The sequence below is a fragment of the Talpa europaea genome (assembly GCF_964194135.1).
Source record: "Talpa europaea genome assembly, chromosome: 9".
NCBI classification, from domain to species: domain Eukaryota; kingdom Metazoa; phylum Chordata; class Mammalia; order Eulipotyphla; family Talpidae; genus Talpa; species Talpa europaea.
The window spans coordinates 108,861,224-108,933,312 of record NC_140076.1 but is presented as its reverse complement, the minus strand read 5'-3'; the positions used below and the strand labels follow the sequence as shown (position 1 = coordinate 108,933,312).

Here is a 72,089-nt window from a genome sequence, read left to right as displayed (position 1 = left end):
TGAGCCGCCTACAGCTGATTCCCGAGCTCAGATACTGAGCACCTGAAGGACCCCAGCTTGTTTACAGGCCTCTGGCATTGACATGGCCCCTGAGGAGCTGCTTTCATCAGTCACCCCCTACCCGGAGGAGAATTGAACAGGCAACCAGATTCATCTGGGATTTGCTTTCAACTATATTTTTGAAATAATCATGTCTTGTTCTGAGAATATTGATTGAAAAAATCAATATCAAAACAAGTAAAGGAGCCAGACTAGCAAAGTCCAGTAGTGGGGGGCCTTTATTCTTTTTTGGGGTGAGATGGAAGTGTATGATTGAACAGAGGCCAAGATTTTAAAATGATTTTCTTATTTAGTGGATTAATAGCAGAAATTGGTGTCAGAATAGAGAAGAGGTGGAAAACTATCCGCAAACTCTCCCTCATTTTCTCTTTTCCTGTTTCTTTCCATTCTCGTCCAGATGCACGCGCCTTTCTTACATTTATGGCAAAGATGAAGTTTCATACTCTCAGTATCATAATATAATTATGATTCCAAGTCACCACATAATCTTCATGATTATATTTTTAATGGCCATATAATATCACTTGAAGTGGTGGAAACATCATTTGTACAGCCATTCTCTCCTTAGTCATTTAGCTTGTTTCCAATTTTTCGCTTCAAGTGATCCATTCCCTTGCAGACTGCAGGAAAGCAGCCTATTCTTGATTTAACCGGGAGTTTTCTGGTCTCAAGCACTGGCTCAGAATTGGGACCCTCTGCCACTTACCGTCTCTGTTCACAGGCTGCTTCCCACTTTTGTGCCAGTCGAGTACCTGCCAGGGTCCTTGAGAGGCAGGAGAGACCGGTGGGGAAAAGGATGACAGCCCAGCTCCAGCTCCAGCTCCAGCTCCCGGGGCGAGGGGCCCTCGCAGCTCAGCCTTCCCTCCATGCTGACCATCCCAGCAGTCTCCACGGCCAAAGGCATCAGGTCTCCTGAAAACAAACACCCAGGATTCTTAGGGGTCCTACCTGCTTGTCCCAGGAGCGCAAGCGAAAGAGAAATGGTATGTTTTGCTCATTCCATCAGGCTGCAGTCTGTCTGACCTGCATATTTTATGCTCCCTGTAACTTCTGCCTGAGGGGACAGACGTCCCAGCCCAAACAGAGCACAGGCAAAGCCCCCAGGTCCAGCTTGGGGACCAGAAATTCCTTTGGGCCCTTGGTAGCTTCTGACCCGACCCCTTTAAGAAATGCACCCTGTAGCTGAGAATTGGTGACAGCTTTGGGCAATGGAGACAAGCAGGAAGTCGGAGAAGTTGGTGAGAATTCAAAATGTATCACTGCAGCCAAGTTAATTTATTTCCTCTTGGTTACAACACCAGTCCCTTCCCCTGAGAATGAGGTTGGAAATCTGGTGGCCAGAAAGAATCCTGTAGAATCTTCTCCCTCATTTTCATGGTCAATGTCAAGGTCACGCAGGCTTGCTTTGACGGGTAATAACAGAAGAAGCCCAACACTCACAGAAATTTCTGCTAGGTACCATGCTGAATGGCTTAACATCAATATCTCGAATAATCTTCACAACAGCTATATGGAAAAAGGATTATTATTACTCCCACTCCATATGAGAAAACTAAGGCTCAGTTCGAACGCCAACCCCGAGTCGCAAACTAGTAAACAATACTAAACATGACTCAGATTGAGGCAGATGGACTTGAAGGTACAAACTCCCTTCTGGAAATACCTCTTCTGGCCAACTTCACCACATCAAAGGATTAACAGTAGGGACAGAACCCTTGGTGATGCCAGACACTTTGCAAAGGCATTTCCTGCATTCTTTGAACAATTGAATGAGGACATTGAATATCTGAGCGATTAATTCACTTCCCCAAAGTCATACAGATGTTTTCCTCTAAAATCCAATTTTTCCTTCTTGTAGAAAATTCCCATTTTTAGCTGCAAATGTGGCCCTCTAGAATTAAGACTACTTTCTTCAGACTTTGTTGAAGTTAGGTGTGTCCATGTAACTAAATTGTGGGTAACAGGATAAAAGCAAAATGGGACTTGCAGCTTCCTGGAATTGTCAGTCTTCTGTCTCTTCCTCCTTCTTTTTGGTGGAAATGCCGAGAGGAGTACGGAGACTGGAGGCCCGCCAGCTTGAGCTCTGACATCACCAAGGCCACCAACAGCAGAGCCACAAGATGGCGGGACCCTAGGTCCAAACCCACTCAGCCATCTTGAGGTGACCACTTCTAGACTTTCACATGAAAGAGAAATATCTAACTTGTTTATTTCAATATTCTTTAGAATTTCTGTCTTTTAAGCCAAACCTAATACTAATTAACATAATGGTGGAGCTGGAATTTTAACTAGTATGACTCCAAAGGCCACCCTTAACCACTCTGTGCCCACAATGTCTCAGCTTATGATTACCAATGTCTTTCACTCCCTTCATTTGAAGAATCATTTAATAAGTATTTGTCAAGCACCAGGCTCTGGGCTAGGGGATGAATTAAGACCATAAAGATGAATAAGACTTGGTCAGTGCCCTCAAGGAGCTGGGAGTCCATCTTGGATGATAGGTGGCTAAGCAAATATATAAAATACAATGCAGTGAGTCCTGTCATACAGATACAAGCCAAATGCGTTGGGAGCACCAAAAATAGGTGTGACTCACTGTGCAAGGGCCAGGGAACATTTCACCTAGAGTGCAGCCCATCAGCTGGACATGCCAACTAGTCGCAAGAAAGAAAGAATGATGGACTCGGTACTCACATACCAGTGCACTTAAACCACTGACCTCCAGTGCCCCCATCCATCCAGAAAGGCAGCCCACTCCTTTCTCTGGAATTTTGAGACTCTCCTTCTTCAGAACCAAAGACCCCCAGAGCTCCTTGGGTATCCATCTTATTTCTGCTGGTGGAGCCAAAGGCCATGGAGAAAAATGTCTGTGGGACCCCTAAGGCCAACCTCTCTCACAACAAGAAAGAAAATAGAAGAATTGGAAGGCCCCCGGGGGCAGGGCTTGATAAATAAAGATTCCCCAGCATAGCTGTGAAAGCCAAAACAGGTTCTGTCTGTAATTACTCTCTGCTTGGAAATGGTGTTTCCAATGTGACCTTTCTACCTGCAATTCTAACGGTGGAGCGGCTGTCACTGTTAATAAAGCCCAGACCCAACTCTCCCTGATTGGAGCCAATTAGAATTACCCAAAGAGGGCAGCCAGGGCAGCCTCGCTACTAATGAGGGCAGCTGATGTGTTGGCATTGGCTTGTTTGCCCAGCGATGAGGACCAAGCAGCCCCCCTCCCCTTCCCACTGCCTCCCATAGCCTCCAATAACTCTGTGCAACTATTCTGTGAGCGCCAGCTTTAAATCAAGGCAATGAGATCTACTGGGGAAAAAGAGCATCTCCTGGATGAGGAGGCCAGGCAACATTTTCCCTCGCTCAGCATGTATTTATTAAGCAACTACTACGTGCCAGGAGTGGTGCCAGGGGAAGCGTGTAGCAATAGTCCAGATACAGAGGAGACAAATCCACTTTGAAGTTAACGAAATGCAAACCTTCGGGCCCCCCGTTAGCACATGTTCTAAAAGGGGCCGTGGCAATGTGTTCACACGGTCACATGTTTTTGTAAAGTCTGTGAAATACAGTTATTTTAACCTGCACAGCCACGAATGCTGTCTCTTACCAGTCAAACTTCCCCTCTGTCACAGTTCCCCTCATGCAGGGGGCACTGAAGTGGCCAAGGGTGTTTATGAGATCTAGCTAAGGGGAAATTAAGTTGGGCACAGAATTGGGCTTGTGTCTTGTGGGGCATATTTAGATGATTTGCAGTCACTTCTATGGAGAGTAAGTTCCGCTAGCCAAACTGGAAATGCTTCCAGAAACCTCCTTACTGTGCCTGGTGCCAGCACAAAAGAGTACGACCAAAGAGCATAACAAATTTGAGAGCATCCTAAAGAAACTGGACTGGCAGGATGTGGATCGTGGAGAGAAAACAAGGCTTGATCTGGATAGCACAAAAGTTGGGGAATTCTGTCGATCATCAGATGTGTGAATTTCTAAGTGCAGAATTCAGTTCTGACAGATACCTCGTCAAATATACTAAAAATATTTTATAATACAGTAACACAACTCTATGCTATATCTTTTTTTGGATGAGAATTATGCCATTTATGAGGATTTATGAGAATTCCTGTTCGTGGGCAATGAGCAAAGCAGTACTACACAAACAGCAAGTACATCTGGTAATGAAATCACATCTTTTATGCACCCCAACCCTCAACAATAAATATTTTTTTTTTGTTATCCTTGAGGGAAGACTTAATTCTCTTTCCTTTCTCTATATAGAAAATGTTACAGAATTATTATCATGTGAAGAGGCAATAAAAGACTATTCAGCCAAAAAATGCAGAGGCGGGAAGTATTCTATCAGTGGGCCAGACAGTTGGTTAATAAAAAACATTATTTTTCTGCATTTTGTGATATTTGTGGTATTTTACAGCTTTAAAAGTTTTACAATTTGTTGTCATGTCTCTTCTCAATCTAAATAAAGGTCCACCTTCAAACCTAATTTTGTTTTTATAATTTCACATTTTTCTTAAAGAAGGCCCTCCAAGTAAATAGATTGTTACTTCAATAAAAACATTTAAAAAGAGAGCCCTTCAACACATCTAAGTTTCAGGGCCCACAAAACCTGGGTACACCCTGGAAATACAGTCCTTTATTCCTTGACATGGTCTAGTGGAAGAATCCAATCACCCCAGGACATGCTAGGCTCTGAACCAGGGATAGACACAGACATCGAATAAACCAAATCACATGGGAGAAAATAAAAAAGGGAGAAAATATTTCTGGTAGAAAATGTTGCAGCTGAGACACAAAGGATTTGAGTTAGCCAGATGAAGAATTAAAGAAGAGCATGCCAAGCAGCAAGAACAGCATGTGCAAAGGCCCTGAGGTGGTAAGAGTTTGGTGCATTGCCGGTATTCAGTATATATCTATTGAGTTCATCTTTAAAAGAAATCTTAAGATCTGAGCAGGGTTCTATGGGAGCATATAGGAGCGCACTGAAGCCTTGCTGAGGGCAGTCAACAATGAAGGAGTGAGGAATAAGAAAAATTCAATCAGGTCAGAACTGACTCACAGGGTGAAGAATAGCCTGTGCAAAGGCCCTGGGATCAGAGAGAGATCAGAGAACAGTTTCGTATGCTAAATCTGGGGAGGAAGGTTTAACTGAGGGGAGATTGAGGATAGAAAGGGAGGGGAACCAGGTAATGGGGGCCTCCCCAGTGGTACGGCAAGTTGAGTGCTGTGCTGTGCTGCGAAGCTGTCTGCAGCCTCTGCAGCGCAGGTTCGATTCCCTGCCAGCCAGGGAGCAACCACATGGCGCAGCAGACCTCTCCTGTCTCACCTGCTGCTCCCCTCAGCAGTGTCTTCGGTCCATCTGCCTGTTCCACTCCCCACTCTGCCTCTGTCCTTTGGATAGCACAAAGTGAATTCTCTCACCCTCCCGCACCTCTGGCCTGTACCCCAGTTCTTGTATAAATAAATAAATCTTTTTAAAAGAAAGAAAGAACCAGTAAGCTTTGACTCCAGGTTTCCTAACTGCAATCTTTCTCCAGCCTTGCCTCCCCAGCTTGTTTCCAGCAACGCCTCAGTCTTACATTCTTAGTCTACTTTGGGGATAATCCCTGCACCCCACTGATGGTTAAGCCCTGACCAGTTTGCAGGGACTGACCTCCCATGAAATTCAGAATTTTTTATTCTAACCATAATATTGATATTTGTGCCACAATTTTAAAAAGCAACTTTCAGGATGTTCTGCCTGCCGCCTGGAGTAAGCGCATCACACCTGACCTTTGCCCCTCCTGTCTGCTGGCCCCAGGCCAGGCTAAGGCCGCCTGCACTCATTAGCTCCGGGATAGGAGGGTCATTCCACTCGGTGTGTGTGGGTTTTTTTTTTTTCCTGCTTAGATCCCATTATACAGTTTTATTGTGGAATTTGATTTTTTTTATTTTATATATATTTTACATCACGCTTCATGTGGATTTTAAATAGTTGGACTCGGCAACATCCAGTGAAAATGGAAACTGGACAAGATAACCCTTTTTGATGTTGTTATAGATTTTTTGGAGAAGACAAAGGACAAGCGAGTCCCATGGTTTTCAACCTTGGTGCTTCTGTTGGGACAATTCTTTGCATGAGACAAACCTACTCATCGAAGCCATTCATCATTGCTGATTTCCTGGTGCTGATGCTAATAGACCCTTAGTCATTGTGACAATTTAAAAAAAAAAAAAAAACCTCCCAAATCTCCCTGGGGAGCAGAGCTAGCTCAGGTTCAAACGCTTCGTGACCTGTGTGGCTTGAAAGGGTTCCTGGAAGGGGCCTACTTTCCCGTGTGCCTTGTGTCTGCATAGATGCCCGTGTGTCCCTCCCTGCTGACCACGCTGACCCCTGATCTCTGCGCCCTTCCCTGGACAGCGTGGCCCTGCCTTCTGCCCCCCGTGAGCGAGCCATGGTTTTGGAAGAACCACTCACTCAACACCCCCTGCGTGGTTTGGCTCTCCTTTTATCATCCCCTTTGATATTAATTTACACTCATGATTGTTACAGAACATTTTAAAATCTGCGTGTGTGTCTGTTTAATTCCACGCTCTCAGAGGGCACGTCTTAAACCCAGTTCCTGGGGGAGATGAGCAGATTTCGGCGTCAATGACTCCAAGAGGCATTGAATGATCGACTTGGAATTCAGACTGGGGTGTGAGGGGGCGGCGGAGCTGACCAGGCTGAGGGCACAGGAACCCACGGGACAGCTACAGCGGGTGGGTGCAGGTGCGCCGGCGGCCCAGAGACACGCTGGGAGGGAGGACCCCTTAGGGTGCGGGAGGGGAAACAGAAGGCAGGAAGGGGAGAGACAGGATGGTCGAGCTGTGGGAGGTGACAGGACATGCTGGGTCACAGAAGTCAAGGAGGAGGGCACCCTGGACCCCAAGGAGCAGGACTGGGGAGAGGCTGCTCCTGTGTCTGTGGGAAGTCCACGGTGGCTTTCTGGATGCACGCAGTCCAGGGGGGCAGCAAGCTGCAAGACGGTGAGGAGAGAGGACACGCAGAGAAGGCAGTTTGGGAGACTCTCAGGAGGGAAGAGGACAGTCCAAGGAAATCCAAGGAAACCCAGGTATTTACATAGATGTGGACTCAGTGCCTGTGTTTATTTTTCTAAATGTGCCTGAATATTAGAGAAGAGGCGGCCTTTGTAGGCAGAGGTTGAAGAACCGTTGGCGGGGGAATGTCTGAGGTGGAGATGAGCCAGGGCCGGGGAGAGAGCGGGGCACGGGCAGAGGGCTGGCACCTGCTCAGTAAAGGACGTCCCTGGAAGACAGGACTGAGGGTGCCCGGGGTGGGGGGGGGGGGGTAAGAAAATGGATATTTCCAAGTAAAGGGAAGCTTCCCTGGCAATTTTGCCAAAAACATGAGCCACCTCTGACCCTTTCTTATTTATGGAAAGGCATTTAGGTGAATTCCAGCGGTTCCTGAGCCTCTTATAGAACGCAGAATTTCTGACATTGGATTAAGCTGATACATTATAGCTCTGGCTCCATCAGGGCATTCGAGGGCAAGCTCAGAAAAAGGGGGTGACACAACCAAAGTGTCCAGAAGCCCAAAATGCCTCCTTCATTCCAAGCATGGAAGTCAGTAATAAAAAAAGCATTTATGACAGATTGGTCCACTGCCTGAATACAAAGGTTAGAGGGGGGAGGGGAGCACCCCTAATGCATCTGATTGGGCACTCTTCCTTTTTACAACCCTGGCGAAAACAAGCAGGAGACAAATTCCATTTACAAGGACGGCAAAAGCTTGGTCTCCTCTGCGACCCGAGCCCTCTCCATGCATCATAAATATTTCCATAGTCATAAATATCACTGATGAGGAAGCAGAAGGCTCTTAATTGGCTCCAACTCATTTCATGGTGGAGGAAGCTAAGGAAAATGCACTGAATAAGAATAAGACAGGGCAAGAGATCTCCCGGGAGGAAATTAAAATGGAATCTTCTATGAAAACGACGCACCCATCTATGCGGTGACTCCAGCCAGGGAAGAATGCTGAAGGGCCTTGTGAGGGCATCTTCTCCCCGGCCCGGCGCCTCTTCTGTCTCAAAGGTGCCAGTTCCCTTCAGCTTGAGTTTTTGGAGGTTGGTGTTGACGCTGATGATGTGCTATTCCCAAGGAAAGAAGGGGCAGCTAGCATTTATTTAAAGTGAGTCACTGGGGGCCTCCCTAGTGGTGCAAGGGGTTAAGATACAACCTGTGAAGCTGTCCACAGTCACTGCAGCATGAGTTCAATTCCTGGACAGGGAGCAACTCACATGGTGCAGCAGACCTCTCCTGACTTGCCCGCCGCTCCCCTCAGCAGTGTATTTCAGTTAATCTGCCTGTTCTGTTCCCCACTCTGTCTCTGGTGAATCCACTCACCCCCTGCACCTCTGGCCTGTACCTGAGTTCTTGTATGCATAAATAAATAAAATAAATCTTTTTTAAAATAAATAAATAAATAAATAAATAAATAAAGTGAGTCACTGGATAAGGGCTAAACACATGGTGGCGCATTCATCCAATGGAATTCTATTTGGTCATGAAAAAGATGGCCCATTGATCACACACCATCATGGATGAGTCTCAAACACATGCAGAGGGAAAGGAAACTTACATAAAAGGCTACATACTACATGAATCTACTTACATGACGGCCTGTAGTAGGTCATCTAGGGTGGGGAAAAAATCTAAACAGCAGTTGCTTCTGTGTGTGCAGGGGCCAGGGATGAGCTGGGAAGGGGTGTGAGGGAACCTGCTCTGGTCATGGGAATGTATTACATTTGTATCTCGATGGAGGTTTGATTGATATGGGTGTTTGCATTTGCCAAAGCTCAACAAAAATACACTCAAGATCTGTGCACTCCATGTGTCTAAATTTTACATCAAAGGAGAAAACTAAGCAAATATTGAACTCTAGTAAATGATATGCCTGCTGAGTATTTAAAGGAAAGTGTTCTGATGACTGCAATCTACTTTGAAATGCATCACCAAAATAAAATAGATTCATAGCTGGATAGAGGGATCGAGAGATGGATGGATATGTGAAAAGCAATTTTAGTGTGATGTTAATGGTGGAATCTAGGTGGTTCGTAGACAGCTGTTCGCTGTAAAATTTGTTCTGCTTTGCATTTGAAAATTTCCACAATAAAATGGAAGAGATAAGGGTGATGTGATTTTTAAAAAATAGCAAGCTTTGATTGGTTGCCTAAGCATGCCAAGGGTTTTACATATATTCCCCAAGACTCGTATTATCCTGATTTTACAGATCAGGAGGTTAACATTCTGGGAAACAGCTTCAGGGTGGAGGGCTGCCTCTCTGCCTTTCTCTTATACATGGCCTCCAGAGGCCCATCACTGGCTCAGCTGCTGCCTCTTGACCTTCGTACTCGGGTGCGGCTTCTTTAACCTCAAAGTGAGAGGGGGCCCTCAATGACTCCACAGATCTAAATTGAACACCTACTAAGGGAAGGGAATTCAAAAAAATGGAAAACAGCCTGCCTTCAAGAAGCTCTGAGAGGGTATAACCAGCCTGGAGAACTGGGCTCAGCGAGGCCTCGGCGCCAGTGTTGTTGAGCAGGCTACACCCCCTCTCCAGCTCAGCCTCCTCCTCCGTGAAATAAGGGCTTGAACTAGACCATCCCTCGGGCCCCAGCTACCCCCTGTTCTGTGACTTTTGAGCGCAGTCAGGATAAGGGTCAGTGTCTGGTCCAGGTAGTGATAACTCCCCCAAGTGGTGGGGAGAGGCTGACTCACAGGAAGCCACCAGAGTAACAAAAACAGCAATCTTGGGCAAATTAACAGATTCTAGAGTCTTGCAGATATTTTTAAGTTGAATCCCTAGCTTTTGCCTACTTCACAGGAGATAATAATTGATGTTATGGCGGGTAGTGCCGGTCACCGCTGGTCACTACGAGGTGCTGTAAGACACACTAGCGTTATAGTTTTTTGTGAGTTGCTGGCCACACCCACAGAAGCAGCTCTTTGAGGCCCTAGGCCCAGGCCTTTAGTACTCCGTTTAGGCCAAGTCAGAGGCAGGGCCAGAGGATGGCCGCCCCGGCCTCTCCAAAGCTCTTCAGCTTTTTTTTTTTTTTTTTTTTAAGATTTATCCATTCATTCACACAAGCACTGGATACAGTCAGAAGCATGGGAGGGTGAGAGGATTCACCAGAGCCAGAACGGGGAACAGAACAGGCAGACCGATGAAACACACTGCTGAGGGGAGCAGCGAGCACAGTAGGAGAGGTCTGTCGCGACATGTGGGACCCTCCTGGCAGCCGGGGATCGATCCGGAGCTGCAGAGGCTGCTGGCAGCCTCGCAGCCCAGCACTCAACCGCCACGCCACCAGGTGAGGCCCAGCTCTTCAGCTTTTCTGAGAAGCTTTCCAGCTTCTCATCTTCCTTTGAAGGTCGGCTGCTGGATGGTGCCTCATTTTCTTCAGAGGTCAGGAATAGTCTTTCTTCTTTCTTCAGAGGCCAGGAACAGAGAGTCTCCCAGGAACAGAGTCCTGCCCCACCTGATCATCCAGGATCCCCCAGCTCCAAGCCTGATTGGACCAGTTTCCATCTGATGGGTACATTTAGCCCTAATCAGCTCACAGGTCACACCTGGTAAGTCCATTCTATGATCTGCACCCCGTTTGCAAATCAGAATTGAATGAGCAAGATAGATGTTGGCTAGGACACAGAAACATCAATTCCAAAGAGCACCTGCACCCCTGTTTACAGCAGCACTGTTTACAATAGCTAAGCTTTGGAAACAGCCCAAATGCCCCAAAATAGATGATGGATCAAGAAGATGTGGTCCATATACACCATGGAATATTACTCAGCATTCAAAAAAGATAAGCATGCAGTTTGCAGCAACATGGATGGCGCTGGAAGGGATCATGCTCAGCGAAATAAGCCAGAAAGAAAAAGAAAAATACCGGATGGTCTCACTCATAGCAAGAATCTAGAAAACTTAAATAAGGGGCCAGGAAAATGAATAACTATAAGAAGGTGAAAATCAAAATCAACAAAAAACTATGAACCAGAGACACTCTATGGGGGGTGGGGGGCGGGGAGGGGAGGGATTGGGGTCCAAATAAGGGGGTTGCAATTGTATGGGGAATATAAAAATAAAATTTATTTTAAAAAATAATCATAAATATAAAAATTATATATATTAAAAAAAAGATAGATGTTGGCTCTGCCCTTTTGAAGCTTGTAGTCTAGAGGGAATGACAGGCTTCACATAAATAATTACTAATAATTGCACTTTGGAATAAAGGCCAATCTCCTTAGCCTCTTTACTCCTGGAGAACTGCATTCCTTGTGTGCTCGCTGAGCTCAGGCGGACTGCCTTTCCTCCACTCCTTGGACGGACTTACAACCAGCTGCCTTGAGGCACTCGCTGTTCCCCGATGCTCTCCTGGTCTCTGCGGGGCCAGCTGCTCTCGCTGTACTTGCTTGTCTCCCAACCCTTACTTGCAGGTCGTCTGTCTCTCCACCACCACCCCCCAACCCCCAACGGGAATGTAAGCTGCACCAGGAGAGAGACTATTAAATCCCCTTCGCTGCCTTATGTCCGGGCCTAGATAACCCCGTTACACAGTAAGTGATGAATTTATATCGCAAGTAGGGAATGACGCACCCAATTCCTGACCAGGTTCTAAAACTGTATAAACTTCTCCTCGAATATTCTAAACTTAAGCTCCATCCCTGTCGCTTGACCATCTTGCAATCCAAACCAAGGTTGGTGAGTTGCAGGCTTAGCCTGAGACCCAACCTGGCTGACTCCCTGACTAGGAGCAAACAGCAAACATCCAACCGCACCTGATTTTCCACCCACTTTTAGATTCAGCGGATGCGGGCCAGGCTGATTTTGTTACTGTCTGTTCCCTAGGGGACAGGCGCTCCCCTCTGCCTGCCTTTACTTGGCCTCCAGAGCGACTCCCCTCTCTCCTGCAGGGAAGGCCGGTGCAGCAGGGCTGCACTTGTGTTTTCAGCATTCCTGGCCTGAAATTTTGAAAACAGTTGCTCATTAACATCCCAGCTTTCCTGCCTTTCAGGAGCAACAACTGACAAGAGACCCCACACATATTTATTTTGAAAATATGTTTTTTAATTTGAAAGCAAATGGACACCACGGTCCGCAGGTCATTTCACCTGCTGTGGCGAGTGATTAGTGAGGCCTTTTCTCTCTGGGTGGTGCTGCCAGCTAATGGACTCACACTCCCCATGTATGTTTATCTTCAGTTAATTAAAATTTTGCCAAGTCTGCCTCACAACCCTTGTGTACAACGAGGCCAGGCCTTGGCTTGTGGCTCTGGTTTGGGCTGGCAGGCTGAGTGGGGGCGGTCATCCTATTAAATATTAATCTAAGAGGGCAATCAGGCCTGTGGGCTTCCACCCCTGAGCTTCTCCCGCTGGGAAGTCACGAATCAATGCCAGAGCTCAGTGCCTGTGGCCACTTTCCCTGCCAGGCCTGAGTCAGCATCAGATGCAATCTTTCCCGACTGTTATTTGACAATAAATCTGAGCAGAATTCTCGGAGATCCCTCTTAAACACTAGAATGAGCTCCATGCACATCTCCCTGGGAAGGGGATGTTAACCATCCTCTGAGATTGTGCTTTACAAATGTGAACATGCCCATTTGGCAGCTCGTTTTGAAGTTGTGGGGCAGGTTGAGAATAGCAAAGTATCCTGCACTTCAGATGTTAGTTTTGAAAACCTGCCTCTGCCAGGAAGGGGGCGGGGGGACTGTGGCTTCAGCTAGCCCCCCATCGCCTCATTTTTTGGAAAGGTGGACCTCACTGCCCTTCCACTAGTTCATCATCACTGAATGGTGCCCCCCCCCAAAAGATAAATTAAAGTCTTAGCCCTTGGGCTCTCTGACTGTGATCTTATTTGGAAATAGGGCCTTTGCAGATCTGCTTGGTTAAGATGAGGTCCCGCTGGGTTGGGTGGGTCTGATCCAATGCCTGTGTCCAATGAGAAGAGATAAGAGACTTAGGGAGACCACAGGATATTGGGGGCAGGCATCGGAGTGATACACCTACCAGCCAAGGAATGGCAAGGATTGCTGCCAACCCAGAAGATAGAAAGAGGCTAGAAAGGTCTTCCCTAAAGCTGCTGAGAGGGCAGGATTTTGCTGCCACCATGAGTTTTGACTTCCAGCATCTAGCTGAGAGGATAAATTCCTATTTTAAAGCAACAAGTTTGGGCCTCCCCTGGTGGCGCAGCAGTTGAGCACTGGGCTGCAAAGCTGCCCGCAGCCTCTGCAGCACTGGTTCTATCCCCAGCCGCTGGCGAGGGTCCCACATGGCACGCAGACCTCTCCTGCCGCCCACTGCTCCCCTCAGCAGTGTATCGTCAGTCTGCCTGTTCTGTTCCCTGCTCTGGCTCTGGTGAATTCTCTCACCCTCCCGCGCTTCTGACTGTACCCAGTGCTTGTATAAATAAATAAATAAATATCTTTTAAAAAAAAATAAAGCAACAAGTTTGTGAGACTTTCCCACAGCAGGCCGAGGACACTAATACTCTACGCCCAGGCCTACTGCTGACCGCCCGGACAGCTGGTCTCTCTCCCCCCTCTACTGCCCTCCATTGATCTGCTTGGTCGCCAGTACTCCCTTCCAGTCCTCAGAGGTGATAGACAATGACATCCCAACTTGCTAGAAGGCTTAAAAAGTGGGAAATCGAGTTAAAAAGAAAACCTCAGTTTATCTCAAGTTTTGCAGATGATTTTTAAAACATTTCAGTCTGTGTTCTTGCCTAAGTGGAGGTAGGGAACGTAATAAGATGGAGGATGCCACTGTCTCGGTGCGATAAATTCAAACGCCCCTGACTGATGTCACAGATACAGGGAGAAGAAGCCTTTGGCCTGGATTTGGACTGAGGCCAGCACTGAGGATAGTTCTCCAGTTCTGGGAAGTGACTTTTCATTTTCCCATTCCTGACAAACTCCTGTCTCTTCTAAAAAAAAAGTTGATTATGACAGCAATTAAATACAGTTAAACTGGGGGGTCAAGCAAGGTGTTTCTAGCAGTCAAGATCCTTGAGAGAGTAGTGGGAAGAGATTTGAACTTGAGGCTGGAAACCTCGACCCGGATTCCAGCTCTGCTCATCCTGACAACAGCCTAGCAAGGTAATATGACTACCCCACCTTTACACATGGTGCAATGGATGAGGCCACCCCCTTTCTGCCTCCAAATAAACAGATTCAAGGCTCTGTTTGGTCTTTGTTCTACTGAGTAGGGCACAGCAGCTGGGGGTGCAGATAGATGATGGATTCAGGACAAGGAACCTAGAACGTGGTAGAGGTGAAAAAGAGAGAGCAAAAATAATTCCAGGAGGGAAGAGGAAATTGGGAGGAGGGGTGGAGAAGAAAGCTGTTCATACGATGGATAATTTGGTTTAGTTTCTATAAGATAGTGTGCGATCTGTGTCCTTTTCTATGTCCCCAAAATGATTTCTAGTCAATGTTATGGCTCTGGGTCTGGTTTGGGAGGTGGGTGTCTGATGAAGAATAAAAGTCCACCCACAAGAACCCAGTCATCCCAGGGCTACGAGGGAGCTGGAGCTCAGAGAGGTGGAGCACCTTGTCCAGGATCACACAGCCTTAGGTTCTGAAGTCAGATCTGTCTGACCCTGCTCCTAAGTTCTTGCCTCTAATACATGGCTTATTCCCGTGGTGAGCTTACCAAACTATTTCATGGGGTAGTTCCAGTTGAAGCTAAAAGTATTCCAGAAGCATTTGTGTAAATGTCCTGGAGAATAAACAGCAATCAGTTATCCTTTGTAGTTGCCATAGGGCTAGAGCTTTGTGCTTTGGAGAAATGACTAGTTTATTGAGCAGTTACTGTGTGCCAAGCCCTGCCCTGTGCTTTGCATGATGTCATCATCTAAGCAGGCCTGAGAGGCAAATATTTTTACCCCCATTTTACAAAAGGGAAACATTAAAGAGTGACCAGCCCAGGTCACTGTCAAGAACAGCAGACCCAAAACTTAAATGCCAGAAGCCATTCAAATTTCTTCCTTCCTGAGGAGGTAACACGGGCATATAGTGCAGTATTTATAAGGGAAACTGCCAACAGTGAAAAGTAGGGTTCTCCCTCTAGACCAGCACCCAGGGACCTGGTTCCCTTCCTGCCACCCTCAAATCACCCACTGTGACCCATTCTTGAGTGTCATCCAGAGAGATCCTTGGTATTTACAAATATGGCCATGTTCTTTTGATATGGCAGTTGCCTCACTGGGTGGCGGGGGGGGGGGGGGAATGTTTGAAGTTCACTGGAGGAAACAATACCTCCCTCAGCTCTCCCTAAGCTTTACTTTAAACCTTTGAAGCTCAAATACCAAGCAGTGTATGATTTTATGTTTTCCTGGGAGCTGGTGAGGTGTACTGAAAAAGTATGGGAATCTGATGGGATTAAGTTCAAGTTCAAACCAAGCTCAGGTGACTTCACCTCTCTGGAGCGTTTCCACACATGGAGGGTGAAGGCAAACAACCCGAGCTCCGAGGGCTGCTGTAAGGAGAATAGAAGAGAATAAAGGTAAAGCATCTGGTACATCTGGCATCTACTTTCCTCCCCCCGGAATAAGAGCCTGCAGTTTCCCCGAAGCTTCTTTAAGAATACAGAGAAAAGTAGGGCCTCCCCGGTGGCGCAGCGGTTGAGCGCTGGGTTGCGAAGCTGCCCGCGGCCTCTGCGGCGCCAGTTCGATCCCCGGCTGCTCCCCGGCCACCGGAGGAGGGTCCCGCATGGCGCGCAGACCTCTCCTGCCGCCCGCTGCTCCCCTCAGCAGTGTCCTTCGGTCCTTCTGCCTGCTCTGCTCCCCGCTCTGGCTCTGGTGAATTCTCTCACCCTCCCGCGCTTCTGACTATACCCAGTGCTTGGATAAATAAATAAAAAAATAAGTCTTTAAAAAAAAAAAGTCGTCGCTACTTAAAAAAAAAAAAAAAAAAAAAAAAAAAGAATACAGAGAAAAGGAAAAGCAAACTCCCAAAATCTACACGCTGTTTAATGATTAGATTTGACCTAATTCTACTTCAAAGCGTTTCCTTCTCTCTCCTACCTCCCACCACCTCCCACCCAGCTGCCAAGTACAGAGAATACATGAAAACTTTGGCCAAATGGGAACCCGGAATGTTAAAGCCTCGGAGAAAACAGCTGTTTGTTTGTTCATTTATTACCATGGTTTTGCCCCTGTCTCATTTGATTACAAGGACCTCTGGGGAAGAAGCATCCTCGCCCTTTAGACAAGTGTGCACAGAACTCTCTGTCTCGTTTCTCTTCACAGCTCCAGGAGGAAAGCAACCAGTGGCTCAGCGATAAGATGCTTTGGCCAAGAGGCACATGACAGGAATGGGCTAGAGCATAGGTCTTCCCACTGACTTGCTTGCCCTTTGCTGTCTCTAGTGGTCTTTTGTGGTGTAATCAGGATGCTTTGAAGGTAAGCAACAGAAAATCCAAGTCACACTTGCTCCTGCTACTGGAACCCCAGAGTCTGGAAGATTCCAGAATCAGCTTAAGACAGTGACTCTGGGGGCTTCCCTGGTGGTACAAGAGGTTAAGCACCGCACTATGAAGCTATCTGCAGCCTCTGCAGCACGAGTTTGATCCCCAGCCAGGGAGTTACCCACATGGCACAGCAGACCTCTCCAGACTCACCCGCTGCTCCCCTCAGCAGTGGATTTCAGTCAATCCACCTGTTCTGTTTCCCACTCTGTCTCAGGTGAATCCTCTCACCCCCTGCATCTCTGGCCTGAGCCCCAGCTCTTGTATGCATAAATAAATAAATCTTTTAAAAAAATAAGACAGTGACTCTGCTCTTTCTCTTCTCCCTTGCTTTTCCCCTTCTCAGACAGGTATCCCTCATGCCAGAGTGATCTGTGGCACTCCACACGCCACAGCAACAATCACATCACAATGTCCAGAGGAAAAGAGTCTGTCTCTCATGCCTCTTTTGAATAGGAAAATTCTTTGTAAGTCCCAACAAACACCACGCCTGTGCCTCATTTTCCCAAGCTGGAATAACTCATGGCCGACATCCGGCGTACTGGTGCATGGCTCTTTTGAACCATTCGTCCTTTTTGGGATAAGCTTGAAATTATAGGTCCCACCTCCTCAGGGCAGGAGCCGGCTCTCGCTCCCTTCATAGACATAATGAGACTTTTACTCAAGAGTTGGTGAGGCCGGAAGAAATGCACAAGCCCACTTCCCTCTCCCGCCATCCCTTCCCCTCCTGTCCCTGCCCCCACTGCGGTGGCATTCATGCTGTTTTGCAACCATCCCAGGCCGGGAAGGTTCTGGTCTGTTCTCACAGATGAAAAGATAATTTTGGAGCCATCGGTAGATTTTTACAGGCCTTTAATGCTGAATCAGGGGACAGACCAGCTTTCCCTCTCAGCATTTCTCTGGCTGCCTCTTCTCCCAGAGTGAGGCTGCCCTTATAGCCCCTGGCCACAGGTGTCCCCATTTACATACGCGCATGCCCCGTGCTCTCTGGGCACAGGTGTCCATCATTACCGTGCTCGTGCAAGACCACAGGTGCTGGTCGTAGATGCTAACGGCAGGAGGGTGGGGAAAAAACCTGATTTTTAACTCATTTACCCACAAATGGTTCTAGGAAAGTCCAAGTCCTAGAACAGCAGGAGCTGGGGTCTGTAGTACCTGCGTCCAGAGTGGGTGGTGGTGCCATTTTCTTGTGGAATGACCTGGAACAGCCTGGCCTGGAACCTGGCTCTCCACTCTCCCTTGTGAGACTCCCATTGTCCTTTTAATAAACTTCTGAAGTGCTGAATCTTCAGTCAACTTCTGTCAGTGCAGCTAAGATTCACTCCCCACAGGCCTGCTCCTGAGCACAGTGTGGGTTGGGCTGTGCACCGCATGGCCGGGACATGGGCTCCTACCCCCATGATGGTGGCAGGAGAGCTGAGATTTCCCTCTCACCAATCAAGACCAGGTCTGGAGTTCAGGGTGAGGTCAGCTTCCCAGGAAGCACGGGGGAACACGAGGGAAACTTAAACAAAAATTGGGATTTTGGGCCTCCCTGGTGGCGCAGGCGGTTGAGCGCTACTCTGTGAAGCTGTCTGCAGCCCCTGCAGCGTAGGTTTGATCCCGGTCAGCCGGCGAGAATCCCACATGGCACAGCAGACCTCTCCTGTCTCTCCCGCTGCTCCCCTCAGCAGTGTATTTCGTCAGTCTGCCTGTTCTGTTCCCCGCTCTGTCTCTGGTGAATCCTCTCACCCTCCCACGCATCTGGCCTGTACCCTGGTTCTTGTATAAATAAATAAATCTTTAAAAAAAAAAAAAAAGATCTACAAGCTTTAAAAAAAAATCTTTTCCAAAATCCCATTATTCTCCTAACTATGTCATAATAAACCATAGGACCAGACCTTTGGGGTGGATGTACTGACAGCTGTCACCAAATCAGGCCATGCACATAACTGCCACATTTTCCCTCGGGCAGGACGCGCACTGAGGACTTCGATGAAAATATGGCTTCTAGGATGAAAAATGTATCCATTGGCTTTCCAGCATTTCTCTATCACAGTAATAAAAGTAATACATTCCGTTATATGTCCTCTCATTACATACAGCCCACTTAGAGTTACTAGTTCAAAATCTCTATTCCCAACTAGCAGCGACCATGAATTTCTTATTCATTGCTGTGTCTCAGCACTTGGCCCACAATTTGGCACAGAATAGACCTGAATAAGTCTGGGTTTCATTCACTAATAGTCCCTTGCCTTAAGGCTGTCCCAGCCCAGAGTGTGTGGTTGCGAAGTGGAAAGGCCAAGACAAGCTGCAGGCAAGGGGCAGGACTCACCACTCATCCAGGGGCAGAAGGCGCTGGCGAGCCCTGCAGCCACACAGCCTGCAGAGATCAGCAAGGACCCGCATGCTCTGCCACCGAGCAGGCTGCTGCTGCCGCCGCCAGGGTCCATCTGTAAAGGTGGTTTCAATCTGTCCAGACAGCAGAACGGAGATGAGCGCGATTTTTATTCCATCCAACAAATAACTGCTGACAGTGAGTCCCAGGCAAACCTTGTGCCAGGCACCGTGGAGGAGACAAATGTAACTCGGGCCTGGGCTGCACCCCCTACAGGCCTCCTGAGGACACAGAAGCACCATCCTAGGCCTGGCCTTGTGCAATGTTCCTTCTGCAATAGCACCGCCTTCCAGCAGCAGTGCCCTAGCTGCTAGGACGAGGAGCCTGTCGAGCACCAGGTGCCGGGGTTCAATGAAAATAAGGCCCATCCCTCCCCAGGGAATGTTCGGCCTTGGCTGGGGCAGTAGTTTAGATGAAATGGAGGGGAGGGGGTGAGAGGAAGCTGCTCTGAGACCACAGTCGCTTCTGCAGCCCTTGCGTCTCTTCAGACCCACAATACCACTGGCCCTGAGGGCTTAAAAGCTTTTTGTTTTTGGCCTTCAGCAATCTTTCCTCGTGAAGTTTCTACTCTTCAGGCTACAAGAGCGCCAGGTCGTAACCTCTAGAGGGCCTGCTATGGACACAATCGCCCATGTTGGAGGCATTTTGGAGGCAGATCAAGGATGCAGAACCTCCCTGTGGCACCACTCAGCTCACTGAGCTCACATTGCTCACCACTGCCTCCTCCCACACTGCTGGCCCTGCCGCACAGCATTGCTGAAGCCAGAGGGGCTCTCAGGGAAGGCTGGCCGAGCAACTCTGTCTTTGAGCTCACCCTTAGGTTTGTAACAGCTCTCACAAAGCAGATCCCACACAAAGCAGATCATACACTCATCCAGAGCACTGATACTAGCAGCTATCGCCACAGTGCCCGCGCCTGAAGGCCAGAGAGCTTTGTGACCGCAGGCCCGCAGGAGCATATCCTTGGGCACACTTTAAAAAGCTGACACCGGGCCTCCCCTAGTGCCCTCAACCTCTGCAGCACCGGTTCGTTCCCAGGCCGCCGGCGAGGGTCACACACACACACACACACACACACACACACACACACAAAGCTGACACCTAAAGGTCTGACCTCCAATCAGCTTGAAACTAGGCTCTAAAGGAAGCCCTCCCTTGGGACACTGACAGGGCCTGGCACACCCTCAATGATGAAGACCAATCAAGAGCGAACCTGGCTGCCCAGATAACCACAGTTTTAAGAGAACCAGGACATAAGGTAAAGCTGAAAGATAAGATTCAAGATCCATGCAAGGTCATTCTTCTCCAGGACAGCGAGGAGAGGCAGCTGTTTTACCTAATACATAGAAAACAAACACAGAGTGAAGCAAGATAAAGAAACAGAGGAATAGTTCCAAATGAAAAAACAAGATAAAACCTCAGAAAAATGCTTTAATGAAACGGAGATAAGCAATCTACCAGCTAAAGAATTTAAAGTAATGGTTATAAAAATCCTCACTGAACTTGGGAGAAGAAAGGGCCGGCAATTTGAGGACTCCAGAAAGAGAGAGAAAATACAAGAAAATACAAAACAGAAGACATAGAGTTAAAGAATACAACGACCGAACTGAAAAATGTGACAGAGGGTTTCAACAGCCCCACTGATGAAGCGAAAGAATGGATAAATGAGCTCCAGCCATGAGGCTCTCTCAAATAGAGCAATGAAAAGGAAAAGGAATTTTCAAAACTGAAGGCAGCTTAAGGGATTATGCGACAATGTCAAGTGGAATAACACTCACATAAATAGGGATTCCAGAAGGAGAAGAGAGAACAGGGCGGAAGACTGACTTGAAGAAATAATGACTACAAACTACCCGGGAAAGGAAACAGACATCCAGGTAGAAGAACAGAGATTTCCAAACAAGTGTGTACAAAATGAAATGAGAAGGGCCTCCCTGATGGCGAAAGGGGTTAATTAACAGTGCTGTGAAGCTATCGGCAGCTTCTGCAGCACGAGTTCGATCCCCAGCCAGGGAGCTGCCCACATGGCACAGCAGACCTCTCCTGTCTCCCCACTGCTCCCCTCAGCAGTGGATTTCAGGGGCTCTGCCTCTTCTTGTTCTCCACTCTGTCTCTGGTGAATCCTCTTATCCCCCCACCGCACCTCTGTCCTATACCCCAGCTCTTGTATGCATAAATAAATAAAATAAATCTTTTTAAAAAAAGAAAATGAGAAAGGAATCTAAACATAACACCAGAGAAAGTTATCAAATCACAGGGAAGAGAAAAAAAGAAGAAAAAGACAGAGAGGAACTATAAAAACATCCAGAAAAACAGTAAAGACATACTTATCGATCATCACTTTAAATGTATATGGACTAAATTTGCCAACTTAAAACAGAGTGGCTGAATAGATTTTAAAAAGCAAAATTCATTTATATACTGCCTGAAAGAGACCACTTGGTATGTAAAGATATACTCAGAGTAAAAGAGAGGGGTGGAAATAGATATTCATTCCATGTAAACAGAAACAAAAATAAAGCTGATGTAGCCCTACTTGATCAGCCAAAATAGACTGTAAAACAAATACTGTAGTGGAAAACAAATAAGAACATTACATATTGATAAAGCAATCAATGCAGTGAGAGGATATAATAGTTATAAATATTTATGCACCAAACATATAAGCACCTAAACATAGAAAACAAATATTAACAAACCTAAAGGGAGAAACTGACAGTAATGCAGTAACAGTAGGGAGCACTGATACCCGCACTGATCCTCCAGACAGAAAATTAATATGGAAACATCAGCTGTAAATGACACATTAAACCAGATAAACGTAATAGATATACACACAAAAAAGAAAAATGTCAAAGAAAAAAACTAACACTATACCTAAAGAAACTTTAAAAAAAATAAATAAATGAGGGGCAAAGTTAGTAGAAGGAAGGAAATCACACAGATCTGAGTGGAAATCAATGAAATTGAGACTAAAAAGGTGATAGAAAAAAACAATGAGACTACAATCTGGCTCTTTGTAAAGATAAACACAATGGGCAAACCTTCAGCGAGATTCTCCAAGAAATAAAAGACGGGGCACAAATAAATCAGAATTGAAAGAGGCGAAATTACAGTGAACAAAAACAACAGAAATACACAGGATCATAAGCGATGACTATAAACAATCACATTCTCACAAATTCAACAACCTAGCAGAAATGGATACATTTCTAGAATCATAAATCTCCTAAGACAAAATCAGAGAGAAATAGAAAATCTGAATAGACCAGTTATTGGGAAGGACATGGAAGCAGTCATCAAAACATAAAAGTCCAGGACCAGACAGGCTCAGCAAACACAGAATTCCACCAAATATTCAAAAGATTTAACACCTCTCCTTAGCAAACAATTCCCAAAAATTGAAGAGGAGGCAACACTACCAAACCGGTTTCGGCACATCCCCCTGATAGCCAAACAGGAGAGCAGGAAGATGGACAGAGAGCGAGGGGGAGGGCAGGAGGGGCCAGGAGAGAGGATGCCCACCCTGTTAGCTGCAATTTGAGCTGGCAGGAAAGGCAGCCTCTCTCTCCTGCCAGGCTGGCTGGCAGGCTGGTCACCAGCTCACACTGCCAGCTGCCTAACCAGTCTTGATGGCTGAGCTCTCTGGAGCCAGAGAGCCTTCAGGAAAGGGAGGCCTATTATGAAGGTTGGCCTGGGGGAGATTCTGGAGCCAAACTCCTCCATTGCTCTGTTCTAAAGGGCTCCCCCAGGGTGGGGAGACAAGGGAAGGAGCAGCTCTGAGTGTGTGGAATAAAGGAAGCAGAGGGCAGAGCGCCCCAAGGCAAAGGAGGACAGTTACTAGAATGCCACTTGGTAAAAACAACTCCTTGCCCTGTTAACCACATTTTGCCTCAGTTTCCTCTCTGGTAAAATGGGGATAATATTGACTTCATGGGGTTATTGTGATGATGAAGGGCTTTACATGTAACATACTTAAAGCATTGTCTGGCATTCAGTGTTAGTTGCTATTCTGGAAGCTTCCACAAGTCTGTCCTCAACACTCGCCTACATATATTCTAGATTCAAGCAACAGCTCTCCTTGAAGGTCTCAGAGTGAAGGAGGATGATAGGAAAAGGGATCTGAATCTTGTAATCACTGTGTAGCCCAAAGCCCAAGTCAAGCAAAAGATCCACATCTTAGTTCCTGACATACTAGAGAGGCCATGAGCATGGGCTTCTAGTCCTGGTCCTGCCATTAACTGGTGTCCTTGACAGTGTGACCTTGGGCAAGTCCTGGCCCCAACCTGGGCATGACTTTACGCACTTGTATAATAAAGTGGTGGGGCTAAATAATTCCTAAAATTGACGCTGCGTGGGAATCACTGTGGGACATTGCAAAATGCATAAGCCCAGGCTCTGCCGATTGCATCCAAGTCCTGGCTGAGACTGAGAACCTGCATTTCAATGAGTTCCTTGGAAGATGCGGCTGTTCAGTTAGGTTTGTTTCTTTGTTTAATCAGGTTTGAAAGTGACTGACTAGGTGAGCGGGACGTCCCCTCCAACAGTCACACGCGAAGATTAATTATAGACTCATGGAGTGGAAAGGGACTTAAGCGGCCGTGTGCCTGCAGCTCAGAGTAGATGAGCGAGCTCAGAAGAGCCCCGCCAGGGCTCTGTGCTCTGCTACGGCCTCAGCAGCCCCAAGTGGAGCTGACACTTCCCGTCTAATCAGACCCTCCATCCCAGCAATGCACCCTCGCTTTGCAGGCCTGTGCTTAGGTCATGCACAAGGGCTGGCCGGTGCCCTGGGGCCCAGCCCTCATGAACTGGAGTGCACTTGAATCAGCCTGGTCCTGACAACACTGCCGGCGGGGTGGTTCTTGACCTTGGTTGGCCCTTTCTTTCCGTTCCCATTGCTACCGCCCTGGTCGCCTGTTAGTACATGGTGTGGACCACAAAACAGCTTCCCAGCTAATCGTCTGCCCTGCTGTCTCTGCTCTCTTCAGTCTCTCCCTCGTGGTAGTGACTGTTCTCTTCCTGGGACAGCTCTGATTGTCTGACCCCTCCAATCCACAATCCGACCTGCCTCCCCATCAAAACCCAGCCCCTCGCCCTGTCATTCAAGTCCTTTCAAAGCCTGAACCTACCTACCTACGTTTTTGCTTTCATAGCTTATTGTCTCTGTCTCATAACCTCCTCTGGCCCACCCTGGGCTACAGCAAATTCTCTTGAATATTTTTGAGAGTTTTCCAAACTCAAACGCCACTGAGCTCCTTCTCCCCACCGCTGCCTGTTTTTCCTGACTGCATACCTAGAACTTCTCATGGATACTAAGTGATTCGGGGAACTCATTTTGGGAAACACATTGGGAACTCATTCTGGGAAGCTTCCAGAATAGCAGCTAACACTCTGCTTTTCCATCTGTTTGCCAATGACTTGACTCTCCATTCTAGGATCTGCCCAGGTCCCGAATGTCAACCCAGAACGTCTCAAGCTGTCGCCCCTGCTATCTCCCCCTCTGACTGCTCTTGAATACTGACAAGATTGTAGAGATACGGAATCAGAACTGAGTCCCCACTTCTGACCCTTCTGGCATCCTCCCTGAGCTGGTACTCACTTCTCCAATAAAGTGATGGGACTTAATTTTCTCTAAGAGGTCTGTCATGATTTACTAAAACGGGCGTATCTGACCACTTCACCATCTTTGTTTTCCCAAGTTTGCCTCTTATTAGCAACCCAAGCAGGTACACCCCATCCTGTGTCTGTGACACGCTGTTGGTGACCACTGCACTGGCTCCTTGGGTGTGAGGAGGTGGATTCAGGACCCTTTGGTATCATCCATCAGTCAGAGCTGTGCCAGTTGAGACGGTCCTACTTACTGTCAATGACCTGGTCGATGAAATAGCTAATGTGTTTACTAGAAAAGTCTTGTTGAGTTTCAATTTCAACTGCCTTAGGGAACTTTTCACTAGAGTGTCTCTAGTTACAGTCTATCTACTCCAAGCCTTTCTGGCTGGAGGCGCTGGGTGGGGGGTGAGGAGCTCTTAGGTGTCTAATTTGGCATAAGAACTGGAATAAGACCACCAAGGTCAGAAAAGCTTCTACTAAGAAGGGTCCTAGACCTTGTCCACCTTGTATCTCTTTCTGCTGCCGAAACCCTCAGAAGTGTCTGATGAACTGGCTGGGCTCTAGCCATAAAGAAGAGCGTCCAGGAGGCTAAAAAAAACGTGTATCAAGCTACCCTTAGAAAGGCCAGTCTCCAGAGAAGACCGCAATTGGAGAAGCCGCCGATGTCCCCAAGCAGCAAAGTTTTCAACTTGGCCTGAGCTGATGGAACCATGTGCAATGGAAAGACTGGTATCTTCGGTCAGATAACAGGTTGCTCCAGTTTCTCCTCTCCCCTCCTCCAAGCTGACTGCATTTCCTTGGTGATTTTCATTGCTTGGTCAGTAATCTTAGAGGACAAGTGTGAATTCCATGAGGCCCTTGTCCATAATAACTACTAATGTTACCCTCTGCATTTTCTCTTCTTTCCTCCCTCCCTCTGCCCCATCCCTCCTTCTTCCTTCCTGCCATAAGCCCTTATTTTTTTTTTAAATATTTGTTTATTTATGTATACAAGAGCTGGGGTACAGGCCAGAGGTGTGGGGGGTGTGATTCACCAGAGACAGAGTGGGGGGCAGAACAGGCGGATCCACTGAAATACACTGCTGAGGGGAGCAGCGGGTGAGACAGGAGAGGTCTGCTGTGCCATGTGGGTAGCTCCCTGGACAGCAATCAAACTCATGTTGCAGTGGCTGCCCATAGTGTCCTAGTGCTGAGACTTAACCTCCAGGCAGCTATTTTTGACTAGAAAACCATGTGATGTGATCAGCACATAGTGCAGCAAAGTCAATAGCCCTAAGAGCTTCAAGCCAGAACTTCTAGAATTTTCCATCTCTAAATACTTATTCATTCAGGGCACCTCCTCCCTGACAAGCACTGTGTGCTAAGCCCTGGAATCACTCTATTGAGTTCAGTAGTTACCCCCAAGGAGATCTAGCTAATGCTGGGAAGGACAGACCCAGAAAGAGATCCTTTTGATGCGCAGTGTCCTCAACCGCCCAGGGAGTCAGGGGCCCCACCCTGCCCTCCTCCCTGGGAATTTGTGAACAACAAATGAGATCACAAGGGGGAAAGTGCTTTGTAAATAAATAACAGAGGGTGAGAACCAAGTGTGGGGAGGAGGAGGGGCGGATTCTCTCTAGAAGCTGTGGGTCATTTCCAGAGTCTGCAGCAGGTGACCGGCTCAGCTAAGGGCCCCGCCTGGGGCCGAGGGCCTGGGTCAGGCTTTCTGGACTCGGGGACAATGTCTGAATTTCTAGGTTCTCTCTCCAGCAGGCGAAACCCCCTGGCAGGAACCTGAGCCTGGGCTGTGTTGCTCTGAGAGACGCTTTCACAGCCTTTAACCGCCCCTGAGCTTTTCAGGATCTCAGCTTAATCAGCCACAAAGGCCAGGTTTTCCTCTATTGTGCGCCCGTGCAGTCCTACCCCCAAGCCCCCTTATATAATGAGGTCCCCGGGACGCGTGGCCAAGGTGACGGCGCTGCCATTCTCGGTGCTGAGGCGCCACTTAGCGGCCAGGCCCGGCCCAGCGCAGAGCACCGTGTCGGTTTCAAAATTTACCTCCCCAGAGGGCGAGAATAAAGGTGTTCCCAGGACAAGAAAAAACCAGGGAAGCCCCTAAAGAGAACACGCAGTTTTCAGTCATAGCCACCAGATGGTCAAAGCCGTCTCCTGCCTTCTGCTGATGAGCAAGTCAAGGGTTCACAGGCAGGATTTCCTCCAAAGCCGGGGCCGTGTGAGAGGTCGGTCACTTCCACATGCTCTACACTCCAGATCCAAAGAGCAAGCTTGTCCAGGAAACCTTCCAGTTTGCCCTGCGGTGCTGACCCTGACACATCTGCTCCTCTTCTCCTGCCCCAAGAGTTGGGACTCTGGGGGGGGGGGTCTCCCTGGTGGCCCAGGGGTTGTCAAGATAATGATTGTCTCTGCCAAGGACAGCCTTCCCATGTGTCTCCGGCCCGCATGTCTTAAATGTCTCTGTGTGTCTCTTCTCCACCACCTCCTTCCAAGACCCTGGGTGCAGGTCAAGGCCAGAGAAGGAGGTCAAGGCCAGAGAAGGAAGACACCCAGAGCCCACCTGCTTCTGCTTTGTGTGGCTTCACCTGGCAGCCGGGGGCCACCCCTAGTCCCCAGGAGCCGGCCCAAGGGGGCAGCCTGTAAGTGGGGCAGGGAACAGGGACATCCCCCACACTACAGCTCTTCCCTAGGGAGAAGCGCAGTTCCCCCGACTGGCCAAGGGGCCCGGAGGAAGTGAAGTTCCTTGACCCAAACAAACTCGATTTACAGAAACTGAAGTGTTTGCTTCTCCCCAAGAGAAAGAATTCCACTTAGTACTCACAGCCATCTTGAAGTCAGGTCAATTGAGATGCGTATTGTCATCATTGCTATTTGCAGGGAAGGAAATGGAGGCGAAAAGAAATTGAGTGATTTTGCTGAAGCAAAGCAACCAAGATTTGAACTCAAGTGTTCTGGTTCCAGTTTTCCCCAGGCCGCCTTCTCCTGGCTGCAACCGACATATTAAGTGCTAAAGAGAATGTTCTGAGAAGTAATTCTGAGAAGCCACAGATTGTTGCAGCAATCCTTATGCAATCATTAGGACTGGCAAGTGGCGCTGGTAGGCCAGGATGACTTTCTTGCAGGAATAATGCTTGTTCTTCTTAGGCACTTTCTGGGAGGCTCAAAGCTTCCCAATTAAACAAGATTTTTCTGAGTTTCCCTCTTCATTCCTCACACTGAAACCAGACAGACTCTTTGTCTATAAAACCCCACACAAGTGTTTGTAATTATTCTTCTTCAGATAATGTGAGTTTCCTCTTGGGAGAGTTAACCAATGAGCGAATGGAAAAAACAAAAATGGTGGGGTCAGTGGTGAAGATGCCCACGGCATCTTGGGCTGAAGGGGCCTCTGTGAGCCTCCGATGATGGTTCAAGAGCTCTCCTGGCAGATGACAGCAAGGCCAGCAGTCAAGGACGTCCTGAGATAGCGCATGGTCGGCGGCAGAACTGGTCAAAATCCCAGCCCAATTACTTCTAGCTGAGTGTACTTTCCTATAATAGTTTCAGGAGATTGTATCTTCTTTCTCTCTAAAATCCAGCTAGGAACCCAAATCTCCAGGGCTACCCCTGAAATGACTCTGTGGGGAAATTGCTGACATCCCCCATCTTGAGCTGTTCCAGGGAGAGAAGGTGGAGCTGTACTCGGAGCGCCCACGCCCGTGCCTCTTGGCAGCCAGAGTATTGTGCCCCCGTGCCAGGCACTGTGCTTGGTCTTCATATAGATCAGCTCATCTAAGTCTCAAGAACCACACACAATAGGCCCGTTTCTATTTGGTAGATGGGGCAGGGGAGGGGGCATGTAGCACCTAGAACTGGTATCAATTCCTACATCTGGTTAAGGGTTGGCAGGATGGGGCCCAGCTCTGTTCTGCATCCAAGGCAGGGCTCAGAACCACTGACTTTTAAAAACCGTATCATGAAAATGAAAAGTAAACCTTAGCTGGCCTCAGAAAATCTTGCCCCTGCAGAAACTTACAACCCCTGCCAAGCTCACAGAGAGGACGGTGGCAAGTTGGGGGCTTGGGAGTTGTTTCTTCCTGCTTTTGTCCAAACTCTTTTATTGGGGGTCTGGGGGGAGAGTAGAAGCACCAATAATGAAGAAAACATTCAGGCCTGGAAGTTGAGCGGCGACAGAAAGAAACAGAACAGGTTTGTCTTCTAAACCAAGGGTAGTCTAACAGCCAAACTGCCTTAGACCACAAGGGAAATTCTATACTGTTCTTAAATTCTTCCACCACCACCATTTCACTAACAAGTCTTTTTTTTTTTTTAATTTTTTTAATAGAGGCATGTTATTTATTTATTTGTTTATTTGTTTGTTTATACATGCACTGGGTACAGTCAGAAGCACGGGAGGGTGAGAGAATTCACCAGAGCCAGAGCGGGGAGCAGAACAGGCAGAAGGACCGAAGTACACTGCTGAGGGGAGCAGCGGGCGGCAGGAGAGGTCTGCGCACCATGTGGGACCCTCCTCCGGTGGCCGGGGGGCAGCCGGGGATCGAACCGGCACCGCAGAGATCGCGGGCAGCCTCGCAACCCAGCGCTCAACCGCTGCGCCACCGGGGAGGCCCTCACTAACAAGTCTTGAATCAGCTAGACCCTTGATACGAGAAAGGACTTCTGGTCAAAAATGAACCACTTATCTCTTTACAGAATCCCTTTCCTTAGGGCCTCCCTGGTGGCACAGGGGTTAAAGCCTCAGCGCTATCAGGCTATGGCAGGCCACTGCAGCAGGAGTTCGATGCCCGGCCAGGGAGCTGAGCCACATGGCACAGCAGACCTCTCCTGCCTCACCCGCTGCTCCCCTCAGCAGTGTATTTCAGTGGATCCGCCTGTTCTGCTCCCCACTCTGTCTCTGGTGAATCCTCTCACCCCCTCACCTCTGGCCTACACCCCAGTTCTTGTATACATGAATAAAATTTTTTAAAAATCCCTTAAGGGAGAAAAATTACAGTAAACAGTCAGCTCCTAAGGCTTTTTCTAATCAAGACTGTCCAAAAGTAGAAGCGCTGGGACTTTGAACAGAAGAAGAGGAGGGAGCTTCAAACTTCTTACCACACTGGGTATGAAAATCTTTCACATTAAAGGACCCTTTGGCAGGTGAGACGGGCATCTGTGGTCTAGAAAAAGGATGAGAAAGACAATGTTTGTGGAGGAGTGGAGCCCAGGAGGCAAAATCCTGCCAACATGATGCATTGCCTTTTCTCCAAATCTGCCATTTATTGTGATTTTGTGCTTCTCTAAAAGTAAAACATTCTCATTATGCACTTGAATCTTAACCTGTGAATGTCTTTTCAGTGAGAGCAAATCCGTGTGGTCCCGGAGCCCCCCCAGGCCACATTGATAAAGAATGGGGTCCTGGAAACGGCAGTAATTCACCGTCTGACAGTTGTCTCCTCTCTGCACTCGCCGCTTCTGGCATGGAACACATGTGCGTGCACTTGTCTCTGGAGCTCGCCAAGCATAAATAATTCACGCTAGCCTCTCACCGCTGAGCTGAACCACATGCCTATTGTTTTTCAGACAGAGGAATTCGCATTGGCTTTGATGGAGCATTTAAAAAGGACACAAAATTAAACAACTTGATCTGGCATGTAGCTCAAGAGTAGCCAGTCATTACACAAATGGAATTCTCTTATTAAAAATCTGGTTTCTCCTTAGACAAATAGGAGCTGGAAAGCACTTACTCGAGTGCTCCAAATACCTTGCTTCTTTGTTCCGGGATGCACTTGACTTAGAATCGCTTATGCTGGAGATGCATCAGCCCCGAGCATGCTGGCAACCAGCCCCAGGCTGCAGTGGCCTTTTGTGCGAACTTCTGGGAGGCTATGGTGTGTGTGGAGGCAGAGCTGCAAGCATGGCGACTGGTGCACATCGACTTCATTTCTGGCTTCTCTATATAGCGTTTTTGCACATAAAGCACCAGCTGGGATTAGAGGACAGCAGGGCACAGTAGAAAGAGCATGTGACTGTAGGAGAGTCATATAGCTGGAGTTCTAAGAAAACCCCACCAACCTGGCTGCGATACTCAAACACCGATTTGTTTGCGCAGGCTGTCGTAAATGCCAGAGACTGGGTACCAGACAACAGTTAATTCTATAACAGCTCTGGAGGCTGTAGTTATAGATCAATGCAGACAGGCTGGGTTTCTTCTGAAACCTCTCCTTGGTTTTCGGGGGGCCAGCTGCTTGCTGAGGGCCCACGTGGTCTTTCTTCAGCACACTCTACCCCAGTAAAGGGCTTATCTCCAACTCTAGTCACCTTCTGAGGTACTAGAAGTTAGGGCCTCACAAGAATTTGGGGGACACATGATTTATCCCAGAACAAGGTGATGGACAAAATAGGGACTTGATAAAAGCTCCCATTTTTCCTTTGGCATAGGGAAAGAGCTCGTGCTTTGAAATCACAAAGCACTTCAACTCCTGGTTCTACTACTTGCTAAGTAAGGGAAGTTGGCAAGTTGCTTAACCTGTTTCATCACCTATGAAACAGGAATATCTTCCTCAAAGGGATTGTAGTGAGGATAAAGTGCTAAGCATGTGTCTGAGGTCCTCAACAGTATCTGGAAGGGACAGGCTAAATGTATTTGCTACTATTGCATTGTTTCTTTCTAGAAATAACTGTGATTAATAGTTTGTACTTGCCTTTTTGTCCAAATGCACTGGCAACTAACCTTGGTGATGGTCTGTGAACTAAATAAAGCAACAAATCTTAGTGAATTCAAGAAACAGTTGACTGAACAAAGACAGCAGCAGAGATGGCTGATGAAACTACCCCACTGCAGCCCTACTACTGTGATTACCCACAAACCCACAGCAGACTGCACAACATCAGACCACCTCCTCCCTGGTATGATGAGCCACACATTTCCTCTCCTCTTACCTGTCTCCTGGCAGTTTCCCTTAAGTCACGGGCAGCCCACGTCAGAAAGCACTAGCCAGAATGAGAGCAGGGATAGAAAACAAATGGCAGGCTAGGAAGGACCCCAGGAGCTTCAGCTCGGGGGCAGGGGTGCATGAGCTGAAAAACTGTCTTAGTTGTTGCTTCCAGTCAGGCCTCTAGACAGAAGCCAGTTCTGTTTCAACCATTCCACACTAACAAGATTAAAAGGAACCTCTAGAAGTGAGAAGATTAACCTCAGGGTGACGTAATCACGATCACATCTGTGCCAATCTTCGAAATACTTGTTACTGGTCCATGACAACACCCAGAAGTCAGGATGCCTTTAGAAACTTTAATAGCTGCTTGATAATTTTGTCTGTTAAATATATAATTTAAATGTATGCTTACATCTTGCTTTTTTAAAAAATGCATTTGTATTGCATCACATTGCATACATATTCATAAAAAGATTGATCCATGGCAACTTGTCTTGTAACAAATAGCTTCAGCACTGGGTTATAAGCTTCTAAATATTGCTGTGTGAACAAATATCTTTCATAACTCAACAGTATATTACGACTTAGATCCTGGCACATCTTACTCCAAAACAACAATCAGTAAACCATGGCATTTTCCCACATTCTACCTAATAAAATTTTCATGTTTTTGTGTCAGAACAACAAAAACCAGCTTCCAGTGCACATCCCAGTACAAATTTTCACCATATTTGAAATGATTAATATCCACGGGGCTTTTGATTTAAATATTTATGAAGACTATGGACAAGCTACTCTGTTCAGAACTGAAAGATATCACAGGGAAAAATCCTGAATGAGTCAGAAAATCTGGATCCCAACACTGGTTTTGGTGCCTAAAAGCTTTTTTCATATTGTGTTAAGTCATTATCCCACCAAGTCAGTTTCCAGAAACTACAGATTTAAATGACCTGCCCAAGCCACATTTTAAGAATGCTGTGAGGGGCCTCTCTGATGGCACAAGGGGTTAAGCACTGCACTACGAAGCAATCTGCAGCCTCGGTAGCACCAGTTCAATCCCCGGCCGGCCAGGGTGCAACCCACATGGCGAGGCGGACCTCTCCTGTCTTGCCCGCTGCTCCCTTCAGCAGTGTATTTCAGTCAGTCCGCCTGTTGTGTTCCCCACTCTGTCTCTGGTGATTCCTCTCACCGCCCCCACAACCCTGCAACTCTGGCCTGTACCCCAGCTCTTATGTGCATTAAAAAAAAAAACTTTAGGAAAAAAAAGAATGCTGTGAGGTTCAAATGAGAGGCCTGTGGAACGTGCCTCACAGATATGAAAGCACAGCGGACAGGCTTAGTGCGTGAGCCCAGCCTTCAAAAAGTTAGCAGCCTCCAAGGAGATGGCTCCTAAGAGGCCAGCGATGAAGCCAACCAGAAAACTGACATTCTCCAAATATTTTGTTAATAAAAGACTTGTCAAATTAGAAAATGCTGAGTTCAAATTCTTCCCTCGGAGAAAGCACTCACGTTCTACGGAACTATTAAGTGTGGTGCTTCCATCCTGTCAGGTACCTGGCACAGTTGTACATCATGGAGAAAGCCAAAGAATACACAGGGCCTGACTGGGGTGGCCTGCGGCCGGCTCCAGGCAGCACATGACACCCGATACACATCAACTTCCCCCATTTAAACTTGTACAGCTATGAACTTGTACATCTCAAAAAGACAAACTTAAAAATTTACCATTTCACTTCTGTGCCTTAGGCAAAAGACAACCAGAAAATCATAATGTATTTTGGCTTTATTGAAGACATTTTACAGTAGACAAACAAATAGATAAACACATGCTTTATAAAATATACATTCTTCTCATGTGTGAGAAAATATAAATAGATACTAGGAAAGGGCCACACTGAACAACAACTTGGCTTAGAACTCTCTTTGGTTACATCTAGTACCGGGGCTGCTCAGAATTCTCCTCTGACGGGGGAATAAAGGAGGAAAGGATGGAATACTCTCTACAGATCAAGATCACTTGAAGTAGTCAAGGGATATTCCAAGAACACTTGACCACCTGGTGATCAATTTCTTTTTCAAAACAATTACAGTTGATAAAAGATCACTTTATGCCTTAAATCTGACAACAGGCTCAAATCAAGCTATTTCTACCCCTTTTCACCCCACCCCTTGGGGTGACTTTATTAGAACTGCTAAGAAACCCTTCACCCAACAACCTTGAGAGAGTGGGTTCAAATAGCCCCCCCCCCCATACACACACCCTCTCTTCCTATCCACAAAGACTTCGGGTGGTTCAGGGGCTTCCAGGTGTGGTTTTGTTAAGAGCAGCTTATAATATATCTTTTAATTGAGAATTTATTTTTGTCAACAAATTAGGCAGTTGTCCAAAAAAGCAAGAAGGAAAATTAAAAGCCTGTTGTTGATTTAGATTGTACTCCAAACAAAAAGTTATAAGTTTTAAGAAGCAGGAGGAAAAAGCATCTGCCAAACTGCACTGGGAAAGAGACCAAGTAATAGAAAAATAAAACACTACATGCAAGTTGCCAAAAAATTTTAACTCAACCTTATACGGTCCAACTATTTCACAATTACCTCTGTATTCTGCATCAAGAAGCAAAACAAGAAATGGAGGATGCAGTATAAAATGACAGTGAATTTTCCTCTATTTGCTCCACTCCCTTCTGGCATTTCTGTGGACATTAAAAAACGATTAAAAAGGGTAAAAAATATTGGGTGTAAAGCTACACAATTCCATTATCATGCCAAATGGAATCCCACTGATAAATGAAAAGAATAAAAGGTAGTACTGTATTACTTTTTAGAACTATAGTAGTGACATTTGTGTCACTAGCTAGGTACAGATTTCCTCAAAAGAATGATTTTAGTTTCATGTTTTAGTCACTGACATAGGTCAGGCCCCTTTTGTCAATTAAAGCTCAAATTCTTTAGCTTAAGAAAAGTTTCAATCTCCACACTATTGAGTATAAAGGGTTCTGAAGGACAAGGTTTAAGACTATCGAGTTGCTTCTAGAAATTTCCAAAGATAAAACTGAAAGAGACCTTAAAAGTCATCTTGCCCACATTACAGCTCAATGCAGAAATTTCTTCAGTGCTATTAAAAAATGTTATTTAGCTTGTGCGTGTACTTTTCCCAAGAAAGGTTGAATAATACAATTGTCAGACAAACCTAATTAGAGTTAGCTCATCTCATAAATGGAATTCTTACCAGGTGTGCACTGTACCCTTCCTTTGACTTCTGTCCCACTGATATCTCCTGTCCTCTGGAATAAAACAAGGGACTCTAATCCTTATCTCATGACAACCCTGTGATTAAAAACTTTTATTATAGCTCCCTTTTTAGGAAAATGGACTGACCACTCCTTAGTTGGTAATAGGAAGGCACCTTTTTAACATGAAAGTTACCTTAACACAGTCTGAGGTGGAATACTGGAGGCAACTTACACTGGGCTGGTTTCGATCTTTTCTGTTCTCTGGAGTAACCTGCATACCAGGGAAAGTACTTTAGATGCCATTGAGTGAAAGAAAGCCAGTGGCTTTTTTGTAAATTGTGCCAGTAAAGTCTGGAGTTCAAGAAAAATGCTGTTTCTCCTGCCAGTTAAGACTTGAAGATATAGTCTAAGAAGGACACAAACAAATTAAGAGACTACATAAATCCCCACAGATACAGGGAGGTAACTGGGATGAAGCAGAGCAGAGATTATTACTCTCAGCATTTTAGTTTGCCTTGCTTTGCAAACATGCTTACATAGACTGGCAGGCAGACATGACACATTGCTGGGCAGAAATACTGGTGACCCACTAATCCTGCTTATAGTAGAGGGTTAAATTGTTACTTGGTCAAAAACCTATGTAATAATGAAATGTTTCAGGAATTACTTCTCTGAAGATTAGATTATTTCCAGGGTAGGCTATTCACATTTAAACAACTTCCTTACAGGTATTTTAGTTTTTTTATGCAAGGTAGTAAATATCTGGGAGGACATCTCAACCATTTGAATTGACATAGTGGAGAACCTGGTCATTCTGGAGACCAGTCTCAACACCACCAGCAGGTGGACTACTACTAAGCAGAGAAGCAACACTCAGCATTGAAGTTTTCTAGAGCACTGGTTTGCAGCCTGTTTTCTGTCCGCTCACATGGGCCAGCTAATGCTCACTTGTAGCCTGGCTCTAACCCCACCTATCAAAACTTGAGTGATGGTACTATAACTATAGCAATAACCTTGAATACATTAGAAAGGTTTAGTGAGTCACAAACTAATTACTAATTAGCTGTGGCACCTCTCAACCAATTCTGCCACCCTGGTGGGCTGTAACACTAGCATTCGCACCTGCTGTTCTAGAGAGCAAGGGATGGTGTCCAACTTAGCCAAGATTCTTCATATACACTGTACTGTTTAGAAGCAGAGTATTTCTCCTCTTGTCATGCCATGAGGAAATTAATCTGGCTCAAATCAGAGCAAGCAGCATCACTCTTGTTCTATAACAAACATTTCCTGAAAGCAGCTTTTTATCAGAGTAGTATAAGCCTCCTCGATTCCGGGGAGGGATCACAGATTCATAGAATGTTACAAGCAGAAAGGGCTTCAGAGCATCTAGTAAGAGGCCCTCGTTTTACAAATGAGAAAATGAGGCTGAGAAGTTAAGGGACTTGCCCTTGATTATACAAGTAAGTAGCAGAGTCAGGAATTTAACAGAACTTTCGATTCCAAATCAGTCCAGATAAGTTCTACTATAACCCAGTAAGTAACAAGAAGGAACATAAACAGATAGGGGAAAGAGTGATATTTAAGAAGTTCAAAGCAAAAATGAACAGCAGCTACCAGTTGAAAAAGGAAAGAGACAAGCATGGTGGTAAAACCAGCTAAGGAAGTGCTGTCGCCTATGGGAGAGATTGAAAACTAGTATAAAATTCAGCTAATTCTGGCAAAAAGCTGAGAAATTCTGTGAGTTTAGAACCCTGGAATGCACGACTTAGATATTTTTAAGTAATTTAAGTTATTAAGTAAGTAGCTAGACTTACTAGATTTAGAAGACAGTTTCTGAGAGTCTATGTAGGGAAATCTGACAGTACAAGAACTTTAGTCCATTACATTCCATTAGAGTTAAGTCCTTGTTTATATAAAGCTGTTTGCTATCAGAAATTCAAGAAAACTTTTTGGTTTAAATAGTCACCTGTACAAAATAAGATTACTCCAAAGCTTTATAGTATTTCTGTACGTCCTACTCCCAAAAGCATTCCTCTCTTAAGATATACAGTGCATGGTAGAAGAAAAAAATATTTTAAAAATACACAGAAAAGAAACAGTCTTTGGTTTCCTTGTCAACTAAGTACTTGCTGAAAGACATTCCCAAAACAAGTTTCCTCCATCTGTGTGCATATGGCCTATGACAAGACTGCTAGTCTTTGGAAAGAGAATTTTTATGCTTAAAAGGTGGTAACACGCGGCACTTATAAACAGATGGCAAATGATCAGATGTACAAACCTTCAGGTGTGAAAAAAGTTACCCCAAGATTGTGTGTGTGTGTGTGTATGCATTAACTAGGTACCCTGCCTCTGAACATGTACTTCTTAACAAATACATTTTTTTAAAACTTTAAACCAACTCTTTAGAGCTCACCAAAACAAGTCATACAAAATCTGCCTGTGATCTGAGAAGTCGCTGTCAATATTGTTTAAGTGAATATTATATATAATTTTGGCATATCAAAAATATTTACATTGCAGTCGAACACATATGGGAGTGATGAGTACAAAAAAAAATATTTATAAATGCACATCTATTTACAGTAAGATCCCTAGGTGATAAGGACCATTAAAAAAAAAAAATACAAGAATACAAACCCCCTTGACCTGTTAACAGTTGGTCAAGCCTGGCATCCTTGTCAAAGACCTTGAATATCAAAGCCCCAGTCTCAATCATATTTTAAAGCCACTGAAGATTCCAGGCACACTTCCCAGAGGGTTATTTTTGTTTCTTGAAAGGCAAAATTGAACAGTGATGTTTCTCAGGATTACTCTGAGGGCTGAGACAACCAGCATGCTAAGCAGCAATGATCCTTCCTCATGGACACCACACACCTGGCGACACCCCTGGGGCTGCATCAGGAGGCAGATCTGCACTGGATCCTCCTCTGACAGTGCTGCACATTTTTAGTAGGTGCACCCATTTCTGTCAGCTATTACCCTTTCTTCATCAGGCAAAAGTCCAAACAAATGCCTGGCCCACCACCTTGTTGTGGTCAGATCTCACAAAGAGTAAAGCAAATGCTGACTCTGGGTTTCTTCTGAACTCTGAGGTAGTAAATACATTAATTAATTAGAGTCTTTGCCCAGATTTCATCCAGGAGTGAGTTTCATGTGCCCTTGCTACCATCTTGAACATTCCGAGTCCTACTAAAATCAAATGTGTGGTCGTGTAACCTCTGACAGGGCACTGGGGAGGCGGCACAGTCTGGGTCACTCTCTGCCAGGCCCTTAGGTGGATGGAGCTGTGGCGGCTCCAGGACTGGCTGCTGGGAGAAGGGGGGATGAGGCAGACCGAGTTCTTTGCCTATGCTCCACAGAGGTCGCTGCAATGTTTCTGAAAATGAAAGACAAGAATTATCAGTGGTGAGTGCAAGTTTAAAATTAATTTTCTAAAACTTTTATCCAAATCCTCAAAGAAATGAAGATGTCCAAAATTCCAGAATCAGGACACGGAAATCGATGTAAACTTGCTAGCTTAGCAACTAACAAAACAAAATAAAAACTGAAACTATGGTTTCTCAATCCCTTCTACTTAACAAACTTAACCAGTTATTTACTGAAACCTCGCTATATGTAATCCTTTTGCCTATTACTAGTGGCTCTGCTGCTACAAAAATTTTAAAATGAAACTCTTTAGACACATGGAAACAGACTAAGGGACTCAACAGTATTCCTACGCAATGAAAACTGCATGGTACATAAATAATTATTAATTCAGTGTAGCTATTACATCTTTAATAAACAGCAATGTTAAAAAACAAACTTTTTGAAAGAGAACAAACCCCAGCTTCTCGCATGCCAATAATTGTAATGACAATAACCTACAGCAGCTACTTTAAATTAAGATTATCTATATGTACTCTGCTTCCAAACATACGTATTTCTCATTCTCCTTATTTACTGCAGTAGTGAACGCCTTCCCCAAAAATCACTTATTGAAAGTTTGATTAACTTCAGAGGGATACATTTTAGAAAAAGCCAAAATTCTGGAAACACAATCAGAAATAAAAATAAAGCCCATGTGAAAGGTAAGCTGGAGTAGGCCTTCTCAGGCTTTAATCTGCACACAAAAAACCTGGGGATCTTGTTAAATTACAGATTCTGGTTCACTAGGTCTGGGGTCAGCGGGACCCATGATCAGCATTTCTAACAAGTTCTGCAGATCTGAGTCCCACCCTATCTCCAAGTGCTCTTCTATCTCAGGCTGACAGGAGAATGACAGCTGATAAAAAGTCTGGATGGACAAGGAGAACTGCTCAGTAAGTGCCCTTCATGGTCTAGAAAGAATTTTGTTTTGCTTTACTGACAGAGTTGTTTTCAATGCCCTGATATGCCACATACTTCTTTTCTCAGGTTATGTGGACACTATCCCACACCCACTTTCTCACTTATAGCCCTGAGGATAAAATCATAGGCAAAAAGGAAACACCTATCAAATGACACTGACATTCAGTATTTACCTGATAGAACAGCAACCAAATAAAACATTTTAAAATCTTCTCAGTTAAAACTTTCCAATTATGCCCAAATTACACACTTAACATTTCAAATCTCCATTACTTAAATAAAGGTGAGGGGGAAATTCTTCACACCACATAAAACTTTTTCTGTATGGCCTCTGAGTTTTTAGACATGATCTTGTTATTCCCAAAAAAGCTATTTTGACCCTATAGACAGACTTCTTTGTAACTCTACCCTTTAAAATAATTCTCTAGATCTAGTTTAAAACAGTGGAACAGACGGTAGGTGAAAATGAAAACAAAAACTGGGCCTTTACCGTTGCTCATCTGTGTGGAAGAGAGTTTCTTCTCACTTATCCTCTCGTGGTTGGTGGGAAAGGCAGTCGCCTCTCTATCTGCTGAAGACACCAAATTCTCCATGGTAGAGACATCTTGGGGAGGATGTGCCAAATATGTCTCTTTAGGCATCTGAACCATGAGGCTGGACAATGTCTGATCTAGAACATCCTCCTCGGCAATATAGGTATACGGACAGTATTCTCGGGTCCTGGAGTAGATGTTAGCATTGTCATAACAATCAGAGCAGATAACCCGGGTACCAGTGCCACCTATTGACAAGACAGGAAAGAATCCAAACATCCTTTAAGTTAAGAAATCAACTAGAAGGGCCTTCCTGGTGACGCAGTGGTTGAGTGCTGGGTTGCGAAGCTGCCTGCAGCCTCTGCAGCACCGGTTCGATCCCTGGCTGCTCCCCGGCCACCAGAGGAGGGTCCCACATGGTGCGCAGACCTCTCCTGCCGCCCGCTGCTCCCCTCAGCAGTGTGCTTCGGTCCTTCTGCCTGCTCTGCTCCCTGCTCTGGCTCTGGTGAATTCTCTCACCCTCCCGCACTTTTGACTGTACCCAGTGCTTGTATAAATAAATAATCTTTAAAAAAAAAAAAAAAGAAAAGAAATCAACTTGAAGTTTTCTTCAACAGTTTATCATTTTCATCACAGCTGGCATTTATTTCACATCTTTTTTTTTTTTAAAGATTTATTTATGTATACAAGAACTGGAGTATAGGCCAGAGGTGTATGGGAGGATGTAAGAGGATTCACCAGAGACAGAGTGGGGAGAACAGGTGGATCTATTGAAATACACTGCTGAGGGGAGTAGCGGGCGAGTCAGGAGAGGTCTGCTGCACCATGTGAGCAGCTCCCTGGCTGGGGATGGAACTTGTGCTGCAGTGGCTTGCGGACAGCTTCATAGGTTGCTTCTCAATCCCTTGCGCCACCAGGGAGACCCTATTTCACATCTTCTTTACACCAAAGGAGGTCTTGAGATCTTTCTGTGAATTAACTAATTTAATCCTCACAGCATCCCCATGATGCAGATACTATTATTTTCCCACCTTTACAGATGGTGTAACTACAACACAGAGATGTTAGGTAATCTGCCAAGAGACATGGTGCCAGGGCGAGGAGCTGAAATCTGAACCCAGGCATTCTGGCTCCAGAGCCCATGTTCTTGCAGTACATTAAACCATCTTTGTCCAGCCTGGATAAAGTCAGACTCAAATCGAGGAAGCCAAGATAAAGCTGGTTGTGCTACAGGATACATGTTTGGCTTAAGCAAACTACAGCAGAGAACAAGGGAGCTAATGATGACTTCACTTCACAAAAGCCTGTATTACTTGTGTGAGTCAAGAGGTTAAGCAACACCAATTGCTACACGTACTCCTAGAGAAGGCCGCTTACGGTCAAGAATCCTGCCTGACATATGTGTGCTTGGCGGAAGTGAAGCTTTAATAATAAACTCCTAGACTGGTATGTACTTTGAAAATGGAAATTTGAGGGCCCCCCTGGTGGCGCAAGGGATTAAGACATAGCACTATGAAGCTATCTGCAGCTACTGCAGCATGAGTTCAATCCCCAGCCAGGGAGCTACCCACATGGCGCAGCAGACCTCTCCTGACTCGCCCACTGCTCCCCTCAGCAGTGGATTTCAGTTAATCTGCCTGTTCTGTCCCCCACTCTGTCTGGTGAATCTTCTCACCCACTGCATCTCTGGCCTGTACCCGAGCTCTTGCATGGATAAATAAATAAATTTAAAAAAAAAAAAAAGGAAATATGAGAGGAAAGAGTGAAAAATAAAGAGCGATTTACTTACTCATGAATAAACAACAGAATTGTTATTTCACACAAATTTCAGAGCTTTTAGGTATTCTTTTAAAAGTATAATACCCCCTTCTCCATGGAAGGTCAAACTAAAACCAATTCATCAATTAAATTTACCAGTTGATTAAATAGAGACGTTCTGTTCACTCCACTTAAAAATTCTCTGTAGAATGGACCCTTCATTTGTAGGGCACTTGAAGTACTATATAGATTTGTTGAGAGTATCTATAGGAATCTTGAAAGAAGTGCTTTATAAAATACTGTTTATTTTTCAATGATGAAATTCAACCTCAGATCTTAAGTAACTTTTTCATGGTTACAGAGCTGGAAAGGGGAGCTAAGCATTAAGCCCAATTTTTCTACTAATTTTTCTATTCTTTAATTCACCTCCCTGGTTTCTGTCAACAACCATGGGGAGGGTAGACTGGGAAGAGCTGAAGAGCTAAAAAGTTGGGTTCATTTAATTAGAGACATTTTATATCTCTCTTATGTTATCCAATATATGCTGAGGACCATCACTGCCCTTAAAACTTTAGAATCTACCTATTAGCAGGTGAAATAAACCTTCCTTGGGTATGGTCAAAAGGATTCTCATGCCTGAAAAGAATAAAAGGGTTATCTCCTTCATGTATCAATAGTACGTTAGTTGGGTGCCTCTGCTGTGCACTCCAGTCCCTTGTGTGAAGATGTTTCTCCTTTCTATTAGATTTCCTCTTCTGCTGACATTATTTAGTTTTCATCCTATTCTGCTTGAGGTAAAATTATTTCACTGAGCATTTTACTTAAGTATTTAAATTAGAGGGGAAAACTATATACTGAAAAGGAAACTCTATGGGGTAGGTTGAAACTGTAAGCATATATGACAGAGTCCTTACCGTCAGCACCTTTGTGTAAATATCCGTTGGCAGGAGGCATAAGTTGCTGATGGCTGCCTGCTTCAGAGTTGCTGTAGCCTTCCTGGGGCTCGGACAGAGTTCCTTGGGAAGATAAGTAGCTGGGAATGTCTGCAGGCAGATTAAGTTCCTCTGTAAAAGAGACACCTGTAACTCTCAAAGTTAAGCAACTTAAGCCAACACTCAAACGACTGTTTTGTGAATGCTTTATACTTTGATACTGTTGGCCAGAAAAATGTTAGGGACCTAGAAACTCAATAGCGGTATTTCCCTCCAAAATATTTCTCACTAGAATTCTTATCAAAGCTTCACTTTAAAGCATTAGCAAAAGAAAGTCTAAGATCTTTCCAGACAGACACGCTACCATAATCTTTGTAGCTGGACCTCTTTTCTCACAAGATTTTGAGGGGAAGGGTATGAAAGACTGATGTGTCATGAGGGGTTCGCTCTTCCCTTCAGGGAAATTACCAAGGAAATAAGCCTTAGGGCATTAAAGAAAGGGTGCCTATTGGGCCTCCCCTGGTGGTGCAGCGGTTGAGCGCTGGGCTGCGAAGCTGCCCGCAGCCTCTGCAGCACTGGTTCAATCCCCGGCCGCCGGGGAGGGTCCCACATGGTGCACAGACCTTTCCTGCCGCGCCCTCTGCTCCCCTCAGCAGTTTATTTCATCAGTCTGCCTATTCTGTTCCCCACTCTGGTTCTGGTGAATTCTCTCACCCTCCCACACTTCTGACTGTACCCAGTGATTGTATAAATAAATAAATTAAATAAATCTTTAAAAAAAAAAAAAGGGTACCCATTATGCATTTGTAAGTTCTGGAGCAGTGTCTACAAATTCTTGGGAATTAGTCATCAGTGAGGCTTCATTATAGCAAAATGAACATTTTAACAGAAAAACTTTTCTTTCCTATTTACTATTTACCACACATAGGTAAATATTCAAAGCTTCTTCATTTGTTTTACAGTAAACTCTATACTATATTCTCAAGTCAAATATAATGCCCAGGTGTCAACTGGGTACTACCTACCTGTGTTTGTGATACTATAGTCTTCATTTTTCCTTCTCATATGGTAAATAACAATGACCCAGATCAAGGAGGTGCCCACAACACAGCAGACCACAACAATGATGACAATGCCAACCGTGGTCCAGCCATCATCTTCATGCCCAATGCTACTCTGGGAAGAGTCACAATTAGGGGATGAAATGACATTCAGGTAAATGTGACCACGTTCTGTGCCAAGGGTGTTAGACATAATGCAGGTGTATTTCCCAGCATCTTCTAGGCCAGCATCTACAATGATGAGGAGCTGGTTGGCTGCAGCAAAGAAGTGTCGTTCTGTCACCAGGAGTGGCCCATCATCCTTGGTCCAGTTGAGGCGGGGGACGGGACTCCCTCCAGCTATGCACTGTAACACTGCAGTTTCCCCTCGGGTCACCGTCTTGTCCTCCAGGGGTCTAATAAAGGAAGGTGTTTCTAACAAAAAGATGTATTAAAAAATCGTATTGAGCAATTTTATGTCTTACATGCCAGTGAAATATGAGGTTAAGGTGAAATGACTTCTTTCATATATTCACAAGAGGATTAAGTTAATTAAGTTAAAGAGCACAAATTTCAAAAAAATCTACATTTTATCTTAATAATTCCAATTGGGGCAAGCTATTCTAATAAATTCAAAGTTTTATACACAAAAATGTTTATTATAAAATTAGTTGCAATTTTAAACATTAAAAGAAAAATCTTAAAAACCTTTTTAAAATCTAGCAGAAAAATGAAAGTAAATTACAATATGGCCATACTATAATAACAATAGTTATTATTAATAACCTTCAATTTATGAAGATTTTATGATAGGGTAACTCTTATAATACAACATTAAGTGGAAAAGAGGAGGTATAGTTACATAAAAATGAGTATTAAAAAAAGCTCCAGAACAAATATGCCAAAATGTCTTTATTTAACTTTCCCTTCTTTTTCCCCCTAATATTCTGCATATTTAAAATTTTTAAAACAAAAACTTATTTTTCTGATATACAAGTAAATGCAAGCCAACACACTTTAAAAAAAAAAACCACCTTAACATTTAGGGGAATAGAGAATTAGAAAGTAGAATTTGACTTGGATGTGAATTCTATGGAAAAAAAAAAGTTTTCATAAGCAAAAAAACCTAGTCAAGTCAGGGAAAAGATATTCAACCAAAGGATAGGACTAAGAACACAATGGAAGGAAAACAGGAAATTTATCCAGAATATTTTTAGTGTTTTAAAAATGAACAAGGGAGAAAACAGTTAAATTGTCTTGAGTTCTCTGTGAAGCAGCATGTAAACTGATTCAACAGTATCCACTAAGCTGAACAGTAGAAAAAAATGTATTGAAGTAGAAATCTTAAAGAGGGAAATGGAATAGGAAAGACTGAAATAAAGATTTCAATTTTCAATTCACGTGATAAACTCCTCTAATTCTGCCCCCAGAATTTCCCCAGATTTCAGTTATCTGGTCTACTAATACCCTAGGCTGTCACTAACCCCATGTAAATTGGCAAAATAAGATGACCAAGATAAAAGGATCACAACTGAAAACTTAAATTAGACTTTTATCGCCATTAAGACCAAAAGCAGGGGCCCTCCCTAATGTCGCAAGGGGTTAAGATGCAGCACTATGAAGCTATGGGGAGCCACTGAAGCACAAGTTTGATCCCTGGCTAGGGAGCTGACTCACACGGTGCAGTAGACCTCTCCTGTCTCGCCCGCTGCTCCCCTCAGCAGTGTTTCCATCAGTCTGCCTGTTCTGTTCCCCACTCTGTCTCTGGTGAATCCTCTCACCCCCCACATCCTCTGGCCTGTACCCCAGTTCTTGTATGCATAAATAAATAAATCTTAAAAAAAAAAAATTTCCTAACAGACAAAAAAAAAAAAGACCAAGAGTAAATTCCCATAAAAAGGTTTCAACATAAGCAAGGGACATACCTAAGACTGTAAGAGAGGCATTCGCTGAAAGGCCTCCTGCTGTGTTCTGGGCCATGCAGCTGTAGATCCCCATGTCTTCTATTTTCACATTTGCGATGAAGAAGACATCGTCCTCAGGCATGACATGCATGCGTCTTTCTCGAGCAGCAGGAAAGTCAGTGCCACCATCTTTCTGCCAGGAAATCTGTGGTGCAGGGTGCCCCTCCGCAGCACATTCTAGTCTGGCCATGGCACCAGTGCGAATAGTTAGATCCATTGGCGTTTTCAGAAAAGATGGCATTTCTGTTCCAAGAAAGAGCAACAAGTGAGGGGAAATTACTCTGTGTGTGTGTGCACGCACACACAAATACATATATAAACAGGGGAATCTGTTAAGCAAAATACCAACTACTATAATGCTCCATTTCTTTGAGAAGATTTATTTTCTGGATGATAATGAATTTAGTTCCAGAGGCCATCTCTTCTCCCAGAACCTCAGATGTGTAGAGCATAGTGACGGATTAACTCTTCTAGGATGCAAGACACACCTACCTGATCTCCCTGATTAGAACAGGAAAGCAGAAGGCTACAAACCTTTCTAAACTCCTATTCTAAAATCTGATATTTATGGACTCCTCACTTAAGAGAATAAACTTCCCCAAACTAACATCTACAAAGTTCTTGGGACAACTGCATGATTTAAAAAATGTATGCCTTCTGAAATCTCACAACCAAAAGATAAAAACATCTTTTGGTTGCATAAGCCTAAAATGCTGTAGTTAATTCAAACTGACAGGCAAAAGAGAAACCAAACTAATTTGAAGGGTTTTTTTACAGTCACAATCAAGAAGAGCACTAATTTCAAAAAACTACATTTAGATAATAATTATCACTAGATCCAGAGATGCCGTAAATACCAGCTATAGGTACTAGAAGGTCCTGTGAACAGTGTCAGAAATACATTTCATAGTTTTCAGAACACTTTTGGTTCTAAAAAGAAAACGGAGAATTTCAAAAGAATTTTATCAAAGCACAAACAACAGTGAAAACAGCCGATCTCCTATGGCCATGGATTTCACCTTTTACCCCCTTAACCAAAAAACAACTAGGGACAGTAAGTAGGCAAACTGGCAATGCAGTCTATATACATTTTCACAACCCTCAAGACAAAAACAGAATTCCCCTCAACCATCTGGGTTTAACCTCATTTTCTTTGTCAAGTGAGTCAAAAACTAAATATGAAAAACCCTTCTATCTACAAAACGATGCAGAGCATAATTCCTTACCATTCACAGTCAGTTTGGCTTTATAGGAATAATTAGAACCAAAGTGATTAGTTGCAATGCACTGATATTTTCCTTCATCTGTGAAGTTTACATTGAAAAGATGTAAGACACTAGTATATTCCAGAGCTTCTCCAGCTTGCTGCTGATAACGAACAAAATTCTCAATCTCAGTATCATACAAGATTTCACTGTCTTTGCGCCACACAGTAGACATGGGTGAATCACTGCTGCTCACTGCAGTGCACGTCAGAGTCACGTTCATGCCTCGCAGAGCAATCGTGTTTTCAGGGTGCCTGCTTATCTGTGGCTTTAGAAAATCATCTAAGTGGGGGGGAAATGGAGCAGGAGGCATGTCAGTTATATTTTTGCTTCTATAGATTCAATTTATAAGTTAGTGCAATCATAAGTAAATGCAAGAATCAAGACAACTTGTCTATGACTGCCCGCCCTTCCCTCTCCAAAAAAATCCAAATCCCTGTCACTTAAGCCTTACGAAAATGCATCAAAAATACAAACTTCAAAAAATTGTACATTGAGACACTGCTAGTGAAAACATAAACCAGTGCTTGCTGTCTTCTTAATGTGAAAATACCTATATAGCACTTTCAAGACCTACTTTTAAAAATGCCTACTTTTGAATGAACTCATGTAAAAAAAAAAAACTATACTTTTTGATTCAGGAATCTTACATCTGAATATTTATTCTAAGGTTAATAATCCTCCAAAAATGGAAAGGCCCACATTAAGATGCCATTATACTGCCATTCAAAATGATACTGTAAGAACAAACGTGAAGGGGGGGGGGGGACTGCCTCTAAGTATTAAGTCAAAGAATATAAAATTTAATCTATTATTACACCATATAAAAATTAAAAAGCACCCTGGTTTCATTCTTAACTATGGTAAGATAATAAGTGTGATATACAAAGTTTTAAAGCAGAAATACGAACCACAGACAAAATCTTTCAGATCCACATTTAGGATGCTCTGCCTTGCTAGCCACTCAGGGTGTGCACAGCTTACATTCACAGAATGCTGAAAGTTATTATCAACCAGCCACTGAAGCAACCACTTCAAGTGGCAGTCACAAAGCAAACTGCTTGTGTTCAAAATCCTGCGGAAACAAAGAGGAAAAGAAATATCTTGTATTTAATCATGAGAAAACAAAGTCAGACTGTCACCCTCAATTCCTCAAATATTAGTGTCATAAGAGTACTGGAAAAAAAAAAGGAGGGGGGAATGGGACCTATTTTTAGATTAAAGGAGACCAAAGAGCCAATACAATGTAATCTGTGATCTTTAATTGGAAAAAAATAGTTATTATAAAGGACATTTTTTGGCAATGAGGAAATCTTGAATATAATTAGATACTATTATTTTATCAACAAGCATTTATTGCAAGAGACTTTTAGGATAGAGACTTCTGTATTGTTTACTACTGCTTTTAGCATCTCTAACGGTAACTCACACAGTAGAGGATAAGAATGTCTTAAATAAGGGCCTCCCTGGTGATGCAAGGGGTTAAGACGCAACCTATGAAGCAATCTGCAGCCACTGCAGCACGAGTTCAATCCCCGGGCAGGGAGCTGCCTACATGGTGCAGCAGACCTCTCCTGACTCGCCCGCTGCTCCTCAGCAGTGTATCTCAGTTGCTCTGCCTGTTCTGTTCCCCACTTTGTCTCTGGTGAATCCTCTCACCTCCCACACCTCTGGCCTGTGCCCCAGCTCTTGTATGCATAAATAAATCTTTTTAAAAAATTATATAAAAAAAGAATTTCTTGAATAAACAAATTATTGTCATCACATTCTAAAAAGGGAAACTGAGTCTTAGGCTAAACAATTTGTCCACTGTTAGAAAGAATGGGAAAAGAATTTAAACGTAGGCATTTGAACTTACACTTCTAGAACATCTGTTTTTCAAATATCCAATCTTAGAGCAACACTTTTATAAAGTAAATAGAGGTGTCTCAATAATGTTAACTTGTTCTAAGCTACAAGTTTCTAAATGCTTACTCTAAATGTCTATTCATATCTCAGTTCTGGTTCACAGACCTTCCTTTGACAAGCTTTCAGGCAAGGCAAGATAAACAGTTATAGCCCACTGATTCTTACCCCGTGCTGAATATGTGAATCACCCAAGTTTAAAATTAACCATCCCTCCCCCTGGGAAATCTCTAAACCTTTAAGAGCAATTAACAAAAAAAAAATATGAACATGGTTTTCCTATTACAACTATTTAACAGTTTTTGAACATTTCAATACTTTGAACAGATCAGAAATGTTGTCTATGACCATTATATTGAAAGTGCTAGAAGGTTTAAAAAATATTACATAATACCTTAAACACCCCCCAAGGGGAAGGATTGGGAACACAAGCTTCTGACAATATAAAAGGAAGAAGGGGCTAAAGAGGGCACGGGGAGGACCAGGAGAGTATACACGGAGCAGGGGAGCAGTACTACAGTCTCTTTAACCATAACCATGAGCAGCAGCACAGGCCAAAAAAAGGTTTGGTGACACTTACCTTCTCACTATTGGGTTATTTTTAGTTACATCCAATCACTAAAATAACTGAGTATTGAAACTTCTGTTTTCTTGCCTGAACTGTGTACTTCTAGAAACCTTTGGGTCACATTCATCATACTTTAAGCACAAGTACAGATAATGATCTAACTGGTAATAAAAAGACTTTAGTTACTTACAATTCTTTCAAGCGAGTCTGAGAAAAAGCATTTTCTTGGATAGACATTATGGCATTGTTGTTCAAATCTCTGAAATGAAGAGAAATAAAACATTCCCAGTCACCATTTCTATAATTAAGTTATATAAACACTTTACATGGTCATGAAAACCTTGCTAGTAGCAAAGATTATTTATATACTGAGCAAAATGGATGCAAAATACTTACAGATGCTCAAGGGATTCAAGGCCAAAGAATGCTTTCTTTGTAATTGACTTAATCTGATTTCCTTGTAAGATTCTGAAATACAAACAGACCTTTCTAATAAGACTCTCCACTAAACAAAATTAACTCATTAAACATTTACCTGTAAAAGGTAGGAAAACGCTTAACATAAGTTTTTAAGAAAGCTTCAAAGCTTTACTTAACCAATGCAAAACACAGAATGAAGGAGTCTATAAAGATGTTGGAATCCAATGAGGTACCTGCGAACAACCACCCTCTGATACAATGGTAGTTTTCACATGTGAAACTACATCTTATACCCAGTTTCTCCCATGTTAGCAAAAAAATCACCAGGTCAGAGAACTTCTGACAAACAGAGAAGCCTTGGAGAAGTTCGCATGGGAGAAGATCTAAAATCTTACTTGAAAGTATTCTCTCTTGCTAGATAAATACCCATAAATCTCACGACTAAGCAGATTACTGGTTCAACTCATTTCTCAGTGCATTTCTTTACTTGAATAGAAATTTGTTTCAGAAATAATTTTCCTTTAAGTACCCCACCACAGAAAACAAAATAAAATACCTCAAAAAACAATATAAACAACCAAACTTCTTCCTTTAGTAGATATTAGAAGGCTCAGACTTTCTAGCCATACCAAATAGACATAATTCTGCCACACGATTGGGTATTCAAAATATACCTTTGTAGATACACAGTTATTGTAAATACATACAATTTAGTGAGACTGGTGAGTCCAGCAAAGGCTTCATTAGCATCTTCTATGGCCCATGAAATTTCATTATTTCTTAAATTTCTACAAAATTTTCAGGGAAAGACAGTTTGTTAGTCAACATGACAATTACACCTCAGGCAGCATCCTGGCGTGGCAATGCCATGGTACAAGTTCTACTTCTGATCCTCACTTTAATAGTTATTTATGATGACGACTTAACTCTTCTTTTTTAAGGACTATCTGTAATAAGCATGTAAGAAGTGATTCTTATAAGCTAGCAATTAAGCTAGCCTTGATAAATCAAGCAACTTAAGAATTAATTTTCCTAGCTAATACCCCTAATTACAGTAGCACATTAAAAATTATAGTCAGGTCCTGCAAAAAGCAAAAGTATTTAAAGATGCAGGGGATATGGCTAACAAATCTGGTTTCAGACTGACAGGATTTCTGGGGACTCAAGCCTTCCGCTTGGTCCTTAAATTTAAATGACTAAGAATATTATCAATATAGAGCTTCACAGCTTCATGGCGATTGAACATGCTCTCTGAGAAGTTCGATATACCCAGGTGTTAAAGTGATCACTCTTTTTCCTTTGAAAGGAAAATTATGGACTTTTAAAATTCTCCAATCTATTCTCAGAGGAAATGCACCACATGATGTCCTGATGGAGAAACTACTAGTAGAAGATATTTAATCATTTATGCCTCCTTAAGTCATCTCGTAATAAAGCATAAACCTTTTTGCTTTATAAAACATAAAGTTGTATTATTTATAGTAAAGAGATAAGAGATAACCCTTCTCATTTAGTTATCTTTACTTGACATGAAAAGCTAACAAAATTCACTTTATCAAGAGCACTGGACTAAAGTCAGAATTTCTAGGTCTGATCCTAACTCTGCTTTATCTCTACAGCATTAGACAATCATTTATTCCTGCAATTACTTTCCTAATCTTTAACACTAAAAAGTAATCATCAGAGGTCTACCAAAAGACCCTGTCTGCCATCTTTTTTTAATTAATTTCTTTATTTCTTTCTTTATTTATGCATCAAAGAAGTGGGTGTAGGCTAGAGGTGCGGGGTGAGAGGATTCACCAGAGACAGAGTGGGGAGCAGAAGAAGCAGATCTACTGAAATACACTACTAAGGGAAGCAGTGGGTGAGACGGGAGAGGTCTGCTGCACCACATGTGGGTTAGCTCCATGGGCTGGGACTCAAACTCAGGCCCCAGGGGTAATACTGCTGAGACTTAACTACTGTACCACCAGGGAGGCCCTGCCATCTCTTGATCTGTGAAAAGGCTACAGCTGCATCTAAGTTCCTGAATTTGGACTATCTTGTTTCACCTCTGAAAATATAGAAAAGGGAAAAAAAGAAAGAAAATCACCTCCAAGTTTTCAAAGCCAAATCTGAAGGAAGACTATCTCATTAAATTTAAAAAATAAGATCAAACACATATTCATGCACGTTTACACACTTTCAAAAATAACCATGCTTTCTTTCTTTAGTTCCCAACGTTGAAACCCTCTTTTCTGAGATCTTTCATTAATTCTGAATCTGATGACCAGAAAGCCCCCTATTCAAGAACTTAAGATCTACAAATTCTAATTACAATCTCTTTCTTATTCTGCGCTATGCTAGATTACTGTCTTTCATTAAAATATCTCATCTAATAAAACTATATTCCATGATCAATTTACACTACATTCAATTTACAGAGCCATAGAATTTTAGAATTGAAATGCCTTGGCAACCATCTAATCCTATATCCTTCCTTCACTGAACCAAAAGACAAAGAAAATGTCACCCAGGAAAGGCTAAGTGAGTTTGTTCATCTCATGGTATGGAAAAAAGCACAGGAGGTTTTATATTAAACATATCTGAGTTCTAATGTCCAAACACAGACTATGTGACTAAAACAAATCATTTCAATCTCTATAAACCTCTGCCCCATAACGTGGAAAAGAACAATAGCCTAGAATCTGAAACACCAGCATATAATAAGTTTGTTTTTTTTTTTTAAGATTTATTTATTTATTCATACAAGCACTGGGTACAGTCAGAAGCACAGGAGGGTGAGAGAATTCACCAGAGCCAGAGCAGGGAGCAGAAGGACCGAAGTACACTGCTGAGGGGAGCAGCGGGCGGCAGGAGAGGTCTGCGCGCCATGTGGGACCCTCCTCCGGTGGCCAGGGAGCAGCCAGGGATCGAACCGGCGCCGCAGAGGCTGCGGGCAGCTTCACAACCCAGCGCTCAACCGCTAGGCCACCGGGGAGGCCCCTATAAGAAGCTTTTTTCTGTTCAAAGTCATGCAACAAATTATTAACAGCCAACAGGCCTCCTGTGAGTGTTGCTCCTACTACACATGCTGCATCCCTCTGAATGAGTTTTAACACACTGTTCAAGTCAGAGGAACAAGAGAATGTGAATTTCTCACACTAATGACTGTTTTATTTCCCAGTAACTGGTACAACGAGAGATGCTTTCTTGTTAAGTAGACTGACTCAGAATTAAAGTACAAACTGAACTGGTCAGCGATAGTTAAGAAGGAATAGTAAAAGAACCACAAAACATTAACATATAAATTCACAGATTGACTTGTTTTATTTGTTTTACTGATTTAAACATTAGAGAGAAATAAAGACAATATACTCACAGTATCTGAAGATTGGAAAGAAACCTAAATACACCATCAGCTATGTGAGTTATTCTGTTGTCCCCTAAATTCAATCTCTCCAGTAAGCTCAAACCCACAAAGGCAGATTCATCCAGGCGGGTCAACTGGTTATAAGATAAATCACTGAAAATAGAAAACAAGTAAGAAATTCATTGCATTTTAGTTCAATTTTCATGTTCTTATTCTAACTAATGTCTAAAGAGGGATGTTAGATCTCTTACTGGCCATGGCAATGATTTTCTCCACCAGCCCCACTGATATAGCACCCAACACTTACAGATCCGATAGCCTTTGACAGAACTCCCATGCATCAGGGCTGATTCTTTCAACAGCATTCTGGCTCACATAGAGTTGTTGTAACATTCGCAAGCCGTAAAGCCACCCCTTGTTCACTTCTGTGAGGTTATTATGCTCCAGCTCTCTAAGAATCAAAGAAAGCAGAGAGAAAAGGTTTCAGAACAAGGCATTTCACAACAGGCACGACAATGAGAATACAAAAATCTGTGTCGAGTTTTGCTCAGAGAGGCATACACCTTTGTCCAACTCAAATGAGTCAAATGCGATTCAGTAAGTATTTGTATCTTAAGATTCAGTGCCAGAAATGCTAAAATATCAGATTTATAAAATTAACACACCAAGAGGTATAATATACCTGTTCTGGATAAATTCTGAAAATTTTCATCAGTCAAAACATTAAGGAAATATAAAACTTTTAGATGTTTGGGAAAAATGATGACAAAGACAGCAGATTATCTAACAAAGCTTAAAGAGTTCTGTGCGCACTTACTTCATATCAACAAACGAAAGAGAGAACTAATATCTGGATAATTACGGTAACTCCCTAGCCATTTGGCAGTAAAAATCCTAGTCCTACTCCTTTCCTAATAATCTATTTAGGCTCCACCTAGTACTTACAGTTCTTCCATGTTATCCAAGCCAAAAAAAGCACCATCCTTAAGTTTGCTAATTCCATTCCGCTGCATTTTCAAAGATCTTAAGGAGTCAAGTCCTTGGAATGTCAGACCTTCCACAACTTTAATTCTGTTTCTTTTAAGTTCCCTTTAATCAAAAAAATACTTTTAACATGAGAAAATGGTTTGGTGATTTGCTTTAATAATAATCAAAAAAGAAAAAGACATTATAAATGGAAACATTATCTTCTTATAATCAATTTAGTTACTTACAAGAATTGAAGGTGAGGTAGCTTGAAGATCTTGGGTGGAATCATGCTAATTCTGTTCCGGTTTAACTTTACCACTAATAAGGAACTTGATAAATTATCAAAGCAACCAGCCTCCAAGGTGGTTATCCTATTATTACTCAAATTTCTAAAATGAACAAGATAACAAAATATATTAAGTGAAACAACAAATTCTATTTCGGGAAAACTGCCCAAAGTCTATGAGCCCCAGACCTACAACTCAGAAATCATATATAATTTTACAAATCATTTACCTGCTTTGTTTTTTCAACTATAAAATAAGGGTAACACCTACTTCATTTGGATTATACAACAGTATGTGTGAATATACTTTGTAAAAACACTGGCACACATGGGCCTCCCTATGGTGGCACAGCAGTTGAGTGCTGGGCTGTGAAGCTACCTGCAGCCTCTGCAGCACCGGTTCGATCCCCGGCCACCATGGCGCGACAGACCTCTCCTGTCGCCCACTGCTCCCCTCAGCAGTGTGTTTCGTCAGTCTGCCTGTTCTGTTCCCCGCTCTGGCTCTGGTGAATTCTCTCATCCTCCCACACTTCTGACTATACCCAGTGTTTGTATTAATAAATAAATAAATCTTTAAAAAAAAAAAAAAACACTGGCACACAAGCTAATTATCATCATCATCATCATCATCGTTACAGAGAGTAAGTCGCCATTTAACAAATCGCTGCTATTTACCTTTTAGAAAATCATTAGTGGGAAAAAAAAATCCAGCATCAAACCCTTAAAATTATCCTAGATACTCATCATTATTTTCTGACAATAGTGCCCTTCTTTCAGAGGGGAGAAAAAAACTCAACAACAAAAGAAACCCAAAAAGCTGATCCTAGGTTTGTTTCACATAAACATATTAAATTATAATAACAGACATTTCTGGAAAGGTAAGTATCAATAATCACTTTAAAGTACATCTATTTAAACTATTTTAAACACTTTAAAGTAGATCGATTTAAACTATTTTACTTACAGGTATTTAAGGTGCATTCGAGGAAATGAAGATGTCTTGATTTCTGATATTATATTTGAGCTAAGATCTAAACTCTCAAGAGCAGGGTAAAACTGCAATGCCTCTGCATTTATTTCTGGGATTATATTATGAACTCTACAAAACAAAGACAATATTAAAGCTACTGCCAGTGATTACATAATAAGGGAACATAAAACAAAATTTAAAGAACTATATACTGTTCATAATTCAAATAAAAGATCTGAAATCCTGTTTACTTACAATGAGAGAAGAGTAATATTAGATGTTGGTTCTCCAAAATAGGGAATTTCTGTTAGCTCATTGTAATTCATTTTCCTGGACAGGTGGAAAATAGATGTAAAAGTTTAGCGAGGAAAATGTTACCTCTTGAGTTCTGATTTCTGACTAAGGCATATTATTGAGGTTAGATGCCAACGTTGAAAAAAGCATGCGACTCAGAATGACTTAGATTATGATAAAAAAGTATTGTACTACTGAGAAACTAGAGATTTTAATAACACATGTGTTTTCAAGGGGCAGATACACAAGTGATATCAATATTAGAACAGTTAGGAAACAAACACACATTTAAATATTTTTTAATACCAGCAAGGTTCTTTGAATAGTTACATTTATGATAGTTCTTCTTAAAGAATAATTAATCCATCTCTTTACACTGATATGGATATGTATATATGCATTTACGTACAATAATATACAATTAAATTGTATGTAATTTATAATATAAATACTTCTACAAATATCTATTGCTACATACATGTCTATGAATATATTCATATATTTACAATACATAAATAATAAATATTTACACAATTTATGTAATTGTTATTATTTATATATATATTAGAGAGGATTGCTTGAGAACACATATGAAATGAATTTGCCCATCAAGAAATGAAATCTATGATTAATTTTACAGATGTCATATATGTCACCAAGTTGTCTAAGCAGCTCTTTAAAAAGGCTGTCAAATATTTCAGTACAAATCTAAAGTAATCACATCTCATTAATCAGGATTTCAATCATTGAATAATGTCAACACTCTGGAATACAGAAAAGAAACCATAAGGTCTCCAAGACACCAACCAGAAGTTACAAAGTCCATGCAAAGTCCATGCAATACTGTAGTATTGTCAGGTCTTTCCTCAGAGTCTATTCTTTCAGCTAGTAAGCTTGTCAATTGTTAAGCCAGCAATACATATGATAAGGAGCAATAAATATGAGGCAGGGAAAGAGAGAATGCAAGGACAAAGAGAGCACAAAGAAGTTACCTATCAGCAAGAAATTATAAAGAAAAACAAATATGAGAGTTCTGGAGGTGTTTAGAAGAGACAAACAGGCCTATACCTCAATAGCCTCTGCCCTGGAATATCATAATGCAATAATTGGTATTAATATTTTAGAAATTTTCTTCCAGAAAATACAAAACAATACATCTCAGTGTTAAAAAGAAAAACTTCAGTTAAATGGAAAACTGAATTACATTACCCACACTCCAGATGATACTAAAAATAACTTTTTTATAAATCTGCATCAGACAGGGCACTTTCACCTTAGACAAGTCCAGGCATAAAAACTAGGTGTTTCACTGGCTGAAACTTTAGTAAAAAAGAAACAAAGCATATTTACTTTGAAGAGGGGTGAAAAATCTTACTTTTGGTCCCAGGAAAATAGACTAAATTTTACAGTTTGCTTAAAATCACCAACCCAATGGCACAAAGCCCAGAGAGCCTGGGGTAACAGTTCATAGATTTTAAAATAAATTTATTTTAATTTTTTCCTTCATTTTTTGACAGCATTTCTTAAACATCCCAAATTCATAATTCACTAAATCACCTCAAGGAATCTAATGTAAATTTAAATAAATGTAACTTACACTTCTTGCAGTGTTTGAGATTCCAAGCTGATGTTCCAGTGAGACAACCGATTATGACTCAAATCCCTGAATGGACGAAATTTCATGTTTAGTTTAGCACTGGAAAACAGACTTAAAAAAAAGTAACACTAAAAATTAAGAATAGTAAAAGACCTTTCAAATGTGAATCTGAATAGTATAAAAAGAAATGTTATACAGGATGAGCAAAAATGTATACATATTTCAAAACTAGCTGTTCTTTTATTTTTAGGTTTTTAAAAACTAGAGAATACATTCACATGGTTCAATAATCAAAAAACATAAGAAGAAGATACATAGCAATCTCCCCATCCTTATCTCCAGTCATTCAATTTCCCTCCCCAACAAATTAAAATACACCATTTCTTATAGTCTTCTTTATGCATGGACCAGCAAATTATTACACAAATAATTTCATATAATTTTGCCCCTTGCTTTTTTCACTTAACAATACATTCTGAAGCAATGTTATCATTTCTTCATTCCTTTCAGTGAAATATACTTTAAACACTTTAAAAAAAAATACCTTAATAATATATACTTTTTAAAGTAACATATTATACTTTATTTAGCTAGAGATAAAGAAGACATTTCACAAGTCAAAGATAGAGCGCTTCCATATTAGAAATGGAATTGACCATATCCTTGATAGGGATGTGTTCTTTCCATTTATTCAAGCAATCTAGCTTCAGGGAAGGGATATTCTTAAAATTATGCTAATGACGGTGGTGGCAGTTAGTACTCACTAAGTGCCAGGCACTCTTCTTTTTTTTTTAATATTTATACATATTAGCTACCTAAAGCCATACTTTATAAGGCAAATACTTTATTACTATCTTTACTTTCCTTATACAGAAACAGGCAGAGATTAATAATTTATCAATCTAAGGTCACACAACTAATAAGGAAGCCATAAACTTGAAATTCTATCTCACTTCTACCAAGCAGTTTATTAGATAGGGATTTCACTGAAATTAGTCATGAATCTAAATATTTAAATAGGCTTAAAAAAAATTCACCTTGATGCTTCCTGGCAGCTTTACAAGGCTTAGGTGGAATCCAGCCCACACAAGCTGTCTGCCTAAGAATATATTATACATTACAATATGGCTAGCAAGAGGGAAACACTAGAGAAGCATTACAGATCACTGTCTCTCACTGTGCCACCACAGGCAGCTGGCAGATGCATGCCGGTCTGAATGATGTCTCTATCACAGCAGAACAATTTGTTCTCTGCTAGTTTCATGTCCGTCCATCTATAAAACCTAACCACTTTAAGAGTTTACTTTACACCATGCATAACTAATGGCTAGGAAAAAAAAAAATCACTTTTCCACCATAGTACTAAAACCTTTATTCCCAGATATCTAGCACCAAGTATCAACTCAAGGACACTTAAGAATGGAGAAGCATATGGAAAATATAAAAGGAAAGTATGAATTCATTCCACATAAAAACTTTTTTTTTTAAAGATTTATTTTATGCATACAAGAGCTGGGGTACAGGCCAGAGGTGTGGGGTGAGAGTATTCACCAGAGACAGAGTGGGGAGCAGAACAGGCAGATGGAGGAAAGCACTGCTGAGGGGAGCAGCAGGGGAGACAGGAGAGGTCTGCTGTGCCATGTGGGTAGCTCCCTGGCTGGGTATTGAACTCGTGCTGCAGTGGCTGCGGACAGCTTCATAGGTTGTGTCTTAAACTCCTGCACCACTGGAGGTGGGGGGTATTCCACATAAAAACTTTAACATCAAATACTTTCATCCAAGTTACACTCATTACTAAACAGCAAGCAGAATTTCATATATGCAAAGGCGGCTGGTCTGGCAGAGAACAAGTATCTGTATAGCAGGGTAGCATAGTATAATTTAATTCTACATCTCATGCTTACCAAAATTTAACCTTTTTTCTTCCTTTTACAGATTAAGGGCTTTTCTTTTAATCTAACAGTGTTCATTATACGTTTCCAAACCCTAATCTTCCTGGCAGTGTAACTCTTGACTACTAACGCCATGGTTCTCTCACGGATGTCAATGATGACTAGAATAATGGTTTAAAGAAAACCATTACCAAAATCTAAATCAAGTTAAACTTAACATATGCATGGTAATAAGCCACTTTGTATTTATTACCAGTAAAGAATGTTCAATATCTCTACTGGGGAAAGAGGAACTTCCTCTGTATCTTTGAAGAACCTCTAGACTTTTCCACAGAATGCAACGGATTCCAGAAATACTCTGGAACCTCTCCAGAGGGTACTGCAACCTTAAGGATGTATGCTGTGAAACAGTCTCATAGGTCAGAAACTCACCCACAAAATAAGGCTCTTTGGACCCTTCTGCAACAAATTCACTTGAATAGGATTAAAAGATCCGACTCAAATACATCCCCACCCAAAACAGTACTCAAAGAATGCAATTATAAATCACTATATATTAGAAAAACTAGAATTAATGTTACATTTACTGAAAAAATATTACGCAGAGACACATTTTCATATAATATTAATAATCTTGGGCCTCCCCTTGTGGCACAGTGGTTGAGCGCTGGGCTACGAAGCTGCCCGCAAGCTTCTGCAACGCTGGTTCAATCCCAGGCCGCCGGCGAGGGTCCCACATGGTGCGCAGACCTTTCCTGCCGCACCCCCTGCTCCCCTCAGCAGTGTATTTCGTCAGCCTGCCTGTTCTGTTCCCCACTCTGGCTCTGGTGAATTCTCTCACCCTTCCGCGCTTCTGACTGTACCCAGTGCTTGTATAAATAAAAAAAAACTTAAAAAAAAAAAAAAAGAATCTACTGTTTTGTTTTTTCAAGTTGAAACTTCAGCTGCCTTATTAAATCACTTTTAATGAAGCTAATTTCTTCAAGGCCAAGCCTCTTATATGTATTGTTTTCTCTTTGCATCTCTGCAGCTATTGAAGTAACACTCCTTGTTTAGATGAATATACATAAAGACAGTTCATCTGTACATGTGCCAGACTATGCTGTTCTAATGCCCAAAGCTGTCCTGACCCACTAAGCTACCCTCCTGACCTATCTTCTCTCAATTCTCTGTTCCACCAAGCTGTCAGGTTTACTGTGAGGGCTCTAATGCTGCATTAAAAAAAAAAAAAAAAAGTGTAGCTGTTCAAGTTATCAAACCACAAGGTATCTAACTAGAATTAAATTAATTGATCTGATCATCACGTATGTGCAGTAAATATATATTGAACCATGTGCTGCACATGGCTAAGTGCTAGGGTTAAAAACACTCCAGGAGCTATTCCGTCTCTTTTGAGACCAACATTCACACTATACAGAGGTGGAGTCAATCCAAAACAGAAATAGAAATTCACTGTCAATTCCACTACTCCCCTTCACTAGGAATGTGTAACTTTCTTTCTTTCTTTTTTTTTTTTTTAAGATTTATTTATTTATTTATACAAGCACTGGGCACAGTCAGAAGCGCGGGAGAGTGAGAGAATTCACCAGAGCCAGAGCAGGGAGCAGAGCAGGCAGAAGGACCGAAGTGCACTGCTGAGGGGAGCAGCGGGCAGGAAAGGTCTGCGCGCCATGTGGGACCCTCCTCCGGTGGCCGGGGAGCAGCCAGGAATCAAACTGGCGCTGCAGAGGCTGCGGGCAGCTTCACAACCCAGTGCTCAACCGCTGCGCCACTGGGGAGGCCCTGTAACTTTCTTTTGTAGTTAGATTTCACTCTGGAATTTAACCCGATGGGGCATTATGAGAACACACAACCACATCCTTACTCTCCATGAGCACACTTTTCCTAAAGACTGAAATCTGAAGACTTCAAATATCAGATATAAAACTTCTAGATTGAGACTATGTATATTTTAAATTAAAAGTCTCTCATTACTCCTTGCAGGGGCCAAATTCACTAAGTTAATGTTAATGCATAAGTTAATGTTAGCTTGACTGTCTATTTTAAAAGACAAAAAAGACTTTTAAAACTCAAAGTCCTGAAGTGGAAAACTGTTTTTCAAAGATTTTCCCCTTTCAAATATCCCTAAAATATACTTAAGAACTTGAAGTAATCCAATACTTGATAAATACAACCTATAATCTAGTTTTGTGACATGATATTCAATAATCTTTCCTTTATTTTTAGTATCAGTAATATCTGAACATAATCATGATACAATGATTAGAGAATGGTCTCAGAAATGACCTTATCTAACTGTTGTAAACTCAGCTGTCACTCATGCTAACCTACAGGGATGTAGCTGTAATAAATGATGAATTATTAAAGTTCCTGGTATCACAAGGAGCCAGAGGTGCCATTAATGTAGTCACTTAGTACCATCAGGGTGTAAATAATTTATAGGTTTTATACATAAATGCAACAGTTTGAGGAGAATCAAGTTCTGCAAGCTAATTGCAAAGAAGTCCTGCAGCAATGGGGATGCAGGAATTTTCTTCAGTCCAGACACTCTTGAGTCCTCATCTATCTTTTTGTTTTCAAAAATCTGCAGCACCAAGAGGCTGAACTGTGAATAACAAAATCTGACAAAAGGGCCCTTCGCAAAAGTTAAAATATACCAATAGTCTGAGTATGACAATGCTTCACACATTTATTCAGCATACTCTGCCCTTTCTTTTACAAATGGAAGCCCCTGTCCTGTAGGAGCATACCTAGTATAATTTACTTCTTTTTTTAAAAGATGTATTTATTTATAAAAGAACTGGGGCACAGGTCCGAGGCGTGGGAGGGTTGAGAGGACTCAGGAGAGACAGAGCGGGAAGCAGAACAGGCAGACACTGAAATCCACTGCTCAGGGGAGCAGCGGGCGAGACAGGAGAGGTCTGCTGCGCCATGTGGGTTTCTCCCTGGCCGGCTGGAAATGGAACCCGCGCTGCAGAGGCTGCGGACAGCTTCACAGGGCAGCATTCAGCCTGCTGCGCCACCAGGGAGGCCCGCATAACTTACTTAAAAAATAATAATATTCAGGATTATCATTATGATCAATTACAGTACTGTGATTTAACATGTTCACACATCTTTATCAAACTATCAAAATTTTATAACTATTATAAAGCTCTTTAGAAATGAGTATAACAAGGGCCTCCCCTGGTGGCGCAGCAGTTGAGCGCTGGGTTGCGAAGCTGCCTGCAGCCTCCGCAGCACCGGTTCGATCCCCGGCCACCGGGCAAGGGTCCCACATGGCGCGCAGACCTCTCCTGCCGCCCGCTGCTCCCCTCAGCAGTGTACTTCGGTCCTTCTGACTGCTCTGCTCCCTGCTCTGGCTCTGGTGAATTCTCTCACCCTTCCGCGCTTCTGACTGTACCCAGTGCTTGCACAAATAAATAAATAAAATAAATCTTTAAAAAAAAAAAAAAAAAAGAAATGAGTATAACAAGAAGTTGCCATATCACTTACATTATTGGCAGAGAAGGAAGAGCTAATCGAAGCCAAGCATTAGTTGGGTTTCATTACTAATGTAATCCATTATTCCTTAATACCCATGAAGTTTAACCTGGCACCAAGTCTCCTATCTCCACAAATAAGCACACACATTAGCATAGGCTACACTTGTCCTGCAGCAACCTGATAAGATTTTGCTTATGTAAGTAAGATGACATTGTGACTTTGAAATAGGTATGTAAAAAATTAAAATGTATAAAAGAAACCCAAATTTTAAAAGCATTTAGTTACAAGTTTATTTACAACACAGTTCACTAATGTTGCTCTGTTTACTGTTTAACTTTAAAACTGCTAATCATCACTAGTTTTTCTGGCAATTAATTTATTACAAATAACAATTACACTGGGGAGGGGGACGGGAAGAGGTTGAGAAAGAGCAAGAGGTACAGAAAACATACACTTTAAAAAAAAGGTCTGCAGCAAAGTAAAGCTTGTGTTCCTCTGGTTTTTGTTCCAAACATGAAAATAATTTGGAGGGAATATAACTACCTAAACTGTTTTTATTTTTTATTTTCATCAGTTAACTTTTTTTTTTTAAGATTTATTTATTTATTTATTTATGCAAGCACTGGGTACAGTCAGAAACGCGGGAGGGCCAGAGAATTCACCAGAGCCAGAGCGGGGAGCAGAGCAGGCAGAAGGACCGAGGTACACTGCTGAGGGGAGCAGCGGGTGACAGGAGAGGTCTGTGTGCCATGTGGGACCCTCGGAGGCCCCATCAGTTAACATTTTTGATGACTGAAATAATAGTACAGAATAAATGAGTCATTTACTTTGGCGCAAAAAAAAATGATGTAAGAATGCATTCAATTTTTCTTTTAACCTTCTTGCTAAGTTCTTACTGCTTAAATGTCAGTTTTCCATTAGAACTGAAGGACATTTAAAAAAATACAGTATACGATATAGATGTCATAGGCCTAAGATGAGGGAAACGTATATTCTAACATCAGGAAATAAATGATTACCTTAATACACAGGTAACTGGCTATCCACGTGCTGATTACTACATTGTACACCAGAAACTGCAAAATATTTTTAATATAATGAAACATAATTAGGACAATAATCTTTACCCAAAAGAGTGTCCTCAAAAGCATAAAGGACTTTTAAGGAAGCAAGCAAAGCACAGCTCTCTTCAATTAACATTCAGTAAGCAACAACTATTTATGGGTCAGTTGCTCACTACTGCTATGTAGTGTATCACCAGGGAAAATTTAAAAATCTTGATGCTGGGGCCTCCCTGGTGGCACAAGGGGTTAAGCACTGCACTATGAAGCAATCCGCAGCCTCTGCAGCATGAGTTCTATCCCCGGCTGGCCAGGGAGCAACCCACATGGCGCAGCAGACCTCTCCTGTCTCCCCTCTGCTCCCCTCAGCAGTGTGTTTCTGTCAGTCTGCCTGTTCTGTTTCCCGCTCTGTCTCTCATGAATCCTCTCATCCCCTGCGTCTCTGGCCAATACCCCACTCTTGTATGCATAAATAAATCTTTTAAAAAAAATAGATAAAATAAAAAATAAAAATCTTGAGGCTAAGGTATCACTCCAGATCAATCAAATCAGAATCACAGGGGGGTGAGGTCCAAGCACTGGTATTTTGTATCATTCTCTAAGTGATAGCCTAATGTGCAGGCAGCCCTGTAGAACCACTGCACTAGCTCAGTCTAATAATAACCCAAAAACCTAATGGCCAGATGATGCTCTGCTAAGATTCCTTCAATTCTTTGCCTTTTCTCATCTTACATCCAAATAAACCTGTCTGTTAACAAAGATTTGACACTAACTGCCGAATGGAGCACCGAATGGAGTAGTAAGCAAAGCAAAATTGATGTGATTCCCTTTAGAATTTACAGGGATCACCTTAAACTAAAGCCCCAATGAGACAGTGAAATGCCATTTAATTATTTTTACTATGCAGAAGAGATCTCTATAAATTCCTGTTTACACCACAGAACAGTGAAGAATGCAAGTTTTTCTGAATTTTGATGCAATCTGACAAAACATCTGAGACAGAAAGATGGAAAACAGCATTTAGTAGTAACTTCATGTGCCTATATTTAGAATTTTTCTTTTTAAAAAAGATCTTAAAATACAAATAATTAGCTAGGACAATTCTTTAACTCATTTACAATATTTACTATGGAGAATGAAGTAGCTTTTAAAAAAATCATCTAATAAGATATTTAAAAGACTAGAGAAACAAATGAAAGAGAAAATGAGCATTAACTGCTTTGAGAGTTTCTCCTGATCTCCCGCAAAAGAAATGGTCATATACTTTCTTTTACTTCTATTACACACAATGTTCATTCAACAAATATTTTTTGAGTTCCTACTGATGATCACTGTTAATCTACAGCAATGAACAAAATGTTCATGTAATGCCTCACATTATTTACATTCTACTGAAAAGAAAAAGTGAGTATGTGGCACGTGAGAAGACAAAGCCTACCAAAGCCGAGAAGAGAGTGGTGCACACTTGAGTTAAGGGCATGTGAGCCTGGTGCTAGTGGTCTCACACGAGATACTGGTTGGCAACACAGATATGCGGGTGAAGGGCAGGAAAGGCAGGGGAAACTTTCCAGGAAGAGTTTAGTTAGTTCTTAGTGTGGAAACAGAACAAATGTGTAAGAAGATTCTTGCTTCTCGCCAAGGAGGTATAGAGAGGAAAGTCCTACCTGGGTTTTGTCAGAGTAAACCGGGTTCCTAAACCCAATGTATGCTCAGTCCCATAGAGTCTCGCTTCTCTGTAAGAATTATGGGGGAAATATGGACACAAAATGGAGAAGGAAACGGAAAATAAAGGTAACAACTCAGTACAACTGAGGTAAACATAAGCAGCCTTAAAAGAAAAGTAATTTTTTTTTAAGGATTCATTTTCAGTTCTCCACCTGTGGTTTAAAAAAATTAAAGTGAATTCTTTTCACATTACAGCTGAATTTTCTACTGGGAAGAATCAAGTTATGTTAAACCATGTTTCTGCGTCTAACAGTTTTCTTCGCAATCTTTATCCTCTACATGCAAGAGAATGTTGAAAGCGTGTATTTTTCAGAAAAACAAACATCTGGAACCAATTACCCTTCTAAAACCCAGGACTGTAGACCTAATCCATGCCACAACAACAACACAGAAAAGGAGGACACTAGAAATGATCTATCCCTTTAAGAAATCAATCATAATTTTAAACAAAGGTGTACAGTTTTGCTTGATAGCACATGTCACTGGCAGTGACAGCCCCTGAAGGGATCATGGTCAACTCTACCTGCTAACTAACAGGAAAACATTCTGCCAATGTCACTCAACAGAGCGACAGCTAAAGAGGTTGAAGCTCAGGTCACACATGACTATATATTTGGAAAGACTTCTGTAGAGCTATTCAATGTACGTTAATGTCCTCTTGTACACTGAAGAACTAGGGCCTCCCTGGTGGCATAGGGATTAAAGTCTCAGCGTTATCAAGCTATAGCCAGCCACTGGGGCATGAGTTCCATCTGCAGCCAGGGAGCTGACCTACATGGCGCAGCAGTCCTCTCCAGTCTCGCCCGCTGCTCCTCTCAGCAGCGTATTTCAGTGGATCCACTTGTTCTGCTCCCGACTCTGTCTCTGGTGAATCCTCTTACACACCCCCCACCTCGTACCTCTGGCCTACACTCCACCTCTTGTGTGCATAAATAAAATAAATCTTCAAAAAAAAAAAAAAAGCTCTGCACTTGCTGAGAAACTAGTCAAGTTTTAAATAACCAAATAAAATTTCAAAGAGCTTTTGATATAGAGACATAAAAACAGTATCTAGGTAAGTTCTGCTAGGGAAAAAAATGCCGTTTTCTATCTTTACTCATATAGTACTGCTCACACAAGCTGTGTGGGTTTCCTCCCTCTACAGCAACCAATTCTCTGACACCATGTGGATGTCTAGCAATTCAATTATGACACTAACTGTAGGGCAGACCTCACAAGTTAAGGGCTCATTCTCACAAGACTGCCCCATGTTAGACACCCATCACAAAAGCAGTAGGTCCCCATGTTACCCACAACTTCTGACTTGGCTACAATTAGAGGTTCCCACAATACCCCCCACATACACACTTGGATTCAATCACTTGCTACAATAACTCACAAAACTCAAGGAAACAGCTTACTGGTTTAGTATACAACAACGGACATGACAGAGAACACAGATGAACAGCCAGATGAAGAGATACTCAGGGCAATATGGAAAAGTCTGGAGCAAAAGCATGGAAGTCAGGTGCACCACCCTCCCAGGAGGCAGATGTTTCACCAACCCAGAAGCTCTCCAAATTCCATGCTTTGGGGATTTTCATGGAGGCTTCACACATAGGCATGGCCAATTATTAATTCAATCTCTAGTCCCTTTCCCCTTTGGGGATGGGACCAAAAGCCCCAAATTTCTGATCATGCCTTGGTCCTTGTGGGGACCAGACCCCATCCTGGGGCTATCCAGGAGCCCACCAAAAGCAACCTCATGAAATTGAAAGGTATTCTTATTACCCAGGAAATTCTAAAAGATTTAGGAGTTGGGATGTCAGGAATGAGGGTCAAAGATCAAATATTAGAATTTAAAGAAGCTCCTCATATTTTAGAGTTTTAAAAACTCTGTGCTGGGAACCAGAGTCAGAGACCAATATATACTTTTCTATTCTTTCAGTGTCTATTCCACTTGGCCACCGATACTCCTCAGAGCAAAACAAAACAATGCACAACTCATACGCTACTAGCCCATTATTAGAATCTTATTCAATCATTAATAAATAGCCCATCATATGGTATGAAAATGCCTTCTAGGGTAAGACCACTCAGGTTTACAGGCTTCCATTCCATCCCGTCAGGTTTCAAAATTATAGTGGTCTAGGCAGAAATGATGTCACCCTTTCAGTCATCTGGTATAACAAAGCTAAGAGATGATAACACTTACTGTCAGCATTGTATTTTCCTCACTGTACAAACCATTTGCTTATTCCTTTACACTCAGCTATCACTTCTCTCCATTTACACCCACTCGTCCACCTTGGGAAGGGACAGCAGATTCGGCCACTGTGCTGGTCTAGAGTGCAAACAACAAAAGTAGTCCAGCAAGTTATCCCCCACCCCACCATCCCCAAGTCTACCCACATTCGGCTAGGGTAACATCACATAGGTGCAGAACCAACAGGTTATTTGTACCACCAGCGATACAGCTGCTAGGGGATAAGACACAACCTACCCCCTCAGGCCCTTAGGAGTTATGACCCAAAGTTTTAAAATATAATTGGCTTCTTGCTTAGAAATCATCCCTGTTTCCATTACTAGTATTTGCAGCCCTGGTCGTATGACCACTGCATAGCAGATAAAGGGAAAAAAAAAATAAGCTGACGTGATAATGGGGAAGGAAAAAGTGCAGTCATTATGCCAGCACACTCCTCCCTTGGTAAGAACTGCATAGTCATTCCAAGCATCCTTCCCCACTCCCCTCTCCCAGATCCAGAAAAAGAGAACTCTTATCAGTGGGCCCTTTCCTTCAGCCGCAACTCATGTGGAACGTGACACATGTAAGCCAACCCTTCATGTCTTTCCCCCGATTGCAGCCTGCAGAAATGATGGTGGGTCATCCAAACTGACACAATCATCTCCTGTTCTGGCTCTTTCACAGCACAGTGAACAAGTCCATCTACCATCAGATAAGCAAAAAAAAAAAAACAGTCCAGAGTTTGGGTCTGTGCCTGTCAGGAGCTGTGTGAAGCCGCCCAGCACTACAGCACCAGCCTAACTTGCAGCTATGTTCAGGGTATTCCCAGCAGGGAGTGTGCCACAGAGTCATCTACAGTCTCTGTCTCTTTTGCTGCGGCAAACAGTTCTTACTGGCATTCTGTGCCTCACAATGTGCAAGAAGAATAGGTCCCATCTCTGCATTGCTGCAGTCCCCATATCTACTCAAGTCATGGCTACCTCAAAGCAATCACCTTCAAAACTTTGAGGCAAGTTTTTCTATGGGCCCTGACATGTCCTATATATCCATACACTCCTCAGATTCCCAGGTATGCATTTTCCATGGGGATAAGCCCCAGATGGGCATCCCCTTTAACAGACCAGGTTCCCATGGCTCTTATGCCTGAGACAAAGTGGTCAGGCCACTGGCCATGCATCAAACATAGGGTGGGTAGGGCTTTGACTACTGTTCAAGTCTTCCTTTCCTGCTAGGAAAACAGCATGGATTTCAACCCACTGAAGTAATCTGTCTTTACCTTCTTCAGAGTGATGGCCATCCAAACAGTAAGTTCACCTGAAACAGTCATCCACACACCAAACAGCTTTATGTTGTTCAGTTGTGAGCTGTTTATAGGACACTGCCCAGTGACAACAGAATCCTCACACAATTGTGCAGTTGATCCTAGGAAAAAAGAGGCTCTCCACTAGTGAGTTATTTCCTCTTTTCATTCCCCAAACAGCAGCGATCCTATACAAACCACGTTCAATTTATTATGTAACCCTTCTGGGCACTGCCCTCCCTAATGGAGTGTTTTATACAACATTACTACATAAGATAGCATGAGTATTTCAAGTCTCAAGATTGTTTTTATGACTTCAGTCATAGTGGCAGTTTCAATTAATGTCCAAGAGTAAGTCAATAATTGCCCTTCAAATGAATTTTCTAGTCCAAAGTTCTACTGCTCATTGCTGGGAGGCACGCATAGGCTTTTGCCTTAAGCCCTAGTCTAACACATACACACAGGGTTATCACGAAGAGAACTGTCCCAACCTGCGCTCCAACTTCCAGATGTCTTAAAAGGTACTTTCTGTTGTCCTTGCGAACTTTTTTCCTTGAGGGACAGAACTGAGGCTAGAGTCTGAAACTCAAGACTCAATGAAATCTAAGCTTGGTCTAACACCAAGGTCCAACCAAGGTCTCTTGTAATTTCATTTTCACTATTACAGATAGTAATAACAACAACAAAAACCCAGATAACAATAACAAAGATGCTGAACATTTCACCTTTTTCTTGTTAGTTTCTATTCCCTTATGCATCCAGTAAGCCAATGTACAGAAAACTGGATCCATCTTTAAAATCCCATTGGTAACTTTTACCTTTAGCAACTGAGAGCAGCCTAGGCACTGCTCCATGCAATGGCCACATGACTGCTGAGTCCAAGATTCCCACTCCCCCATCCACTTATCCTTTCTCATTCCCCACTACATGTTTCTGTGCGCCAGGGCCATTCTAGTAAATCTCACTTCTGTGACACTAAAAAAATGTACTAGGGAAAACTCCCTATGTCAAAAGAAAAATATACAATGACAGCTGTGAAAGCACAGGAAGACTTTACTGAAGATGCTCGCAGGCCTTTCCAACAGGCGTAGCCACTACCGTAATGAAATTCTGCAGTGGGTGAACAATGGGATTAACTGCGAATACAGCTGCCCTCCATCACCATGGGTCCTGTACCTGTGGATTCAACCACACTTGGATCAAAATTATGTACCCGTATTTAGGTCCATGAGGTTGTGCCTGTAATAAACATGTACAGATTTTTTTGTCAATATTCCTTAAACAATGCAGCATAACAACTATTTATATTGCATTTATACCATATTAGGTATTATAAGTAATCTAGAGATGATTTAAAGTACATGGGAGGATATGCATAGTTTATATGCAAACACCACATCATTTTATATAGAGATTTGAACACAAGGATTCTGGTATCTTGAAGGACAGGGATGGTTCTGGACCAATCCCCTGGGATACCATGGGATGACTGTACTGCACAGGATAAATGGGAATTTAAGTCAAGGGACAGGGTGGTAGGTCAATGAATAAAAGGTTACTAAAAGGAAACATCAGGGATATAATGGGGCTTCTGGCCAAATACACCTAACAGGAACTTGCTGAAGTAGGTCTGGGTGAGAGCTGTCAAAATGCACAAAACAGAATCCACAAAAGTGCACTGTAGTTTTCCGCTGAAGTTAAAAAAGAAAAAAAAAAAGGTTCTCTACAGCCAAACTTTTGGTTCTTGTTTACAAAATTCTGGTCTTACTAGATTTGTGCAACAAGAATAATGACTGACCATATAAAATACTTTCATGTTTACTTTGCTAGAAGTTTGAACAGAGATTAGACTTCTAAAAATCTCTCAAGGCTAGGAAGTCAATCCAGGAACTAGCCACCATCTTCGCCTGCCACTCCTACAGATGAAGGATACACTGCTCTCTTCCTGAAGTTCCCAAGATACTCTGAGGTTTCGGGGCCTGCCAGGAAGTTACTTTCCTTACTCTCCTAATAAGGCTGGGAACAATGTAGACCAGGTACCTGGTCATTTTTTCCAAAAGCACTGTCTACATAAAGTCAACCTTAGTCCCTTGAACCAGATTCTATGCAAGTCATTCTCAAATATAACATCCTAAACAAAGCCTTGGTAATATAACCAATGTTGCCAACTGTATCCTGGTATAAGCAGATTCTTATTGAACTTCTGCAAACAAATATATTATCATAAATATCAGAATACTAAAAGTTTCTAAATTATATAGGGGTGAGGTAGGGTAAAAAAAATAGTTTCATCGTTGTTCACAAATGTATAACCTACCAGGTCATTGTAAATTATAAGTAACAAGATAAAATGGTGTTCAAAAATATTAAAGAACCCAGAATGTTTCAAAGTGAGTCATTTTAAAAAATTATAATCATCCTCATCAGTTCATTCAATCCCATGTATTGAATTCTTGTTCTGCTTGATCTTGGGTTACCAGTTTTGTGAATCCATCAGTTTCATTAGTTCTAGCAAGTCTCACTTCAGTCCAGTGATACGGTCTTAAAGTCACTCAACTGACACCATCATGGAACATTCTTACCTGTAGCTGACAGTGGGTTTATGAATCACAGAAAAGTGTTTTGATAAGACATAAAATCTTTGTTCCTTAAAGCACACTATTTCAAAGGTAAAAGAAAGCCTTTTGACAATTTCTTAAAAAGAGCAGAACAAAAAGAAAACATTGATTCAGTTTTTCCATCATACTTATGATATTAAAATTCAATTTTTTTAATGATATTTCTGTCCCTGTAATGAGACAGTATAATGATCCGAGTCTTGGTTTTATTTTTATTTTAAAGATTTATTTATTTATGCATACAAGAACTGGGGTGTAAGCCAGAGGTGGGGAGGGTGAGAAGACTGATCAGAGAGAGTGGGGAGCAGAACAAGCAGATCTACAGAAATACACTGCTGAGGGGAGCAGCGGGCAAGACAGAAAAGGTCTGCTGTGCCATGTTGGTAGCTCCCTGGCCGGTGGGGAATTGAACTTGTGTTACAGTGGCTGGTGACAGCTTGATGTGCTGTCTTTAACCCTTGCACCATCAAGGAGGCCCTAAAATTTAACTTTTTAATTCCATTCATACTCAGCAACTTGACCACATATAATTCCCATTTTGTAAACCTTCAACAACCATCTTGCTAATACCCATTTAGTTTTTGTCCAATTTTTCTTCTTTCTCATTCTGAAGCAACCAGTCAGCATACCTTAGAACAAAATTATTTTCTTCCCTGAAAAAAATGTATTCTTCATACCTTGCATACTTTGCATACAATGTTGTTTCTCTTCATATTTTTCTAGTATTTTCACTTTTACATATTGATTCTAATTTTCAACCATTAGTGACCTTCCTTTTACAGTAACAATTAGAAAGTAGACCAATTAGGGTCTATCAATCAGTGATATACAATAGAAAAGTAAATTTACAAATATACAGTTTTCCATTTTCTAGAGGCACAATCAATCTGGCAAA

At 42.7% G+C, this 72,089-nt stretch overlaps 1 protein-coding gene across 1 annotated transcript; it reads right to left on the bottom strand.

The window, feature by feature from the left end:
* Positions 1-37,855: 37,855 nt before the first annotated feature.
* LRIG2 (leucine rich repeats and immunoglobulin like domains 2) lies at positions 37,856-55,327 on the bottom strand (the record flags this gene model as incomplete). The annotated part of the gene is made up of 16 exons (XM_084243289.1): positions 55,253-55,327; positions 54,992-55,126; positions 53,987-54,130; positions 53,718-53,861; positions 53,080-53,223; positions 52,782-52,925; positions 50,128-50,208; positions 49,397-49,468; positions 49,191-49,259; positions 47,439-47,602; positions 46,489-46,809; positions 45,224-45,505; positions 43,284-43,733; positions 42,241-42,390; positions 39,526-39,816; positions 37,856-38,082 (listed from the first exon to the last, which is right to left on the bottom strand). Exons 1-16 carry the CDS (start codon positions 55,321-55,323, stop codon positions 37,856-37,858), a joined length of 2,889 nt encoding a protein of 962 aa, XP_084099415.1. The 5' UTR covers positions 55,324-55,327.
* Between the last annotated feature and the right edge of the window lie 16,762 nt (positions 55,328-72,089).